At 41.6% G+C, this 60,948-nt stretch overlaps 1 protein-coding gene and 1 long non-coding RNA gene across 2 annotated transcripts; both read left to right on the top strand.

Moving 5' to 3' along the window:
• The first annotated feature begins 290 nt into the window (after nucleotides 1-290).
• Nucleotides 291-3,816, top strand: LOC121649758. Its single transcript, XR_006012168.1, has 4 exons — nucleotides 291-347; nucleotides 2,829-2,912; nucleotides 2,996-3,091; nucleotides 3,747-3,816. It is a non-coding gene; the product is annotated as an uncharacterized LOC121649758 (long non-coding RNA).
• A 322-nt stretch (nucleotides 3,817-4,138) lies between these two features.
• LOC121656980 lies at nucleotides 4,139-53,710 on the top strand. Its single transcript, XM_042012299.1, has 17 exons — nucleotides 4,139-4,190; nucleotides 4,337-6,137; nucleotides 7,851-8,024; nucleotides 9,629-9,752; nucleotides 27,873-27,924; nucleotides 28,069-29,869; nucleotides 29,968-30,132; nucleotides 32,623-32,787; nucleotides 38,133-38,297; nucleotides 38,463-38,627; nucleotides 39,896-40,069; nucleotides 44,357-44,366; nucleotides 44,829-45,010; nucleotides 46,068-46,241; nucleotides 47,248-47,409; nucleotides 52,223-52,272; nucleotides 52,396-53,710. Exons 1-17 carry the CDS (start codon nucleotides 4,151-4,153, stop codon nucleotides 52,941-52,943), a joined length of 5,952 nt encoding a protein of 1,983 aa, XP_041868233.1. The 5' UTR covers nucleotides 4,139-4,150; the 3' UTR covers nucleotides 52,944-53,710.
• The last annotated feature ends 7,238 nt before the right edge of the window (nucleotides 53,711-60,948 follow it).

Genomic DNA, 60,948 nt, shown 5'->3' with positions numbered 1-60,948 from the left:
CTCCCCACAGCCCCCAAAAGGTCAATTGCCAATCTGGTCTCATTCTATGTTCATACAAGACAGTTGGGACTGACAGGAGTAAGAATTAGACAGGTGAGGTAGAAGACAGGTGATGTGTGGATTTCCAGATGAAAATAAGACTGATGAGAAACATCTGACACTTTAGGATTAAACTGACATGAACATGTCAGCCATGTTTCTGTAAGGCTGTAAACTTTAAAGAGGAGGAGAAAGGTCTGATGTTGCTCCTCCCAAGTGCCCTCCCTCCATCACACGTAGAAATGTGACTCATTCCAGGAAGCAGCTCACCTGTGTATCAGTGGAGATTCTTTTTCTCTGAAAATACTGTAAGTCTGAATTTTCCTCTTTGTTTTTGGAATGTTTAGAGAACGTGTTCACTTCTGATTTCAGCTCCAACTTTGATCTCTGCTGTTTAAAGACAAATCTATATGATGATCAGATTGTTATTTCTCTGAGGATCAAACTGTGGTTTACAGAACAGCTTGAACTTGGAGTTTCTCTTCATGTTCATAGTTAAAACAGGCAGGTTTTTCAAGTTTTAAAGTTCTGTGTTGCAACATTATTTCCTTGATCAAAATTCACCTCCACCTTATTTCACATAAATAGCTACAATTACAACAAGGTTGGGACTCTGTGGAAAAGTGTGAAAAACCAGAATTCAATGATTTATAGATATATTATTTATATATATATATATATATATATATATCCAGTAATATATAATACTAATTATTCCAGATGATGAAACTAATGATTTACAACATGTCAGATGATGAAACTAATTAAGCAACACGTCTGTAAAAACTAGTTCCAGGCTGATGTTCATCATGGTGAAGCATCCCCTCTTCTTCTAACAACTGTCTGGAAATATCTGGGAAGTGAGCAGACCAGTTGCTGGAGTTTTAGGAGATGAATGTTGTCCCATTCTGGTCTGATGCAGGATTCTAGCTGCTCTACAGTCCTGGACCTTTGTTTCTGGATTTCTGCTTCCATGATGCTCCAGATGTTTTGTATTGGTGAAAGGTCTGGACTGCAGGCAGGCCAGTTCAGCAGCTGGACTCTTCTCCTGTGAAGTCCGTGCTGTTGTTATGGAAGCAGGATGTGGTTCAGCATTGTCTTGCTGAAATATGCAAGGCCTTCCCTGAAAGAGATGTTGTTTGGATGGGAGCAGATGTTTCTCTAAAACCTCCATGTACTTTCTTAGCATTGATGGAGCTTCACAGATGTGGAAGCTGCCCACGCCATAGGCACTAATGCAGCCCCATCCTATCAGAGATGCAGCTTTTCACCTGTCCACTGATAACAAGCTGGATGCTCCCTCTTCACTTTAGTCTGCAGGACACGCCGTCCATGCTTTCCAGAAATTAGTTCACATTTTCATCCAGGTTTCCACTTTTCCTCAGATCATTTTAAATGAGCTTTGGTCCAGAGAAGATGGAGCTGTTTCTGAATCCTGTTCACATCTGGCTTCTTCTTTGCATGATAGAGCTTTAATCGCATTTGTGGGTTTCAGGGTGAACTGTGTTCACAGAGTGATTTCTGGAAATCTTCATGAGTCCATGCAGTGGTTTCCAGTAGAGAATCATGTCTGATTTTAATGCAGAAGATCACCAGCATCCAGCCTTGTCCCATGCACACAGAGATTCCTCCTGATTATTTCAGTTTGTGGATGATACTACAATCTGCAGATCAGGAAGTACCAACTCTGACCCTTGAGAGTTACTGTCCTCCAGGTTTTATTTTAGTTCATAAAAGTAAGTCTTACCAACAACAAGACCTTGACCTCCAGTATGTTTTACATGAACTTTACTCTGCAGCTCATTTAGAGCTGCCAGAATCAGTCCCTTTATCTGCTGATCAGCAGAAAATCTACTGATTGCTCACACATGTGGGTAAACTAAATACCTGAAAGGGTTTTTAACTAAATGCTGTTCACCACAAAACATCACCTTCATCTCTGGAATTTTCTCGGAACATTTTACAACAAGACAGTTTTCTGAAAAATGATCAACATGTTGGTCAGAAAGGAAAAGAGATGTTTGCTGGAGCTTCAATTTAAATCCATGTTGAATCTGCTGAGTAAGAAAAGAGGAATGTTTGTAACTGGTGTAAACACCTTTTGCTCTCAGTGGACACTGAGTGGATACGAGTCTCTGATGGACTGTGTTCAAGGATTTTCCACACTTTCATTTCTTCTGATTTAAATCAAAGTGATGCATGTTTAACTTGTCTGGATTATTCTCACTGTACAAGATGCTGCATCAAAACGTTGGTTTGTGGTGAGAACTTCTGGATGCTCTGCATGGACAAGCTCCTGTGTTAATTTCCGATTTCTTAAAGCTGAACTCTTTAACTATCACTCTCATCTCATCTAGATGATTTTTTTTTTTCAGATCAAACATCTGGTTAACCCACTCAGAGATATTTTCTAACTTCCACTGTGTTTAATGTGCCTCTGCTGTTTTTATCTTCTTGTTTGTATTTGCTATGAAAATGTGAATGAACTTAATTATCATGGTGAATTATTATTTTTTTTCCCTGCTGAACTTAGTCATACCTGTTTAATGCTGGAACCGCTGATTGAACTACATTCATTTGCTGCTTGATACTAAACCCTCATTTATTTATTTATCTATTCCAGTTTGTCAAAGCAGCTGAAGGCAGCTTCCTCTTCCTCACTGCTGTCTGACTGCATCCATTTGACTCTGATATGAAGCAGAAGCTCAGAGCCAATCAGAGGAGCAGCAGATGATGGAAAGGAGGATTTCAGTTGATGTTCAGATGAATGATGTGTGTTTCCTCTGCAGGTGAAGGTAGAAAGTGTGTGTGAGCTGATGTAAATCCAGCGTCATGGATCACGACAGAGAGGATGAAGCCCCTCCCTCTAAAAGGTGAGATGTCCATCTCTAACTGTCCATGACTCTTCTCCATGTCAGAGATCAGAACTCACATCACCAAACATCTGGATTCACAGGAACCAGCCTGGAACTGAACCTGCAGTTAGACCAGGACCTGGACCAAGCTGTGTCTGGTCGATGGATAAACCTCCTGATTTCAGATCAGACCTGCAGTGAGTATCAGTCAGAGTCCAGCAGAGAAAACTAATATTGAACTATTTCAGAATTCAGCTGGGAAATCGCTAAACCATCTTTATTCACAGGCCCAGCTGTTTATCTGATAGGAGCGACCGTTCGAGAGAACCTCCTATTCATTTTAACTCAGACCTGCATAGTTGAGCTGTGTGAAATTATTGCATCAGTTTTGTTTTATTGAGTTTCAACTTAATAATAATAATAATAATAATAATAATAATAATAATAATAATAATAATAAAGGATATCTTCAGTATTTTAGAGTAAAATATCCAGATAAACCTCGAACAACAAACATGTGAGTTTTATTAAATATTTCTTATGAGCTAAGAATAATCAGGAGGATTCTGTCTCAGTGCAGGAAACATAGAATCTAAGTGACCTGCAGTCAGTTTGACTCCTCACAAACACACCAAACTTTTTCTTAGTTAAAAACGCCAACATCAAACACAGTTATACTGGGAGCTACCCAGTCAAACCAGTCTTATCCAAGCACACACTGGCTGTGGCTGCCTTGCTCCAGGGCACCTCAGCACAGAGCTTCATGAAGGTGTTGGTGAGAACTTCCTAAAAGCTGAAAGCAGCTTCTCCATGTGACAGAATGTGATGTGATTCTTCTTGATTCCTCCACAGAGTGGACCAGCAGAGCTCAGAGCTTCCCAGTGGTCAGTCTGCCCAGCAGCATCAAACACAGCTGGACTCCATATTTATGGTCTGTACATGTACAACAACTACTTTTCCATCTCTTCTGTTCACATCATCTCCATGCTGACCTTTGTAGACCAGTGGATTGTCAGTGTGTCCAACATGGATCTGATGTTTGGCTCCATGATTTCAGTCTGATTGTGTCCTTCATATCGTTTCTCTTCCAGCTGCTGGAGGACAACATGATCACTTTCATGAAGAAGGAGCTGAAGAAGATCCAGAAGCTTCTGAGTCCAGATTCCCCAGAATGCTCAGTGTTGGAGGGTGAGGATGAGGAGCAGAGGAAGAGCAGCAGAGAGGCGTTAGTGAAGATCACAGTGGACTTCCTGAGGATGATGAAGCAGGAGGAGCTGGCTGAGCGTCTGCAGAGCAGTAAGAGGATTTCTCTAAAGATTGAAGCTGCTGGATAAATGACACATTTACTGATGTCTCAACACATGAACATCACATATTCACATCCTCATTCCTCAGAGGCTTGAAATATTTACTGACTCAACTTATTTCTTCTTTTCTTTCAGAATATTTTGCTCCAGTTTGTCAACGTAAACTAAAATCTGGTCTGAAGAAGAAGTTCCAGTGTGTGTTTGAGGGGATTGCTAAAGCAGGAAACCCAACCCTTCTGAACCAGATCTACACAGAGCTCTACATCACAGAGGGAGGGACTGCAGAGGTCAATGATGAACATGAGGTCAGACAGATTGAAACAGCATCCAGGAAACCACACAGACCAGAAACAACCATCAGACAAGAAGACATCTTTAAACTCCCACCTGGAAGAGATGAACCAATCAGAACAGTGATGACAAAGGGAGTGGCTGGCATTGGGAAAACTGTCTTAACACAGAAGTTCACTCTGGACTGGGCTGAAGACAAAGCCAACCAGGACATCCAGTTCACATTTCCACTGACTTTCAGAGAGCTGAATGTGCTGAAAGAGAAAAAGTTCAGCTTGGTGGAACTTGTTCATCACTTCTTTACTGAAACCAAAGAAGCAGGAATCTGCAGCTTTGAAGAGTTCCAGGTTGTCTTCATCTTGGACGGTCTGGATGAGAGTCGACTTCCTCTGGACTTCCACAACAATGAGACCCTGACTGATGTTACAGAGTCCACCTCAGTGGATGTGCTGCTGACTAACCTCATCAGGGGGAAACTGCTGCCCTCTGCTCGCCTCTGGATAACCACACGACCTGCAGCAGCCAATCAGATCCCTCCTGACTGTGTTGGCATGGTGACAGAGGTCAGAGGGTTCACTGACCCACAGAAGGAGGAGTACTTCAGGAAGAGGTTCAGAGATGAAGAGCAGGCCAGCAAGATCGTCTTCCACATGAAGACATCACGAAGCCTCCACATCATGTGCCACATCCCAGTCTTCTGCTGGATCACTGCTACAGTTCTGGAGGATGTGCTGAAAACCAGAGAGGGAGGAGAGCTGCCCAAGACCCTGACTGAGATGTACATCCACTTCCTGGTGGTCCAGACCAAAGTCAAGAAGGTCAAGTATGATGGAGGAGCTGAGACAGATCCACACTGGAGTTCAGAGAGCAGGAAGATGATTAAGTCTCTGGGAAAACTGGCTTTTGATCAGCTGCAGAAAGGAAACCTGATCTTCTATGAATCAGACCTGACAGAGTGTGGCATCGATATCACAGCAGCCTCAGTTTACTCAGGAGTGTTCACACAGATCTTTAAAGAGGAGAGAGGACTGTACCAGGAGAAGGTGTTCAGCTTCGTCCATCTGAGTGTTCAGGAGTTTCTGGCTGCTCTTCATGTCCGTCTGACCTTCATCAAGTCTGGAATCAACCTGATGAAAGAACAAAAAGAACTTTCTAGAAAGTCCACAATCTTAAAGAAAGCAAATCTAAAACGTCTTCATCAGAGAGCTGTGGACGAGGCCTTGCAGAGTCCCAGTGGACACCTGGACTTGTTCCTCCGCTTCCTCCTGGGTCTTTCACTGCAGACCAATCAGAATCTCCTACAAGGCCTTATGACACAGACAGGAAGTAGCTTGCAAACCAATCAGGATACAGTTCAGTACATCAAGAACAAGATCAGTGAGAATGTGTCTGCAGAGAGAAGCATCAATCTGTTCCACTGTCTGAATGAACTGAATGATCGTTCTTTAGAGGAGGAGATCCATCAGTCCCTGAAATCAGGACGTCTCTCCACAGATAAACTGTCTCCTGCTCAGTGGTCAGCTCTGGTCTTCATCTTACTGTCATCAGAAGAAGATCTGGAGGTGTTTGACCTGCAGAAATACTCTCCTTCAGAGGAGGTTCTTCTGAGGCTGCTGCCAGTGGTCAAAGCCTCCAACAAAGCTCTGTAAGTACATATATAGCAGGATGTGGAGAAATATACTGCTGCTGTTTTATAGGACAGAATGTGACAGAGAACTACTTGTTTTACTTTTGTTTGCTCCAATTTGCTGCAGAGCAGGTTTAGTTCTGAGATCAGAGATGAACACAGGTGAAAGCTCAGCCTCATAGAAGTTTAAACAAGTCAGAAAGATATGGGTGTGTAGATGTGGAGAGAGTCTCTTTCCAACTCTCTTAAAGAGAGACTGTGTTTTTGTTTTTCACTGATCTTCTTTCTGAGAGATGTGACATCAGAAGGGAATGCTCATGGAGCTTATAAAGAAAACTGATTACTTTAAAATTTATTCCTGCAGACATTTAACATTTGGAGCTGGTGTTACTGATTTTTTAACTGATTGCAGTATTGCATTTCAGTGGAAAAGAACAATTTCAGAAACATGACCATCAAATAGGCCTGTCGCGATAAGCAATAAGACAATTACTTGCACAGTAAGAAAAAATGAGCCCGGTGAGTTTGCCAGCTCAGTTTTAATTATTATTATTTTTTCTATCTTCTGTCTTTTATCATGTATGACAATTGGTTTTACTATGGAGTATCTCGGCTGAACACTGTCGTTTCTTAAGGTGGATTTATGCTCATGGGGCGTCTGAGTGCGGTCGGCCACAGTGTAGCTGACACTTGTTGGTTTGCTCTCGCACACGAGCATAGGGGGGTGCCTGTCATTTTGGTGTTGTGTTGCAGTTTCTCCTCCTCACCTGAAGGTGGCAGCAGGGGTGGTATCGGCCGGTAAACTCACCAGGTCTGGGTTCTTTTGATGGTTCACTGCAGTTCGATAGGTATTTTCCATTTTAAAACAACAATGGAGGCCAGTATGGTTCAGTGTCTTCATTAGCTTGTGGAATAAAATGAACAAAATAATTCGATCAGCCTCTCATCAATTTGATCCATTGGTTATTGTTTTTAAAAACAATGGTTACCACACAAATTCAGTGAGAAGATCCAGACATCCAGCAACATGTGATCCGAAACTGACCAATCACAAGGGAGTACCTCCACGTAGCCGTCTGCATAGCAGGGGTGCACATCAGGCCTGGGAGAGGTGCGCGTTGAGCTGCTGTGGAGCTGACTCTAGGAGGTTATGCAGACGCAGACACTGCTCGACCATGAATCCACCTTTATACAGTTATCTCTTTCATGTCATACTTGACAGCAGCATGTTAAAGCATGAGAACGTGGTGAACCACTAACCTGTGCAAGCTGGTATGCCGCTGCCAAATTTCACACATTTGAATGGCTTCCCACACCCTCGTGCTAAGCCTCCGATTTCTCATGCTGAAATACACATCAAGAGCAATGCCGGCTAATCAAGATGTGCAGGAGGATTCCGAGTGGGCTGCATTAATTTTGGGCCAGTGTCGTGGCATATGTGAAAAATGCATCTTCGTCGCAGCAGCATTGCGGTTCACTCACTGCTCATAGATCAGTCTGACAAGCAGTGATGAGGGGAAATATTTCAGCTTCACAAACAGCAACAATGTGCACTAATTTTTTTTTTTCTATTTTTTTTTAATACAATGGTACTAACTGGCAGTTTTGCCTGTTTTTCCTGTCTGTGTCTATCATGTTTAATATTTTTTTAATATATTTTTGAGTCTGCTTTCACCATGAGGGCAGATTATTTTGTCACGTATATTATATTCTCCGTAATGTTGTCTCCAGGCTGAGTGTGTGTGGTCTCTCAGAGAGAAGCTGTGGACCTCTGTCCTCAGTCCTCAGCTCCCAGTCCTCTATTCTGACAGAGCTGGACCTGAGTAACAACGACCTGCAGGACTCAGGAGTGAAAAAGCTTTGTGATGGACTGAAGAGTCCAAACTGCAAACTGGAAACTCTCAGGTCAGAATTCATCAAAATGAGAGTTTAAAAAGAGTTTTTATTAATGACTAATAGAAAACCTGTGGAAATTGTTTGTATCATTGTCTCTGATTTAGGCCTTGTACACCACATGAACATATACAATCATGTATCTATCCATATAGATATTGTAAGGAATTTGTCATTTTTCTTATTGTGATTGCTTTCTTTATCTCATCTTTTCTTTATTTGGTATGGAAAGACTGTGGGCACACAGTATTCTGATTCTGATATACAGTATATTACACCCAGTATATATATATATATATATATATATATATATATATATATATATATATATATATATATATATACACTACCGTTCAAAAGTTTGGGGTCACTTTGCCATGGGATTCAATAGGGAAGTGACACCAAACTTTTGAACGGTAGTGCATATATACAATGTGAATGGTAGTGCAAAATATAAACCTTTTTAAAGTGACATGAGAAAACAACAGTGTTTTTCAGCATCAGGTAGGACACTGGTCAGTGTCACTATAGGGTAGAGTTTAAATTTCTGACAGCCTGAAGGAAAAAGCTCCCTGAGTCTCTCTGTGTTTGCCTTAATGAGCCGTAGGCACCGGCCAGAACGCAGCCAGACCAAAAGATCGTTGTTAGGATGATGAGGGTCTCTCATGGTCCTGTTTGCAGACAGGATCCCAGGTCTACAACACTAGGCAAGATCCCAAGAGCAGGCTGTACAAAGAGGCCCCTGAAACAATCCAGCACCTCACAACAGGGTGCAAGATACTGCCAGGAAAACATAGATGGAACACCATAACCAAATAGCTGGCATAGTGTACAAAAACATCTGTACAGAATATGGACTGGAGACCCCTAGGTCACAATGTGAAACACCTCCCAAGGTGGTGGACAATGAGAAGAGTAAGATCCTGTGGGACTTCCAGATACAGACCCAGAAAATGGTGGTGGCCAACCAACTGGACATTATGATCTTGGATTATCAGCATAAGTAAGCCGTAGTAATGGGTGTAGCCGTCCACAACAATGGAAACATCAGGAAAGAGGAACACGAGAAACTGGAGAAATACCGAGGACTCAAGGAGAAAGCCTGGAAGGTGAAGGCAACAGTGATTCCAGTGGTCATTGGAGCAGTGGGGAACATGTCCCCCACACTGGAGAAACATCAGACATCTCCATCCAGAAGAGATTAATCCTAGGAACAGCTAAGATACTAAACAGGACTGTCAAGCTCCCAGGTTAACTTTGTTCTCATCCACAATAAAACCATAATTTTAATATCATATTTTGTTCCACATGTTTTAATCAGAATAAGTAGAGTCAGCAAAGCAGACACTCTCTCTCCACCAGGCTGAATGAAGGGAGGATTGATGTCTTTAAAAAGATACAAACTCCGCTGAAAACATGATTGGTGGATCTCTGTAGAAACCTGGAAATTTGACATTTGTCACAAACTGAGTCATAAAGTCATAAACTTGGAACAAATGAAGACACAAAGCCAATAATGTCAGACAGGTCCAGTTTTTCTGAGCATCTGATGACATTCAGCTTTAGTTTCAGAGCAGTTCTCTCAGAGTTTCTGTCATATGTGTTGTTTTCTGCAGCCTGTCAGGATGTCTGATCACAGGGGAAGGCTGTGCTTCTCTGGCCTTAGCTCTGACCTCCAACCCCTCCCATCTGAGAGAGCTGGACCTGAGATACAACCATCCAGGAGACTCAGGAGTGAAGCTGCTGATGGCTGCACTGAAGGATCCACACAGACTCAGGTATGGAGAGGCTGCTGCAGCCACACAATGTCTGATAGAGGAGGAAGATCTGCAGACATTTTCTCTGTTCTTCACTCAGTCCTGCTTCATGCTGGATATGAGATAGGAGCCCTTTTCCGTTGCTCATAGTAGATATTTGAGTAGGAGAGTCTCCAAGGAGAACATCTACAGGAATAACAGTGATAACTGTCTGTTGGTCAGAGTTTCTTCAGTCTGGAAACATCTCTGCAGGTTAAAGGGACATTCTGTCATAGAAACATCTTTTCTGTTTTAGAGGTGCTCCAGGAAATGATATTTTTGTTTGGGTTAGCAAAAATCTTTATAAAAGCGTGTGAACAGTCATGTTCTTAAAAAGTTCTCTTTATAAATCAGTCAATTTGGAAATGTGCACGTGTTGCTCAGATGTGTATTCCTACCTCTGTATAGATACATTTAAACACATGATGGATGAAAACTTCCAATGAATGATGATGCTCAGTGGTTTTCTGACTTACTGGAGGCTCCTGATACTGAAACATAGCATACCCCCAGAAAATGAATTTAGATGAGACATATATAGAGTAGGAAGTATTTCAGTCCCTGAAGACTCGTTCCTTCTAGATTTTTTCATTCATGTCGTCTTCTCTTGTTGTTGGTGCTCCATGCAACGTCACACATGAGTGTTGTTGCAGTTTGTATCAGTTTCCTTCAATTAGCTGCACACAGCTGATCAAAATGATGGAGACTGTCAGTGGAACACCTTCCCCTGATGTGATCTGAGAAGAGCAGTTAGACAGGAAAACACAAGTTCTTTACGTGTTCATGCACCTGAGGTCTGGCTTACTGTTTTATGATTTGGACTCATAATTAGCACATGAATGAAAATGACTGAGAGAGTCACTGGATTTCTGTCCAGACTTTGTCACTTAACAGTCCATATTCACTCAACAGTCAAATGACATTGTTTGTTGTTTTACCAGAAAATGCAGTGTCATTCTAAAGATTTTAGAACTGCCAGTGGACTGGATCAGGAGTCTTCCTGTATCACTGCTGCTGATGAGTGGTGTATGTTGCGTGATAGATGATAAAGACCTACTGGAATCACTAGGAGGTGGAGTAGAGCCCTACTGTCCCTTAGAAATGGACTGATAACCACTGATAATGTTGATTCATTCATGTGATCATGATTGGATTGGGTGATGAAGGTGACTGGAGATGGCAGTGTGTGTGTGTTGTGATGAAGATGATGATGGTTACATCAGGTTTCCTGATTAATGTGAAAGGACTCAGTATGTTCACAGCTGATGTTGACGAAAGATGAGACAGACTTTCCTGAATCCTGTCACATCCTGTATTTCAGCAGCTGCAGCTCCATGTCTGACCACCAGAGGCAGTCTAACCTCTCCTCTTCACTCAGGACTTCAGAGCTTTGATGATCACATGGCGCTGATTCAATAATTTCTAATTCAATAATCCATCAGATGATCAATCAGCTTCAATAACAGTGTAGATGTAGGAGTCAGTAGAAACTGGGTGATGTGACTGCACTTCAAACTGGAAATGAATCAGCAGACTGGATCAGATCTGGAAGAAGTGTGGTGAGTTGATGCTGCTGATCCCTCTGATTTGTTCCTTCTTTAGAAAGAAATGTGTTTGTGTCCACACAGCAGCAGGATCTGCAGTAATAATGTGAGGGAACAAATCCTCAGTGTGATGATGACGCAGCTGTTAGTGGTCGGTAGGAAACAAGCTGTCGCAGCTACAAACACACACATCATGGCCTCAAACAGAGTCTCTGACAGTCATTTAGCTTCATGTGCAGGAAAAGAAGCCACTTTAACATTTCCCAGCTGAGTCAGAACAAAGAATCTGAGCCAATCTGCTCTGCAGGGGATATTATTGTCAGAAGCTGATCAATAAGACTTCAGGACAGAGAGAAGATGCAGCTCTTGGTTAGATCAGGAGTTTCTGCAGAGTTCTTCATCTGTGAAGAGATAAAAAGGAGAAGATGGTTGAAAGAAGAAACTGTGACTTCCACAAAGTAGTTTAGTTGTTGTGGGTGTGGACCAATCAACTTCCTGATTCTGCTCCTTCTAGTCTGGAGATGCTCCAATCAGATGAATGTGTCCAGATTTTGGACTGTTCCTTTTTCAGTGTAGAACAAAGTGTGTATGAGAGCCATGTAATGTCCATGTTAGCAAGCTCTGACCCCCCTCCTCCTTTCAGGGTGAAGCCTGCTGGAGACCCATGGTTGAGACCAGGAGGTCTGAAGAAGTGTAAGTGTGTTTTTCATTGGATTCATCACATTCAACCACCTTCACACTGTCCCATCACTCATTCATCAGTCAGCATCAAAGTGTCAATAGATCAATAACTGCAGCTGGATTGTGTTTGTTCTCTCCATCAGATTCCTGTCCACTCACAATCAACATGAACACAGTGAACAGAAACCTCAAACTGTCTGACAACAACAGGAAGGTGACACATGTGAAGGAGCTTCAGTCATATCCTGATCATCCAGACAGATTTAACTGGTCTCAGCTTCTTTGTGAAAATGTTCTGACTGGTCGCTGCTACTGGGAGGTCGAGTGGAGAGGACATGTTTCTATATCAGTGAGTTACAGAGAAATCAGGAGGGAAGACAGCATGGACAGTAGGTTTGGATGGAATGATCAGTCTTGGAGTCTGAGCTGCTCTGATATCGGAGGTTACTCTGTCTGGCATAATAACAGAAAAACACCCATCTCTTCCTCCTCCTCCTCCTCCTCCTCCTCCTCCTCCTCCTCCTCTGTCTCTAACAGAGTAGCAGTGTATGTGGACTGTCCTGCTGGCTCTCTGTCCTTCTACAGAGTCTTCCCTGACTCACTGATCCACCTCCACACCTTCATCACCACATTCACTCATCCTCTCTATGCTGGATTTGGGTTCTGGTTCTCTGGTTCCAAGTCAGGTTCCTGGGTGTCTCTTTATTGAGTGTAAAGAGTCTGATGGTAGCAGACAAACTCTGACTGGTGAACAGATAGTTCAGTCTGTACATGTCTGTCTCTTTCACTCAGAAACATCTTTCCAGATTCTTAGATTCATTGAGTTTGTGTGTGAAACTCTTCTAAACGATTCCTTGGAAACTTCTTCCTCTTCCAGTCCTTTAAAGATGGAAGTTGTGCTTCCTCCAGGATCCACATGTTGTTTCCAGTCAAAGCTTCACACTGAATATCAGGATGTTGTGTTCACTTCATGTCAGCTGCAGTTAGTTTCACTTCATGATGCTGGATATGAAAATCCTCCCAGTGTTTCACTCTTTATTTACTTCATTCTGTCTTTGTTTGGACATTTTCACATGTTGAATTAAAGATTAATTTTCACGTCAGAAATGTCATGTTTTGCTTCATTTTTCACCACAAATGTTTGATTTTCTACTTCCTGCAGATTTAAATCCAGTCTGACCTGAAGTGAAATGAATTTTATGTTTGTCCTTCTTCAGTGTCCCATTTAAAGTATAGAGCGAAAATATTTAACATAAAAACCTTGTCTGTCTGGAAGAATAGCTCAGGCAGTCAGGAGTTAGCGCTGCGGTTTGGATGATGTAGTATCAAAACTTATTATACAACACATCAGTTTTCAGGTCAAAGGGTCCAAATTACCAAATTACCAAATGAAAAGATAAAAGCACCAAGAGAACATGGACCAATGTGAAAGGTCCAAGGTGATGTGGTGGGATTGGCAGAGAATTGCATGTTGCCAGTAGTGCAGCATCTAGTTCAAATCCTGCCAGCTGCCAGTACCTAGAGCACAAACCATCCCACTCTGGTGGGTTGGGGAGAGGGCCATGTCCCCTTCCCATATTCTGGGGAGGGTTACAAGTAGGGGTTATAAATTAGGAACTACAACTGGCTGGAATTTTACTGGGACCATGAAAGGGTCCAAATTATAATGATAAATGTAGGAGGACCTGGAATTCAGCCACACACACACACACACACACACACACACACACACACACACACACACACACACACACACACACACACACACACAAAAACACATACCAGTCAATGTTTTAACAGGGTTTTATTGGGCACAGGGAAGATGAGTAAGCCACTCTGTAGTGGAGGATGAAGGCAGGCTCCTGAAAGCCCTGTGGAGCACAGAGTCCAGAAAGGCCAGGTTATAAGCAGAGTGGTTATCCAAATCAACACTTAAGGAATACTCAACAGGACCAGGCAGAGATCGGTGGTCAGTCCAAACAGGGGTCGTTGTCCAGGCAGGCAGAGAGCAGGAAAATCCGTAGCAGGGTCCAACACAGGAATCTGAAGACAAGAATGCTGGATAGCAAACGATGCTTATTGCTGACCATCTGGCAGGGAAGCAGAGAGTGAGGAGAGGTTAAATAGGGTGCCAAACAGGTGAGGAGTGTGGGCACTCATGAGGCCCAGGTGGATCAGATGAGCCTGGTTATATTAGCTGCAGGCAAGGCAGATAGGCCCTTATGACACAAATATGATCTATAACTATCTGAAACATGAACATATGACGGCACCTCTGTTACAACTCGCATGGCAGACTAGACAGAAAAAAAGCACTAATAACCTTAAAGAAACTTTACTTTCCACACAGTTTGTTCATGCTACAGTTACAGAAAGAAAGAAGCAAAACTTCCTTTCTGTAGCTGTAACAACAAGAAGCAGGAAGTAGATAGGTAGGTGAATTGTAAAGGGTCAGCTACTGAACCAAAGTAAAACCAACCTACCTTATTACCTACCTACCTACCTACCTACCTACCTACCTACCTACCTACCTACCTACCTACCTACCCACTACTACTACTACTGCTACTACTGTAATGGAATAAAATTGACATTGAGAGACAGATTGGCCAGATCCATCATTATTCCTAATCACATGTACAATGTAATATATCAATGTGTGATGACACCTGTGGTACAAGCACATACATAGGAGGACCTTCAACCCATTACACACCAGACCTATTGTGTATTTAGTTATACATCCATATACATCATTCCAGACCTGGGGCATAACCTGTCCTTCATACATGAGCCATCACCATCATTCCAAGCACATTTTGTATTGATCTGTGTGGATATATCCCTACCTACATTAAAACCTCCTATTTCAAGTGGGGAAGTTAACTCCCCCTTGTGTTCTGGCGTACTGGCTCCCCCTTGCCATAGCATTTAGTGGCCTCACAACCAGTTTTGAACACTGGTCTCCTGAGTAGGAGGCAGAAGCCCTGCCAGCTAAGTGACTCAGCAGCTCAGTGTGATGGGCTGATGGTCCCAATAAATTTCTAAGACTGGACCAAAACCCACTGAGGTAACCACTATGCTTTTTGGAGACAATGCACAATGATAGATATGTGATGGTAATAATAAATTTCTCAATCCCAGTTAGCACACAGTATGTGCTAGTGGCACATGTGATTTAAACCCAGGTTTTCTTGACCAAAACCCACTGAAGAAAGAACTATGCTACCTCTCTCTAATGTCTGCAGCATTGTAGGTATCACATGGTTGCTCATTAAAATACTAACTTAGTTGTAGCAAGTATGCTGGAGTTGTTGTATTTTCAGTCGACTGGCAGACATCATACATGAAAGGAAACAGACACTTTGAAATCTCTGACTTGTGTTTGACAGTTTCTCTCCAAAATTCATTCATTCAGATCCATTCCCTGCAGGAATTAATGGAGGAATTGCTCCTGTCGAACTGGTCACCAGCTTCCTGGTTGGGGCTGCGATGGGCTTGGCTTACCTTGTGACACAGCTTCTAATGGTCAGCGATGGATAGACTCTGCCCTGCTCCATAGGCTGTGAATGTGAGACACCAGACATCCTCCCATTGTTCCCTATTATTGTTATTACTTAAGTACTTAAGTAAAGCTGCTGAAAATCTTTTATGTCCGTATCTTCCTCCTGGTTTGCAGACTTTGAGGAGCCGGTGTGTTAAGAGCTGTAGCCTCTCATTTCCCTGCAGTAAGAATACACAAAGTCATGGCTTATGTAAAAGACTGTGGATGAAACAATGCTTTATAATAACCCCTTTAATTTTTTAAGTCCCGTTTTAGGAGTAAATTTAGGAGAACAGAAACAAAGCTACTGAACCATATGCAGCCTAAGATAAAGCTTGTACATGTTGTTTAATATATTGATTTATTAAGAAAGTACAGAAACTCACATGTATATTTCAGTATGATTAGTGTGTTCCCATTTTCCCAGGCACCATTAACCCACAACAAGTTGAACCTTTCCCCCACCACCCGCTGTTAGTGGCGCTGCATTAAGCAGCCCCAAGGAACTGCTGCAGAGCTCTCCAGGGAACCTGTTGAAGCTGGAATAAAATATGCAACGTGTGACATATTTATGCAAACCATGATTTTATGTTGCTACTATAACTTTGTATATTCGTCATGTTTTTTAGACTCATTGTCCAAACTAAGGCAGCTCTAGTTGTAACCAAAAAATCCATCCAATGTTTTAATCTAGCTTTGAACTTAAAACCCATAAACGTTCCTGTCGCTTAAGTAAAAAAATATATACTTCCTCATATTTCTGATTGCTTTACTATGTTTGCTGCTTCTTTTGCGTAAGTTGCTTAACCAATTCATCAACCTTCCTCCACTGTGCTTGATAGTTGGTATGAGGTGTTGGTCTGTCCAAAGGCCCCACAGCAGCTTCCAGAGGGGCAGCAAGTTGCTTTTAATTTCTGCAAAACACAACTGCAGTAATTAACACACACAATACTTTGCATGCACACACACATTAAAACACCAGCACCTGGTGGGTGCAACATTCTCTCTCAGGCTCTGCAGACCCCGGAGATTTAACAGGAAAATGATTGACTTGTGCTTCTGTGAGGATATTGCATTTGCAACTTGATGGAAAATGTGCACCATATTCACATGGACAGGAAAACTCCATCTTTCATCATATTCAAGAGTTTTCATGAAACAACCACGTAAAACTAGTAAAAGTTATGTTGACAAATAAGCCAATATTGCTAGAAAAATAACTAAACCTTTAAATGTTGTAAAGCTATATTGGAGGACGGTGTCCATGAGAACCTCTGCTACGTAAGCATTGCTACTTCTTAATGTGTGCAAACATCTACTTTACTGTGCATATCTCATGCTGCCTCTGTACAGGGGGCTCTAGTCAAATATAGATAATGTGGCAGAACACAAGACATGCCAGAGGTATCGGAACATGCAGCTGGATATCTCAGTCGGAAGAGCATCCGTCTGCTATGTGGGACACCAAAGTTTAACTCCCCCGTTGGTGAATTACTTTGGAGAAAATCCTCTGCTTAAATGACAGTACTGATACCAGTAATTTAGTCATTTGTTTTAATGTCTTAAATAAATATGTACAGATACATCTGAGATTGGTAGCAGTTTATTTCGTGTTAAATAATTTTTTGTTTCTAGTTGCTGGGTTCTCCAGCTGGATGGGCACTGCAGAGGGACACAATCACCACTATTAACCAGGTGGACAAGGAGGTGTGGGAAATAAAGACCGTCTTGACAGAATTTGGGACAACAATAGTAAAAAAAAAACATTGTGTAAGAATAAATAAATAAAAGGAAATCCACTTCTTCTGTGTTTTATTAGCGTTGCATCACTTCTAGACCTCCAGCCTCCAGTCTGCGTCCCGCTCTGCTGGAATGAATGACCAAAGCTTACTTTTCGGACTGATTTGTACGTGTTGGCAGCAGATTGTCCACCTTATTTAGCTAAATGTATTTTATAACATATGTGAGTTTCTTTTCACAATGACAGAACATATTTCAGTGGTTGAGGTTCTTATTATCATCTCCCTTTTTCCTGAACCCCCCCACCCCCCAAAGTGCACTGGATAATTAATATTTAATGTGCGTCTTTATTCATTTCTGCAAACAGCTTTAATATCTAACACGTGGGGTGAAAGGTAATAGTAGATTGTGCACAAATGTCTCATCACATTTCACATCATTTCCTTGATTTTATTTTGTACCACTGGTGTTGCTGTTTTGCTAGATTCTTCGGTAAATCTGGGTCAGAGATTGCATGAAGATAGGAAAATTTTCCCGCCAAGTTTGGTTTTCATAAATCTCAAAAGTTGACTATGTTAGGCGTGCCCGTTAACACTCCATTAAACTGTATTTTAGACATTAAGTCATGGGTGGCAGAGAACTTCTTACAGCTTAATCAGGACAAAACAGAAGTTTTAATCATCAGTCCTGAAGACAAGAGAGAGATCACTGTATCAAAATTACAAAACTTTATATATATATAAGTGTGTGAGAAGTGTGTGAGAAATCTTGATGTCCTTTGTGACTCTGATCTTGATTTTATTCCACACATTAGAAATGTCACAAAGACATGATTTTTTTTCATCTTAAAAACATTGCCAGAGTCCGTCCCGTTTTCTGTCTTGCCAGTACTTGTGTGCTGATGCATGCTTTTGTTTTTTTTTTAAGTAGAATAATTTATTGTGATGCCCTGCTCTCTGCTCTTCCCAAAACTTCTATTTCTAACTTGCAATTACTCCAGAACTCAACAGCACATGTTCTGACAAAGACCAGAGGGTTTAGGCCCAGAATATATCTGTGATATGTTGAGAGAAATTAAACCTAGCAGAGCTCTTAGATCCAACGACTCTGGTCAACTAGTCCAGACCTGAATCCAGACCAAACATGGAGAAGCAACATTTAGCTGTTTTGCTGCAAACAAGTGGAACAAACTGCCAGTGGAGATTAAACTTTCACCAAATATAGACATTTTTAAATCCAAATTAAAAACATTTCTTTTCTCATGCGCCTATGCATGAATTCTGCACGGAAACTTTTTAACTTATCTTGCTTTTTAATCATTTTAATGTAATTTATTACTTTATTGTGATTCCTGCTGACTTTTACTATTTCTTAATATCTGTAATGCTTTTGTTTTATGTAAAGCACTTTGAATTGTCCTGTACATGAAATATGCTTTATAAAAATAAACTGCCTTGCCGTTGTATTGCCCTTTGCATTGAAAGTGCTCTATAAATAAAATTAGATTAGATTTGATTTGATTTGATTTAAAAATATTAATAGTCTCTGCAGCTCTGAGGCTCTCCGACAGGCTGTTCATCTGACGAAGATTGGAGCGATGGAAGGCCTCATCGTAGTTCTGACTATAGAAACAATTAAATTTTCTCAACTTTTCCCCAATATTTTGCTGTGTTGGGGCCAGTAGCATGAATTTGTACAATAACTCTTCTTTTTAGACCATTTTTAAAATTAATCTTCTTTTGCTATCACATATTTTATACTCTGTTAATAAATTTAGTTCAGTAGTAGTAAATATAGTACTCTCTTTGGACCTTTGTGGCCAAAAGTGTCCATGTACAAAAACTGCTATAAAATTGTCAAACATCAATATTTATTAATGCTTTTTATCCCTACTTCTGTTTAATATTTATTGAAAACATTTACTTTCATTTTTAACTGTTAATCTGTTATTGAAACTGACAGATCACCTCACATGTGCATGTGCACACATGTGCTTAGTGTGTGTGACAAAGTACGATTTTGTGTGAGCGTGTGTATGTTAACCAATTTTTTCTAACTTGAGTGTGTGCAATGCTTTTTAAATGTTTTACTTGATAAATTAAAAGTGCTTTAAAAATAAAATTAATTATTTGTTTCTGTAAACAACAACTCCCAAATGAACACACACATGTGATGATGTGATCAGACCACCTGTTGGTTCAGAGCGTACACATGGAACATCTCCATCATCATTGTTTAGCTCTAAATTGCTTTTCAGGTGATTGTGTGGTTTTCATGGTGAAGTCTTGGGTTTTGTGAATGTAGTTTGAATTCTTTGGATTCCTGTAATAACATGGGTGGTTACTTTATCCTCTGAACACACTCACATAAAAGCATATGTATCTGTGTCTGTATCTCTGGATCAAAATTAAAATTAAACTGCCTGTAAAACATGTCAGCCATGTTTCTGTAAGGCTGTAAAATGTAAAGAGGAGGAGGAAGGTCTGATGTTGCCCCTCCTACCTGTCCTCCCTCCATCGCAGGTAGAAAAGTGACTCATTCCAGGAAGCAGCTCACCTGTGTCTCAGTGGAGATACTTTTTCTTCTTCTCTAAGCAAACTGTAAGTATGAATTTTTAGGGTCCGAGCCATACGAAGTATGGAAGGACCCTATTGTTTTCCAAATGTTTATTATTTTTCTCCTTTTTCTAAGCGCTTCGACGCCAAATTTGACCCCCTAAACACCCATGAAAAGTTGTGAAACTTGGCACACACATCAAGTCCGGCAAAAATCGCAATATTATAAGGTCCGCATACACTTCAATGCAAAAGTGGCTCAACAGCGCCACCTAGAAAAAAAAAATTACCCCCAAATGAATGGGGCCCCAAAAGTCTACTTCGACGTAGGAACACGAAACTCGGCACACACGTGTAACACCCCAAGTCAACCAAAAAAGTCAAAGTAACACCTGTTGTCATGGCAACAGCGAGCCCGCCATCTTGGCTTGTACGGCCATTTTTTTGCCATTTTTTCCACTTTACACACATCGTATTTGAACGAACTAGTCTGAGGGGATTCGTGCGACGGACTCCAAACTTGGTGGGAAGCTTCCTGACAGGTTGGGGACCAAACGCTCCTCAAATCTTTGTAATAGGAAAAAGCGTGTAACCGTGGCAACCGGCAGAAAAATGCCTTCTCGCCATGAAACACGGTTTGCTTATATCTCCATAGGAATAAGTGGGATCTGCACCAAACTTGACAGGATTCATACTTGTGACACCCCAAGTCCACCATTGATGTCAATCGAACACCTGTTGCCATAGCAACGCGGTGCCCGCCATCTTGGATTTCACTCCCATTTTAACGAACTAGTCTGAGGGGATTCGTGCAACTGACTCCAAACTTGGTGGGAACCTTCCTGACAAGTTGGGGACCAAACGCTCCTCAAATCTTTCTAATAGGAAAAAGCGTGTAACCGTGGCAACCGACGGAAAAATGCCCTCGCCATGAAACACGGCTTGCTTATATCTCCATAGGAATACGTGGGATCTGCACCAAACTTGACAGGTTTCATACAGGTTGGATCCTTAACGCGTTACACCACCTGTTGTCATGGCAACATCGGGTGGCGGGGTCCAGGCAGCTCGGACCCGATGGATGCCGCTCTTTGTTTCTGGAATGTTTAGAGAACGTGTTCACTCCTGAATTTCAGCTCCAACTTTGATCTCTGCTGTTTGAAGATTAATTTACATGATGATCAGATTGTCATTTCTCTGAGGATTGAACTGTGGTGTTGTTGATGTGTAATGCGGTGGGAATGTGGCTCTATAGGACAACTTGAACTTTGAGTTTCCATTCGTGTTCACAGTAAAAACAGTCAGGCAGGTTTTTCAAGTTTATAAGTTCCATGTTGCAAGATTATTTCCTTGATCACAATCTACCTTCACCTTGTTTACATAAACAGCTCCAGTAACAACTAAGTTGGGACACTGTGTAAAAGTGTGGAAAACCAGAATTAAATTATATATCGACCTCATGAATTCATATTTAATTTCCAGTAGATGAGAAACAACATATCAGATGATGAAATTGAGACATTTTATCATCCGATGGAAAACAGGAGCTGATAAATGTGAAGCTCCTCCTGGAGTTTAAAAGGATTTTTTTCTTTTTCCTTAATTTCTAATATCGGATTGTAGAAAGTGGGTGCCAGTATTGTCCAGAATTATGAATTTGGTGCTGCAGCTGTGACTGGAGAGGGTGAGGTTAGAGGCTCCACGCAGCACCCGGGCAGCCGTGTCTTCAGAGGTCCTGAAGGTGCAGAGTAACACGATCAACGCTATTAATAATATGGTCAAGGAATTTCAGGAAATGACGACTCTTGAAAGAAATTGGGACAACAATTAAAAAATTATTGTGTAAGAATAAATAAAGGAACTCCAACTGTTGTGTGTTTCATAAACTTTGCATCACTTTGACACGCTCCAATATGTCCCACTCTGCTGGATCTCAGAATAAATGCCAAGACTTACTTTTTGCATTGACTGTGGTTTTGTTGCAGTCAGACAATGACCTCATGTGTCATGAGGCAGGAATGTGGCTCTACAGAACAGCTTGAACTTAGAGTTTCTCTTCCTGTTCACAGTTTAAAAAAACAAAACAAAAAAAAAACAAAAGAAAAAGTCAGGCAGGTTTTCCTAGTTTTTAAGTTCTGTGTTGTAACATTTCCTTGATCATAATCTACCTCCACTTTGTTTTACATATACAGCTCCAATCACAACAAAGTGGGGACACTGTAAAGGTGTGGAAACAGAGTTCAGTGATGTAGCTGCCCTAGAGTCCTGGACGTTGTTTGCTGGATTTTTGCTTTCATGATGCTCGAAATGTCTTGTATTGGTAAATGGTGTGGACCACAGGTAGATGGGAGCAAATGTTGCTCTAAAACCTCCATTTACTGTATTTGTTATTACTGTAGCTTCACAGATGTGGAAGCTGCCCACGCCGTAAGCACTAATGCAGCCCCATACCATCAAAAGTGCCGCCTTTTCACCGATAACAAGCTGGATGCTCCCTCTCCTCTTTAGTCTGCAGGACATGTCGTCCATGCTTTCCAGAACCTATTTCATATTTTCATTCAGGTTTACTCTTTCCCTCAGACCATTTTAAATAATTTTTGGTCCAGAGAAGATGGCGCTGTTTCTGGATCCTGTACACATCTGGCTTCTTCTTTGCATGATAGACCTTTAACCTGTGTTAGTGGATTTTAGGGTGAATTGTGTTCACAGAGTGATTTCTGGACATCTTCCTGAGTCCATGCAATGGTTTCCAGTAGAGAATCATTTCTGGTGTTAAAACCCCTGATGAGTCTAGGGGGAAAAGGGGTGGAAACCCAATATGTGTTAATATATAACAGAGAAATTATTCACCAAGTAAATAAAAAATATCCAAATGTCCTCTTACTTAATAACTAAATAACTAAACTAAAAACTCAATACTCCGCCCCGAGCCGCCACCTTACCATGGTGGAGGAGTTTGCACCTTCTCATGATCCTACGAGCTATGTTGTCAGGGTAGAGTCACCCATGGCAAACAGGTGTCTAGGGGAGGGACCAGATGAAGTGCGGCTAAAAGCATCACTATGAAGATGATGAAAACTATGGACCCCGTTTGGAGCCAGGTCTGGAGGTGGGGGCATGGAGGCGAGTGCTTGGTGGCTGGGCCTTTGCCTATGGAACCTGGTCAGGTTTAGGTCGAAAGAGTGACATGGATCACCCCTCCCGTGGGCTCAGGAGGGGTAAGCTGTGCTTCATCAACACTGTGTACAGTGGGGATGGGGGCTGCTGACCTCGACTGGGGACAGTGTGATGTGGTGGGTGGAATATCTCAAAGACCTCCTCAATCCTACCAATGCGTCTTCTGAGTCTGGGGACCCTGGCATCCGCTCTCCTATCGCTGGGGCTGAGGTTGCTTGGTTCACATTGCCGGCAGTAAATCAGAATAATTTCCTGTGAGGGTTGGACTCCACCAAAGCTGCCCATTGTCTCTGATTCTGTACATAAATTTTCATGCATCCATCCAATTTCTGCTGCTTATCCAGAGCCGGGTCGTGGGGGCAGCTGCCAAAGCAAGGAAACCCAGACTTCCCTCTCCCCAGCCACATTCACCAGCTCATCCGGGGGGATCCCGAGGAGTTCCCAGGCCAGCCGAAAGATGTCCATCCAGCGTGTCCTAGGTCTTCCCCGGGGCCTCCTTCCGGTGGGAAGTGCCCAGAACACCTTACCAGGGACGTGTCCAAGAGGCATCCTGACCAGATGCCTGAGCCACCTCATCTGGCTCCTCTCGATGCAAAGGAGCAGCAACTCTACTCTGAGCCCCTCCCAGATCATTCAGTTTCTCACCCTTTCTCTAAGGGAGAACCTGGCCACCCCTTGGAGAAAACCCATTTCGGCCATTCCTTTTGGGTTTGTTACTCCGGTATTGCTGATGATCGCCTCGGTCTCTGGTCTGCCTCCAGGCTCTGTGGAGCCGTGGTCACATTTGCACAATTATACTCATCTTTGCTCTCTTAGCCAGCTTGGTTTACCTGTAAAATCTTTAAGAAATTCTTTGTGTTTCTGAAAGGGTGTAGCAGTTGGTTGTCTGGTGTTAGGTTGGATTGAAGGGTCGTTGACTCTATCTACTGTATTTTTGTCTCCTCTTCTTTTGTTCCACTTTCCTTTTAACTTCTTTTCATTAATGCCCTTTGTTTTTTTGTCCCCTCTGGTCAGGTCCAGCAAGATTACAAAAATTCCATAATACAAAATAAATAGTATAAAGAATAAATGAAAAAAAAAATTAAGATTGTCAAGAGGTGCTTTATACGCATAAAGCTACTCTTGACAAAGCAAATTTGTTCGGCACAACACAGCAACTAGACCATCATTTTGTTTGCAACAATGCTGGACAGGTCAAGTTAAAAAAACAAACAAACAAGAAATTCTTCTGATTTAAATCAGAAGAAATTCAATTTTCCACAACTGAATTTCTTCTGATTTAAATCAGAGCGATGCATGTTTGACTTGTCTGGATCATTGTGACTGTACAAGATGCTGCAGCAAAGCTCTGGCACCAACAGAGGAGCTCACATGGCTCCTGTTTGATGGCCTTCTTACTGGTTTCCAGTTCATTTGGTTTGTGGTGATAACCTCTAGATGCTGTGCATTGTTGTAGAAAAGTCTGAATCAAGTAAAAGTATATATGTTTTATTATAGGAGAAGTATTGAATTCAGAATTACTTGCAAGTAATGAGATTGGCCATCATGACCCATGTGAAGTTGGGACAGACTCTGGGGAGGCAAGAGGAAAAACAATAGTTATACATTTCTGTGGAAAGAATCCTCCTTCCTGAAGACCTTGGGTGGACACACAACTCCAAGAGCTGGCGTCAAAACAACCTCACATGTTTGTGTCTCCACCAGAACCAGTCTGACTAAGGGTCTGGGGCAGGACCAGTCAAACTCAAATTGTTCCACTTCCACTGCATTTAATGTGCTTCTGTTGGTTTTATGTTCTTGTTTGTATTTGTTATGAAAATGTGAATGAAATGAGTTATAATGGTGAATTATAATTATTCTGCATATTATAGTCCTCTTTGTCTCATAAATAGTTTCATTATCATGGCCTGTGCTGGTCTGTAGCTCCATCCCTCCAGCTGGTGTCCTGATAGAAGTCCAGCAGCTGAAGGCAGCTTCCTCTTCCTCACTGCTGTCTGACTGCATCCATCTGACTCTGATAGGAAGCAGAAACTCAGGGCCAATCAGAGGAGGAGCAGCAGATTATGGAAAATAAGGATTTCAGTTTATGTTCGCATGAATGATGTGTATTTCTTCTACAGGTGAAGGTAGAAAGTGTGTGTGAGCTGATGTGCAACCACCATCATGGATCAGGACAGAGAGGAGGGAGTCCCTCCCTCTAAAACAACTCAGAGGTGAGATGTCCATCTCTAACTGTCCATGATTCTTCTCCATGTCAGAGATCAGGACTCACATCACCAAACATCTGGATTCACAGGAACCAGACTGGACCTGGACCTGAACATGGACCCAGCTGTGTGTTCATGTTCAGGTCTCCTCCTGGTCTGTAAGCCAATGATCAAAGCAGAGACACATCAGCTTCATCAGCTGAGATCTGCTGCACCTTTCAGGGGAACATCTGGACATAAAATGAGGCAGGATGAAGAAAGAAGAACATGTTGGTGTCTGAATGAGCTGCTGCTGCTTTTCTGGAACATTTTGGGACATCAGTCAGACTCTGTTTGACTTTCTAACATCTATGACTTCTAACAGATTGAGCTGCTTATTAGATAAATTCCTAACTTTCCTCCTCCATGGTAACATTTTTGCTTTTTTTTCCATCAGGATCCCTCAGATGCTGGGACCTGGACCTGGACCTGGACCCGGACCCAGCTGTGTGTCCATGAAGAGCAACCAGTCAAAGGGAGATTTCATGAATTTCCAACAAAGTCATGGATCTAACAGACAGTAAGTAGTTGTCAGTGTTAAAGTTTAAAGTCAAAGCATACTCCAATAACTCTAGATGCACAAACAGCTGCAGTTTGATGCTAAATCCAATCAGATCAGTCTGAATTCATCTGGTTCAGTTCTTTCCAAACTCAGCTGTGTTTCAAAGCTTCATGGTTCCAGTGTGTGAGGGAGCCTCCCCCTTACTGGTCATACTGGATGTTCCATATGAATATGTCTCCTCTGAAGTCCACTGATCACATAAAACATGGAGCTGACACACTTTATTCACACAGTGTTTGCAGCTGCAGCTGTCTGCAATGCAGCAGATTGAAGTTCAGCTCCAAGGTCTTCATCACCTGGAGAAAGTCTGGTCAGTTCAGAGATCATTTGCTGTGGAAGCTGCCACAGATCTGGTGGCTCTCTTCCCTGAAAACAGCTGAGCAGCTTCCTCAGATCAGCTGTGTCACCAAAGTCTTTCAGTTTTGTCTCCTCCTGGTCCGTAAGCCGATGATCAAAGCAGAGACACACCAGCTTCATCAGCTGAGATCTGCTGCACCTTTCAGGGGAACATCTGGACATAAAATGAGGCAGGATGAAGAAAGAAGAACATGTTGGTGTCTGAATGAGCTGCTGCTGCTTTTCTGGAACATTTTGGGACATCAGTCAGACTCTGTTTGACTTTCTAACATCTATGACTTCTAACAGATTGAGCTGCTTATTAGATAAATTCCTAACTTTCCTCCTCCATGGTAACATTTTTGCTTTTTTTTCCATCAGGATCCCTCAGATGCTGGGACCTGGACCTGGACCCGGACCCAGCTGTGTGTCCATGAAGAGCAACCAGTCAAAGGGAGATTTCATGAATTTCCAACAAAGTCATGGATCTAACAGACAGTAAGTAGTTGTCAGTATTAAAATGTAAAAGTCAAAGCTGAACTCTCAGATTTTGAGGTTTTACTTTGTGTTGTGAATCTTTTTGCTTCTACAGTTTTTGAGAATCAGGACATTCAGATGGTCTCAAATGTTAAGATGAGTTGGATCAGATGGTTCAACCAGCAACCAGCTTCAGTTTGATCCCTAAACCAAGTCAGAACAGTCTGATTAAGTTCTTTCCAAACTCAGACAGCTGGATTTCTCTAAGAATTCAGAAAGCTTCATGTTTCCAATGTGAATGAGCCTCCTCCTCACAGTCGTGTTGTACATAATACATCCAGTCCTGACACTGTTAGGAAATGTTATGCTGTGTCGATTTGGAGGTTCCTTTTTTTACTTAAATTGCCTGTTTAACAAGTTTTGCTGAATATGTTGCTGCTTCCAGAGACACATTTATTCTCCATTTCCTAAATATAATAAATCTGGTCTGTGAATGTTTAGAATAATTACTCTAATGGTTCTCCATCTGAGATTGGCTTCCTCACACAGTTTAAAAAATGATGATGATGATGATGATGATGATGATGAGCAGCTTCTAAGATAAGCTGCATCTTACAAAAAGAGTCAAAGACATGCACACTGGGAGCTGCCCAGTCCATCCAGCCACACAGTGGTGATGACTGCCTTGCTCCAAAATACGTCAGCAGGGAGGGAGAGCTTCATGAAGGTGTTGGTGAGAGCTTCCTAAAAGCTGAAAGCAGCTTCTCCATGTGACAGAATGTGATGTGGTTCTTCCTGATTCCTCCACAGAGTGGACCAGCAGAGCTCAGAGCTTCCCAGTGGTCAGTCTGCCCAGCAGCATCAAACACAGCTGGACTCCATATTTATGGTCTGTACATGTACAACAACTACTTTTCCATCTCTTCTGTTCACATCATCTTCATGCTGACCTTTGTAGACCAGTGGATTGTCAGTGTGTCCAACATGGATCTGATGTTTGGTTCCACGATTTCAGTCTGATTGTGTCCTTCATATCGTTTCTCTTCCAGCTGCTGGAGGACAACATGATCACTTTCATGAAGAAGGAGCTGAAGAAGATTCAGAAGCTTCTGAGTCCAGATTACCCAGAATGCTCAGTGTTGGAAGGTGAGGATGAGGAGCAGAGGAAGAGCAGCAGAGAGGCGTTAGTGAAGATCACAGTGGACTTCCTGAGTAGGATGAAGCAGGAGGAGCTGGCTGAGCGTCTGCAAAGCAGTAAGAGGATTTCTCTAAAGATTGAAGCTGCTGGATAAATGACACATTTACTGATGTCTCAAGACATGAAACATCACATATTCACATCCTCATTCCTCAGAGGCTTGAAATCTTTACTTCATCTTATTTCTTCTTTTCTTTCAGAATATTTTGCTCCAGTTTGTCAACGTAAATTAAAATCTGATCTGAAAAAGAAGTTTCAGTTTGTGTTTGAGGGGATTGCTAAAGCAGGAAACCCAGCACTTCTGAACCAGATCTACACAGAGCTCTACATCACAGAGGGAGAGACTGCAGAGGTCAATGATGAACATGAGGTCAGACAGATTGAAACAGCATCCAGGAAACCAGACAGACCAGAAACAACCATCAGACAAGAAGACATCTTTAAACTCCCACCTGGAAGAGATGAACCAATCAGAACAGTGATGACAAAGGGAGTGGCTGGCATTGGGAAAACTGTCTTAACAAAGAAGTTCACTCTGGACTGGGCTGAAGACAAAGCCAACCAGGACATCCAGTTCACATTTCCACTGACATTCAGAGAGCTGAATGTGCTGAAAGAGAAAAAGTTCAGCTTGGTGGAACTTGTTCATCACTTCTTTACTGAAACCAAAGAAGCAGGAATCTGCAGCTTTGAAGAGTTCCAGGTTGTCTTCATCTTGGACGGTCTGGATGAGAGTCGACTTCCTCTGGACTTCCACAACAATGAGACCCTGACTGATGTTACAGAGTCCACCTCAGTGGATGTGCTGCTGACTAACCTCATCAGGGGGAAACTGCTTCCCTCTGCTCGCCTCTGGATAACCACACGACCTGCAGCAGCCAATCAGATCCCTCCTGACTGTGTTGGCATGGTGACAGAGGTCAGAGGGTTCACTGACCCACAGAAGGAGGAGTACTTCAGGAAGAGGTTCAGAGATGAGGAGCAGGCCAGCAGGATCATCTCCCACATGAAGACATCACGAAGCCTCCACATCATGTGCCACATCCCAGTCTTCTGCTGGATCACTGCTACAGTTCTGGAGGATGTGCTGAAAACCAGAGAGGAAGGAGAGCTGCCCAAGACCCTGACTGAGATGTACATCCACTTCCTGGTGGTACAGACAAAAGTCAAGAAGGTCAAGTATGAAGGAGGAGCTGAGACAGATCCAACATGGAGTCCAGAGAGCCAGAAGATGATTGAGTCTCTGGGAAAACTGGCTTTTGATGAGCTGCAGAAAGGAAACCTGATCTTCTATGAATCAGACCTGACAGAGTGTGGCATCGATATCACAGCAGCCTCAGTTTACTCAGGAGTGTTCACACAGATCTTTAAAGAGGAGAGAGGATTGTACCAGGAGAAGGTGTTCAGCTTCGTCCATCTGAGTGTTCAGGAGTTTCTGGCTGCTCTTCATGTCCATCTGACCTACTCCAAGTCTGGAATCAACCTGATGAAAGAACAAAAAGAACTTTCTAGAAAGTCCACAATCTTAAAGAAACTTAATCTGAAACATCTCCATCGGAGAGCTGTGGACGAGGCCTTACAGAGTCCAAATGGACACCTGGACTTGTTCCTCCGCTTCTTCATGGGTCTTTCACTGCAGACCAATATGAATCTCCTACGAGGCCTGATTACACAGACACATTGTTGCACATACACCAATCAGAAAACAGTCCAGTACATCAAGGAGAAGATCAGTGAGAATGTGTCTGCAGAGAGAAGCATCAATTTGTTCCACTGTCTGAATGAACTGAATGATCGTTCTCTAGTGGAGGAGATCCAACAGTTCCTGAGATCAGGACGTCTCTCCACAGATAAACTGTCTCCTGCTCAGTGGTCAGCTCTGGCCTTCATCTTACTGTCATCAGAAGAAGATCTGGAGGTGTTTGACCTGCAGAAATACTCTCCTTCAGAGGAGGTTCTTCTGAGGCTGCTGCCAGTGGTCAAAGCCTCCAACAAAGCTCTGTAAGTACATATATAGCAGGATGTGGAGAAATATACTGCTGGTGTTTTATAGGACAGAATATAACAGATTAATATTTATCTTATTATTTCCTCTTCAGACTGAACAGCTGTTCCCTCTCAGATGAAGGATGTTCAGCTCTGTCCTCAGCTCTCAGCTCTCAGTCCTCCAGACTGAAGGAAGTGGACCTGAGAATCGAGGAGTCAGGACTGAAGAAGCTGTGTGATGGACTGCAGAGTCCAAACTGCAAAGTGGAAACTCTCAGGTCAGGTTTCTCTGCTGCTCTCACATGATTTTCCTCTGTTATAGCTTCCAACAGTCTGTGATGGAATAATCTGCATTTTTTTCTAAACTACCTTGAAATACTCTATATGAAATATGTCCAGAGAAATGCCTCATTTAAAAATTAAAGCAACATTTGTTTCATCTATGACTCAAAGGTATAAATGAGCCGTTGGTTAAATAAAGATGTTCTACTTTGTCTCTCACCTTTGTTTGAAACATTGTTCGTCCTGTTTGTTTATCACATTGTTTCCATCCAGTGGTTCAGTCACATAGTAAACGGAATGACAGAATGGCAATGGTGGAGTTTGGAAAAGGTGGAGGGATAAATATAGACGGATCCCAAGAAAAGATTACAGCATTGCATTGAGAATTCGACCACAATGACCCTCAACAGTGATTTATTCTCCAACTATAAAACTACAGATGTTCAATAAATATTCTACAGAAAGGGATTCAGATATTTCATCTAATGCAGTCTGATCACACTTAATAGAAACTATATGTCATGTGAATGTGTTCAGACATAAAATATGACTTTATAATCAAGCTTGGTGATTAAAGGGAAGGAAAAGTAAAACATGTCACAACTGCTCACTGTCCTCATATAAGTCCACACATTTACCAGTTAGTACAACTGGATAAACACCCAGCATTGCTTCCAAGATTGCAGCCAGAATAAATTGTGTTATGGAAGTATCTCCTTTCATAAAGGATGCTACGATGTTCCTCAAAGAGGTAATAAAGAAAGCATTGAAGCAGCTTTCATTAGCATTTAATGATTTCAAACAGCTCTTACCATAGACAAAAATGCCATTTGTTTTCACTTCTGAGAGTTTTTGATGATAAAATTGTACGCAAAGCCCATCAACTGTGTATTCCTTCTGTCTCAAATAATCGTAGCAGCCTATTAGATGGCATCATGATGATGCTGCTAATGTAAGTGATGATGAAGTTTTAATATTTTACTGGTTTAATGCAGGTTATTGCACATTAGAATTTATTATATTTATCAAATTGCTATTGCTTATATATATTTTTTCTTTTTCTATTTAATAAACTAGAATAATATCATATGTATCTATTATTTTATTATTTTGATCATTTTAAAATATTTTATAATATTTTTAATGTACTCATCAGTATAATTTATTATTACTTAAAACATCTCTGTGAAGTATTTACATTCTTGAGTTTTATTTATATTTCATACTGCCCTTTCAATAAAGATATTATTGCAGACAGTAAAATTATGATTTTCCTTTAAGGGCCAAGAACTATCAATATCAGTATTGGTATCAATAAATAGCTCCATAAACTAATGGTGTCATATTGACAGGAAAGATTTTAATTTCACCCATCCCTAGACTAGACTAGATCCCTGGGGCCTCAAACTGTGCATAGCAAAGCAAACTACAAGTGGCGTAGGCAGGGAAAAGGGAAATGTGGTGCACAAAAACTTCAGATTATGCTTGTTTCCGTTTATAAATCAGAATCAACTCTAATGCGGGTGCACAAGAGGGAACGCCTCCCCATGCCCACATAGGGCTTATAAATGGTCAGGTGAACACCTATTACAAGTATTCATCACATCATTTCCATGATGGCTTGGCAAGTAAAAAGAGGGAAGAAGCAGAATTTTTCGGGGTGTGAGGTAGAGTTCCTGATAGACCATGTTGGAAAATGTAAAAGAAAGTTTAATTGGTGGGAACGCCGTGGACATTACTTGTGCCAGAAAGGCAGAATAGTTGCAGCAGGTGGCAGATGCTGTCATCACAGTTTCAGAAGGCAAGACACGCCAGTGGCATCACATGGTGCAGTTGGATATCTTAGTCAGTAGAGGCATCCGTCTGCCATACGGGAGACCAAAGTTCCATTCCCACAGGGGGAAATCGCTTTGAAAAGAAAAAAGCGTCTGCTAAATGACTGTACAGATACCAGTAATTTAGTCATTTGTTTTAATTTATAAAATACATATGTACAGATACATCTGAGATTGGTAGCAGTTTATTTAGTGTTAAATAATATTTCTTTCTAGTTGCTGGGTGCTCCATCTGGGTGGGTGGTGCGGAAGGACCCGATCACTGCTATTAACCAGGTGGACAAGGGGTTGCGGGAAATAAAGACCATCTTGACAGAAATTAGGACAATAAAAAACATTATTTAAGAATAACTAAAAAAAGGAAATCTCACATTGGTGCAGATTGCAGTTACACCAGATCTTCTGCAGGATAACTGCACTGCCACAAATAACATCCACAAACTGAGGAGATTTACAGATGTGTGAAACACATTTTACATGTAGAAATGGTTGAACAGATTTTCATATCATTATCACTCCACACGTGCCTTTGCTGTGAAACTAGCTATACCCTTTAGCACTATCATTTTAGGGTAAACTGAAGATATATATGCTATTATTAATTAAATTAAAAATGTTGAAGTCTTCCATATGTTCAATTCATCTCTTTAGACTGAGTGGATGTACCCTCTCAGATGAAGGATGTTCAGCTCTGTCCTCAGTTCTCAGCTCCCAGTCCTCCAGGCTGATAAAACTGGACCTGACTATGAAAGACTCAGGACTGAAACATCTGTCTGTTGGACTGCAGAGTCCAAACTGTAAACTTGAAACTCTCAGGTGAGGTTTCTCTGCTGTTCTTCCATGTTTTTGTATTGTTTTAGCTTCATTCTCTGTGATGCAATGATCTGAGATGTGGCTGGGCCAAACTGATCCAGTAGGACCACAGATGCTATAAATTTTTATGACCTACACATAATTCAACCAAAATAGCTGTAATTTATTTTACAAGCAAAGAGCATTGTATGGGACCATCAATGTAATTTTTCAGACAATTATATCAAATAAAACCAAACTTATGACATAACTTTGAAAATGCGTTAAACTAACCCGAAGACAGGAGGGCTAATAATGACTGAGCTGATGGGACCAGGTCCAGCTGCATCTATAGCAGAACTAGGTTTAATATAAACATCCTACCAGAATAACAGACTTTAGGTGAATAATATGGACAGATACTCAGTCTGGCAGGTCGATGTCCAGATCCTCTCCTTTGCAGTGTATCCAGAATGGCACCAGGTGTTTTTGACAACCACTGAAATACCTTCACCTTTACTCCATCTAACTTTGTTTCATTGATCTACTCACATTGTCTTGAAGAAGTGTATCGATGGAAGACTTCAAGTAATTTTATTATACATAATGGGAAAATTTAGTTTGCATACAGTTTCTTTTATCTAACGATAAAATCCACTCACATGATGGCCAATGACAGTGGACATTATTTTTAGTTAGAAGCTGTAATGTTTAAAATAACCTCATCTCCCCATAGTACAGAATCCTTAAATTTCTGGATCCAGATGGTGATCCAGTTCACCTTAAAGTTATAATCATAATAAAATTTCAGCCATAGCTTTTTGAGTTATTTTGATAACAGACAAACAGACAGACAAATGAATGCCACAGAAAAAAATGACCTCTGACTTGACGGAGATAAAGATCCTTCAATAATCAAAAATGCCCAAAATGAAAACACTAAAAAGAAGGGAAAGCACTACTCAAAATACAAATATTAAATAAAATCAGTAAAACAAATTAGATCACCTGTAGCTATTCAAAAATGCTTTTGCATGAGAAACAATAGAGTTGTTTTGTCTCTTAGTTTTAAAGAGCAACTGGCAGGTTAAGAGCATGATTAATGGTTTGGATTATGCAAATTTTATAGTTAATATCTATTTAGTTTTTGTTGAAGTCCGTGAATAAGAAAATAAAGAAATCGGTTATGGACTATTAAAAACTGCTCAAATGACTGTAAAAATCTGTTTTGCCGGAAGTGACGTCACGTAAGGGACTCTGTTATGTACGTTATTGCTAACACAACAGTTATGGCTAACACAACGGAACGGAATGGGCGTGAGATTATGGAGGAAGAAGAAGATAATTTTATTTTTAGAAGTGAAGGACCGGATTCATACAGTTTTGAACCTGAAGCTACAAACAGAGTCACTGACAACCAGCAAAGGAGATCGTTGATGGGAAACAGGCAGCAGATTCAGTCATGGGCAGCTGAAAACATCTGGAGGATTAATCAAACAGCATGGTAAGTGATACAAATGTTTCGTAAATTTTCTTCCACATTAGCCTTCTGAATTGGGCAAGTAATACCTGGTTATGCTGCAGACCAGTGAAAAAATACAGTGTTTGCAATAGCAAATAGATTTTAAAGCCTTTTACTTACTGCAGCCGATAGGAAGACATCCCTGTCCTGCCCCGCCCTGACAGGTTTGTTTTAAAAATCACGTTTCGCCACAAAAAAAACAACTTCAAGCTGCTACTATGTCACTAGCGATTCGTGACAAAACATTGGTTAAATAAAATAGTTCTGTGGCAGATAATGCCTATAAAAGCTGTGCAATGGCTACCCCGTTCACACAGTTGTAGACAGAAAAGCGCTGTTCTAATCAAATCATCTGATGATACGTAGGCTAGTGCCCAAAGTAGCCTCGCTAAGGCTCCATCATCTAATCCACGTCGGGTAGCCTAATTAACAGCGCAAAACAGTCATTTTAGACTATAAACAACTTTCTGAATTGTGTTGATTGATCAAGGAATACCAGAGTTATAATCTTTTTTCTGAAGTTGGTCAGACTGGATGTGCGTGTAGTGCGCAAAAAAAGCCCACGCTGTTCTAAACTCATAAATACCTCATAGAATGTACGTGCTGTAATGTCTTAGTTTTACCAGCACTCTCTAAACTTAGAAGCAGACTATTTCAATGGGGTATTTAAATACGCTTAAAAAAAAAAAAAAAAAAAACTGGAAGAAAATTTGTTGCGCCAGGATGCTGGTTCCATGACGAAGGATGGATCTGCGCACTGGCTGAGCAGATCCATCGCTTGTTTTTTTTTTTGTTTTGTTTTTTCGCTAAACTTACCTTTTTTTCTAATCCAACACTTGGTCTCAGCTTTTTCAGGATGTGTATAATTTTGCACTTTTTTCCCAATGATAAATAAAGCCTGATTCTGAGGTTTAAAGATATTGTTAAAACAGAAAAACTATTTTTAAAACTGGATTGTAAACCCTTCTGAATAATGGTCATTCCACATATGATGCCATGTGCACTGCAGTCTTAACACTTTATCCCCCAAACAACAGAGCCCACAACTCTCACCCACAATTGGTAATCCCTCTTCCCCCTATATTCAGCAAGGCCAGTGACAACAGAAAAAAGGGCATCTCATCTTTATGTATTACATGAAATGTTTCAGCATGTTATAAGCAGCTATGACTACGGATGAAATATAAACATTTAATTTTTAAAGCCTGTATGTAAAAGTAAAAAAAATAAAAATCTTTACATGGTTGAACATATATTTACAACACTGTATCTACATTTAACAACAGAAATTCTTTAACAGCATGTTATCTAATTACAGGTGTTTATGTGGACACTGTCAGCCCATGAGCAGTGCGGAGGAGAGCATATGCTGCAGGGAGATTCCTGCAATTTGGAGCCTCGTCGAAGACCTCCATCCACAACCCGAAGGCATTACTTGTGTGGGACAGCATCCTGGGTTCTCTGCATGCTGTTTGAACCCCTGGGTGCTTCAGGTGGCCTACAGCGCTTTCAAGCAGGAACATGGTCCACTTGATCTGACCCAAAATGAACAGTTCAGGTATACTGCCTACAGGCAGATGGTACGCTGGGCATATGGAGTGCTTGGACGACATGTGAGGAAACCTCTTCCAGCATGTGTTGTCTCAGCAATCCGGTTAGCTTTCCCTGATGAACATGGTGTCTACCAAGGTTTCAGATGGCCTGACCTGTAACACATACAAGACATGTCTTCCTATTCTGTAAATTGTAATAATAAATAAAACATTTTGCTTCCATCTCAATGTCATCTTTCTGTTATGATCATCTTCCTGGATTTATTTAATAAGTTCTAATTATTAGAAGCAAAACATCTTATTTAAACTTGTTGCTAGAAGTAAATAAAGCTCAATTAATTTACACAGTCATACAGGAATTACAAAGAGAGAATAGAGATAGAAAATACACTCTGAAATACACAGGCACATATTAGATGGTCCAGAATCTTATGGATTATATAATTCTGCGGGAAAATAGATGGCCATTATTTGAAGAAAATGTGCGCGATGCCTTCAATTATTTACCATATGATGGCTCCTTCTTTACTGGACGCACAGTGAATCCACCTTTGCAAACGGGATTAAATATGTTGAAACTGTCCTCAATAATAAGTAGTAAAAAGGGGACAATTCCGTTTTATAAGAAAAGGTTATAAACAGGTTAAAAAACAGAGAGAAAAACTTACTCTGCTCGTCTCCCGTTTCCGATGGGCGGCCCGCGGCTTCCCCGGTGAAGGCAGACGTGATGGGGCACCTGCTGCTGCTAGCATGCTAGCCGTAGCATGAACAGTGGGAACTGCATCAGACCTTAAACGCACCTCATGGTCTTGTACCCCATCTTAAACGCAGTTAGGTCACTAGGCATATAGTCCGTTTCCACAAAGTGTGCGCTGCAAATGACGGAGTTTTTGGGATGAACGGCCTTGAAAGTGAAGTCTTGGCGCCTAGCCTGGACAAACCTGACCCAGGAGCGAAAGGTGGGGCTCTTCTTGTTAGGGAAACTGTGGACACGATGTCCAGAGAGACTTGAATTTGTGCAGGATGCACAAACACAAGTATTCACCATGGTGATGTTCCAGAAATCTTTAGTTTTACTATTAGAAGTCTGGAGTAAAAAACACAGCCGATGCCTACGATAAACTGAGCTGATAGCCGCTGGCGTATGGGCTCGTTTACCTTACATGACGTCACGTATCACGTGACAGGAAAAGTTATGTTTTTTAAAGCACTGGATCGCAGACGAGCTGAATTAAGTGCAATTACAAAAAATGAAATTTTAAGAAGCTTTTATTTATGCCACAGTGTCTCTCGGACTTTTTCAAAACGTCATATTGTGGAAAATTCAACCTGAAAGATGCTCTTTAAGTCTCGTGGTTTTATGTCTCCGGCCTGAGGAAAGAAGTTTAAAGTCGTTTTGTAGAGGGTGGTTGCAGTTTCTCACAATGCAATTGGCTTTCTTCACCACCTGCTGCTCATATAGAGCAGAAAGTGAGGAATAGCAGGCCTATTATGTTGTTGACCTTCTTGGTAAAATATTTTCCAACACTTTCCAAGCAGGAAATAAAGAAAAATTTTAAAACTGATTCAAAAGAAGACTTATAAACAAGGACCATAAATTTTTCTGTCCATATTAAAAACCTGTAACTTCCTGGAAGTTAAGTCATTGGTGGCTCCTCTAAGATATGTTCTTGCAGTCATGTCTTGATGAAATACGTTCTTATTTTATTTATTTATTTGGAAACTGTTTGCAATGCAAGCTCTCTATTTTTTTTAAGCTAGTGATCTCACATTCCCCTTTTAATCATTAAAAGATGTGGTTTAGATTTATTGCACATTGTTGATAGATAGATAGATAGATAGATAGATAGATAGATAGATAGATAGATAGATAGATAGATAGATAGATAGATAGATAGATAGATAGATAGATAGATAGATATGACTACATTTCAGCAGTATTTTTTCTATATCTCCTTCTTAGGTTAAGTGTATGTGGCCGCTCACATGAAGGACATTCAGCTCTATCCTCAGTTCTCAGCTCTCAGTCCTCTAGACTGAAAGAACTGGACCTGAGTATCGATGGCCCAGGAGTGAAACATCTGTTTGTTGGACTGCAGAGTCCAAACTGTAAACTGGAATCTCTCAGGTCTGGTGTCTTTGTTGCTCTGATGTGTTTTTGTTTTTAACTTTTTCAGCTTTATTAAGTCTTTGTGATACAATAATCTGAAACATTTTTAACTTTTTCTAAATAAACACAATGAAATATGTTGCTTAATTGCAACACAAACTTTAATCATTTTCTTCCATTTCAGACTGAGCAGCTGCACCCTCTCAGATGAAGGGTGTGATGTTCTGTCATCAGTTCTGAGCTCCCAGTCCTCCAGGCTGACAAAACTAGACCTGGTCATAGCTGAATCAGGAGTGAAGCAGCTGTCTGTTGGACTGCAGAGTCCAAACTGTAAAGTGGAAACTCTCAGGTCTGGTTTCTCTGTTGCTCTGATGTGTTTTTGTTTTTAACTTTTTGGCTTTATTAAGTCTTTGTGACACAATAATCTGAAACATGTTTAATTGTTTCTAAATAAACAGAGTGAAATTTGAGGCATCATTTTAACACAAATGTTATTTGTTTTCTTTCATTTCAGACTGAGCAGCTGTACCCTCTCAGATGAAGGGTGTGATGCGCTGTCTTTAGTTCTGAGCTCTCAGTCCTCCAGGCTGACAAAACTAGACCTTCGTATTGATGGATCAGGAGTGAAGCAGCTGTCTGTTGGACTGCAGAGTCCAAACTGTAAAGTGGAAACTCTCAGGTTTGGTTTCTCTGCTTCTGACATGCTTTAACTTTTTTTTTTTTACTTCATACAGTCTCTGTAATGCAGCAACCTGAAACATTATAAGGATAATTTAAAAATACACTGACATATCCCCAGATTAAGACATTATTAAGAAAAAAAAATGTCTCTTCAATGACTAAAAGAAATTGATCCGTCTTTTGTTAAATTAAGATTTTCTCCTTGATGTTTCTCATTTTGGTTTGAATGCAGCTTTTCCCTGTTCCTTGGTTAAGGGGGCCTAATACCAAATGACCTCTTATCGTATCTTCCTAAGCCTTTTCCCTTAAACTTATTGGAAAACTTATTATGGAGTTCAGGATAGGCAGATAAATTCAGAATTTAAGAATTAAAAGAAATAAACATTTGAAATATGTCAGTCTATGGGGAATGAATGAACATTATACAAGTTTCACTCTGAATGGAATTACTGAAATAAATCAACTTGTTTATGATAGTCTAATTTTATGACGAGCACCTGTATAGCATTTTGTGTTTCCATTTGCAAACCTATATTAGACCATGGGTATGAACGCTCGCTAGGATCCTCGACATTGACTTAGTGACCTCACAGATTTTACGGCTCTACTTTAGATGTCATTTTTTGTAACAAACCTTTTTTTATTATTCATCAAGTTGGTATCAGGAGCTCTTTTCTTTAAATCTCACAACCATTTTTTAATATCACCTCCTTTAAAAAGTTTATATCAAAATGGCATCATAAACCAGAAAGGTCACCACACTGTGATGTCACCTCACAATGGCTACACCATTTTTTTTTTTTTAAAGTGTATTGTCTCCATTCACTGTAGCACATCCTTTTTGTTGACCTGGGATTTTGTGTTTCCAATGGTGAGAAGCTGATCACAGCTACCAAACTCTCTTGTTCCTCTTCCTCATACCACCAAGAATTTCTATTATTCTGACCAATAAGGCAGCTGGTGGCTATCAGCTGACAGCTGAAGTAAACATTCAAAGCAGGATGAAATACTCCTGCAATCTCATTACTTAGTCCCACAGCTAAATGAACGGCAACATATCTCTTAACTAACCTGTAGGAGTGGGTACAGCTTCAGTGAAAGTAAAATATAGAAAGTAACAACTAAGACAAAAAGCTAGTTAAAAGTTAAGGAAACAGGAAAAGCTAAGAAGTGAGTGCCGCAGGCTATACTCAAGCGCATGCACACTAACTGTGTGTAAAACTTTCTCTATAATTTGATCCTTTTTATCTTCCTCTTTCTCTCCAGGCTGAGTGTATGTGGTCTCTCAGAGAGAAGCTGTGAACCTCTGTCCTCAGTTCTCAGCTCACCGTCCTCCAGACTGACAGAACTGGACCTGAGTAACAACAACCTGCGTGACTCAGGACTAAAGAAGCTGTGTGATGGAATGAAGAGTCCAAATTGCAAACTGGAAACTCTCAGGTCAGAATTCATCAGACTGAGTTTTTTTTTATTTTATTTTATTATTATTATTATTATTATTATTTTTTCATTACTGGAGTACTCTGCCATGAGACCTCTGTCTCATCCACACAGAAGATTTCTATAAGCCCTGTTTTAAAGAAAGGTCACTGGTACCATTTAATGTTAAAATTCATTTTAAGACTGCTCTCAACCTTCAGAGCATTACATGCTCAGTCTCCTCTCTATATGGCTGAATTGCTGCTGTCTTATACATGCTGTCGCAGTCTGAAGTCATCCAATCTTTTTATGGACCCTCACACTTCAGGATTCAAAAAGACCAGTCTTTCCAAGCCCCCACTATAATTCCCTTGAAGCACAGGCAGGCACAAGTGGCTTTCTTGCTAGTAGTTTATTTGAAGACTTCTCCCCAAATTTCACAGAGAAATCTGAAGAAAAACTGCTTCCAACATCGAGCTTGTTAACACACTTCAATGAGGGACCACAGCTCTGCAGAGAACACATGCCACCTCATTGTAATTCCTAGTATTCAGTTTATTTCTGGACTTAGTTCAGGGTTTTCTTTGTGTTTCTGAGCATCCATGAGACTGTATAACTGCTGTTGCTCTGTTATGAGTGTTGAATTGCAATGGTGCCACAAGTTTTAAGCCTTTGCATTTACCCCCCCAAAAATGTCAGTATTTCCACTATTTCTTTAATTTCTGTCAAACAGATTATTATCATTCTGATACATAATAAAATTTTAGTCATTTAGTTTAATAGAAGATGGAGATTCTGCAGAGCAGTAGAATCACAACCGATTTCCAGCTGGTCTGTGTGTGCTACCTTCTGATTTTATCATGGCACGTCAACTGTGCAAATGTGTGGGTAGTGACCAAAAGAACAAAATCACGAATACAAGCGGTCGAAATGAGTTTTCTCCGCAGGGTGGCCAGGCTCTCCCTTAGGGATAGAGTAAGAATCTTGGTGATCCGGGAGGTGCTCAGAGTAGATTTGCTGCTCCTCCACATCGAGAGGAGCCAGACGAGGTGGCTCAGGCATCTGGTAAGGATGTCTCCTGGATGCCTCCCTGGTGAGGTGTTCCGGGTACGTCCCACCAGAAAGAGGCCCCAGGGAAGACCCAGGACACGCTGGACGGACTACATCTCTCGGCTGGCCTGTGAACACCTCGGGATTCCCCCTGGATGAGCTGGTGAATGTGGCCAGGGAGAGGGAAGTCTGGGTTTCCCTGCTTTGGCAGCTGCCCCCACAACCCGTCTCCCGATCAGTGGCAGACAATTGATGGATGGATGGATGGATAGATAGATGACTGTATGCAGTGCTGGCAGAAGTCTGTTCATCTGTGTGCGCACACTGGTCTGTGTCGCATTACGGCCAAACTCCAAAAGCCTGATACAGAGACCAGCTGTCATACTGTTTTGTTTTATTAAAAAAACTCAGTATAAACCTTCTCTCTAGACCTGAGACTCTAAATGAAACACTGGGTAGTTTTCAACATTAGCTCAGTCAAGTCCATTATTCCTATAAATTACCAGTAAGTTGCTGCATGTCCGCTCCCTGAGTTCTATTGGCTGTGCTTGAATTGATAAAAACACTTAGAATTACTTTGTGCTGTAAGGTGCTATACAAAATTTTCAAGCAGTGTAAGTGAAGCATTGCACTTTACATACACACCCAGGTCCTTGTAATAATCAGTGACTGCTGATGTAAATGGTAAATGGACTTGTACTTATATAGTGCTTTTCCAGTCAGATTGACTTTACACTGCTTATCACATTCACCCATTCACAAACACATTCACACCCCAATAGGCACATCGGGAGGCAACGTGGGGTTAAGTGTCTAGCCCAAGGACACTTCGGCATGTAGTCAGTGGAAGCCTGGAATCGATCCCCCTACCTTCCGGTCGAAGGACAACTGCGCTTCCTCCTGAGCTACAGCCACCCCCCAACCCAGATGTAAATGTGTGCATTTTCTTAAATTGTAGGAGTTGTTCATTTTTGCCAATGTGGCCGTGAAATGGGTAATAAATTCTGTTCCAAGTTGTCGTAAAAATGTCTTAAAATGTCTTAAATTTAACTTGTAAAAACCAGTAGGAACCCTGAACTATTGCATTATACAGATAAACCAAATCACACTACCCGGGTAGATGAACAGTTACATTTCACCATCATACAAGGAAAGACTAATATACATCGATAAACTGAAGAGACGTAGTTAGATATTTGAAATTAAGTTAGCCCCCACCATCCCATACCCAAACACCCAAACCCTGCATAGCGCCTTCAGAGACAGACTGCTGCATCTAAAGCATGAGGAAAGCTTTTCCAGGTCCATGGATCCTGCAGCAGTTAAACTGGAAATCAGTCCTCCCAGTTTTTCCATTGTATGATGTTGGTTTGACTTTTTGATTTCCAGTTCATGATTGTTGGATTCTTTGTGATAGTGCTAAAAGGAGAATTTATTTGGACATTTGGAAAGATTTATTCAGAGAGATGTTTGATATGTCACCTAGAGCCTTGTTTCCACCAAGAGGTTTAGGTTAGGTCGGGGCAATTAGGGTGCAGATGTGGCTTGTAAATGGTAATTTCATTGCATCCTACAGTGAACCATAACCTTACCTGAGAGGTGGAGTATCATATGCATAGCAATAGTTATCTCAGCAACATAATAGCATGACACTATCGTAGCACAGTGCAGGGCAGCGCAGGGCAGTGCAGCACCTTCCTTAAAGTAAAACGAAATCACAACTCAGAAACAAAGGAGGAGGATGGCATCATCCAACACTTTCTTTCTTTTTGGCAGTCCTTTGTGGTGCCCTTTTAAACTGAGGTTTTATCAACAAATAGAAAATATTTTGCTTTAAACAAGGAGCCTTTCCTGCTTTGTTTTTATGCCAGGTCGCACGTGAAGTTACAGATTGTTTTGTGTCAAACCCCACCCTTTTGGGGTTGGATTGGTTAGATTGGTACCCCAATAGAAGGGAACTAACAAAGCAGGACAGTTTGGGTCAGATGTTAGGCTATCCTTCCCGGTGTCCTCGTGTGGAAACACAAAAAGATGCATCCCGACCTTCCGTCGCCGGTGGAAACAGGGTTTAGTAGACAGAGTGTGGTGTCCAGACAGATGTGACAGCTCATGAAGTAATAAAGAGATTCGGTGATTTCTTCCCAAAATTGTTGAACTGGTGTGCAGTACCATATGGCATGGATGTAATTATCAAGGGTGTTTTTAGTGCAAATGTCTAAGTCAAATCCCATTTTGGAGATCCTGTGCCCTGTGTAGTGAGTTCTGTGGAGTATATTGTACTGTATTAGTTAAGTATTTGCATTTCTGGTTAGTGAGGGATCGAGCTGGTGAAGAATGAGGAACACAGGTGGCTTCTCAGGGAGCCATGGACTTGAGGACCCAAGCACAGGCAGACGAGGGCAGACCAATGCCGATAAAAAGGTTTTAATGAAAAGAAAAAAAATAAAAATGAAACTAATTTACATAACAAAATGCTGATATGGCATGGACTATGATCCAACAGAAATAAAGATGACAGGGACTAAACTAACAGCACTAACAGCAAGCAACCAAACAAAAGGCAATGAAATGGCAAAGAAGAACTGAAATAGACTTAAATACACAGAAGTACAAACCAGAAACAGATGAAGGGAATAAACAATCAGACCAGCAATCAACTAATGAACAGACACCAAGAGTGACAGAACTAAACATGACCCTTAACACCAAAAACCAAGAACATCAACCAAAAACATAACAAAAACCCAGAACATGAAAGAACATAAAAGTAAACCAAGAAACATAAAGTGGGAATCATGACAAATTTGTCATAATATCTGCTCAACAACCATGCGATGGCCGCACCTACAACCACTCAGCTGAATGTAATGTGTATAAAATCTTGATCCAGTTAATAAATGATTCCCCAAAGCCAGTTTTCATGCAATGTGGATATGAGTGAATGTCTTTTCTGTGTCTAGTGTGATTATAATAGTTTTAGAGTTTTGTGATATTGAGTAGTTTGTATAGTTAAGAAGTCTACATGTATTCTTGGGTGAGTGTCTGCCTTTAATGAAACTGGTTTGATCAGGGTGAATGATAGATGACATTATATTTTCAACTCTATGAGTGAGTTTGTGATGATTTTTAAGTTTACATTATGGAGAGGTATAGGACGATAGCTAGCTTGTCATGTTGGATCGTTGTTAGGTTTTAAAATGAATGAGATTGATGCTTTAGTCATGGTTTCTGGTATATTGGAATTTTGTTGTATTTCAGACATGACTCTGTAAATTAGGGGTGCTAGAATGGCCCAGAAATGTTATAGAACTCATGCTCAAGGAACATCAGTGCCAGATCGCACCATCCGTCTTTGTTTGAGCCAAAGTGGACTTAATGGGAAACGACCAAGGAGGACACCATTGTTGAAAACAATTTATAAAAAAGCCAGGTTGGAATTTGCCAAACTACATGTTGACAAGCCACAAAGCTTCTGGGAGAATGTCTTATGGACAGATGAGACAAAATTGGAACTTTTTGCCAAGGCACATCAGCTCTATGTTTACAGATGGAAAAATGATGCATATCAAGAAAAGAACACTGTCCCTACTGTGAAACATGGAGGAGGCTCTGTTATGTTCTGGGGCTGCTTTGCTGCATCTGGCACAGGGTGTCTTGAATCTGTGCAGGTACAATGAAATATCAGGACTATCAAGGGATTCTAGAGAGAATGTGCTGGCCAGTGTCAGAAAGCTTGGTCTCAGTAGCAGGTCATGGGTCTTGCAATAGGACAATGACCCAAAACAGAGCTAAAAACATCCAAGAATGGCTAAGAGGAAAACACTGGACTATTCTAAAGTGGCCTTCTATTAGCCCTGACCTAAATTCTATTGAGCATCTCTGGAAGGAGCTGAAACATGCAGTCTGGAAAAGGTACTTATCTCAAACGTGAGACAACTGGAACTGTTTGCTTATGAGGAGTGGACCAAAATACCTGCTGAGAGGTGCAGATGTCTCAGTTATAAGAATCGTTTGATTGCAGTGACTGCTCAAAAGGTTGTCCAGACCTGTTTCATGTATTTATTTCTTTTTAAATAATTCTGTTGAAGCATGGTTGAAAAGCAATGTCTGATATTCATTGGTTAAAATTTATAGAATATTTATTTATTATTACTTTTGTCAGAATCAAGTTACTTCTGTGACCATTGTTTTTCTTTCATTAACCAAAGGGTACCAACAATTTTATCCACGTCTGTATGTTTAAGAGCAGTGTAAAATTCTTTATCTGTTATTGGTGAATCCAGCATGTTAACATGATCTTTAACTGTGGTAGGTTGATGATGGACCAGGAACAGCTCTAAAACCTCTCTTCTCAGATTAGTTTTTGTCATGAATGGCGACGGAGGTTAGGACCCAAATGCAGGGAGTCAAAGCAGGAGGCAGAATAGTGCAGGTGACAAGGTTTTTTTTTCAGGACTCAGAACAGGGAACCACACAGGACAGGGATAAACCCAAAGGATCTGACAGGGCAGAACTGAAGCCATGGGGTATCTGTACACAGGGGAACAAACCAGGTGAGCTAATGAGCTAGGGACAGAAAACACAGCACATGAGGGAAAACTGAACTAAACATGACAAAACCAAACATCCAAACCATGATCTAGACAGAAACTAAACATGACAAAACCAGAAAAATAACCAAAATCATGACGGAACCAAAACACCACAAAAACCCAAAATCCTAACCCATAATCATAACAGAAATTAAACGTGAATAATAACAGACTACAAACCAAAATCCAAATATGCCACAAACCAAAAAACAGACCAAAAACAAACAAGAACCAGGAACCCACACAATAAACCATGACAGTTTTACAGATTAATCTGAGATTATCATTAACAGTAAGAATCCTATGAAACAGGTAAAAAACCGTGGAGTGAGTGTTCTCATGTCTTACCTGCATTTTCTCTGCAACTTTCTTTCCAGGCTGAGTGTGTGTGGTCTCTCAGAGACCAGCTGTGAACCTCTGTCCTCAGTTCTCAGCTCCCAGTCCTCCAGTCTGACAGAGCTGGACCTGAGTAACAACGACCTGCAGGACGTAGGAGTAACGAAGTTGTGTGATGGACTGAAGAGTCCAAACTGCAACCTGGAAACAATCAGGTCAGGATTCCTCAAACTGAGAGTTTAAAAAGTTAAAAAATTTAAACCGTGATTAATAGAGACTTTTAGTTATTACCTATAAAACAACAATAACTATTAAATAAATAAAAAGAACAGTCTGTCCAAATCAGATCATTTATTTCTTATGGCTGTCTGTGTACTTTTCTTTATTATTATTTTCAGTGGAAAACATTTTTACAGGCAAACAGACAAAAGTAATTTCCTCATTTGAAAAATAAAATTCCCTGAAACAGCAAGTGAAAATTGCAATAAAATTAACTGCATTGACTGTGGTGTGTGTGTGTGTGTGTGTGTGTGTGTGTGTTTATATATATGCATATATTAGGCCTGTCAAATGATTACAATTTTTAATCAGATTAATCAATGCATGGTATCAACAGAAAGAGCCAAATGCTGCAAATGCTTAGTGTTAACTGACCTTTTCTTGGGTAAATGTCAGATGTCCAAAGGTAAATAAATGCATGTGTAATGTATTTCTATCTTGTTCTAAGTAATCTCTACCATGTTTTAGATCATAATTCAGAATTCATATATCATCATCTCACCGACTGTCTCCTAGATGATAATATCTGTCATAAAAACACCAGATGTGACGACTGAAGTTAAACTGACGACATCAATGAAGAAATTCTGATAAAACTGATGATCTGGATGAAAAAAACATTTTTTTTGTTTCTTTTATTATTGAAGTGTGAGTGTTTGTGCAGCAGTGATAAATGTCCTACAGCAGCATTACACAAAGTAAACATCTGAACCATGCATTGAAACACAAGACACCACCAAGCTGAATGAAGGAGGATTAATGTCTTTAAAAAGATATAAACTTATATATAAACATATTATTGGTGGAACTCTGTAGAAACCTGGAAATCTAAAATTTGTATCAAACTGAGTCATAAAATCATAAACTTGAACAAATGAAGACCCAAAGTCAATAATGTGAGACAAGTCTAACTTTTCTGAACATACGTGTTGTTTTCTGCAGCCTGTCAGGATGTCTGATCACAGAGGAAGGCTGTGCTTCTCTGGCCTCAGCTCTGACCTCCAACCCCTCCCATCTGAGAGAGCTGGATCTGAGATACAACCACCCAGGAGACTCAGGAGTGAAGCTGCTGATGGCTGCACTGAAGGATCCACACAGACTCAGGTATGCAGAGGCTGCTGCAGCCACACAATGTCTGATAGAGGAGGAAGATCTGCAGACATTTTCTCTGTTCTTCACTCAGTCCTGCTTCATGCTGGACATGAGTGTTATATGAACCATCACACATGTAGGAGCCTTTTTCCTTTGCTCACAGCAAATGTTGCAATAGGAGAGTCTCCAAGGAGAACATTTGCGAAAACAACAGTGATAAGTGTCTGTTGGTCAGAGTTTCTTCAGTTTGGAAATATCTCTGCAGGTTAAAGGGACATTCTGTCAAATAAATGCTTGTAGGGGTGCTGCCTCAAAAACTCTGCAGTAAGCAGTGTGCTGTGTGCATGTGATTGAATGGCATAGATATTCAACTGTGCTCGTATTAAATCTGGCTGTTTTAGCCAAGATTTTGCTAGAATATATTTTCTTCAACTATATCTAGGTTTTCTGTTGAGTGAATAAACCTAATTTTAGTCAATTTCTGGCTAATTCCTATATATTCCCATTAATTCCCACAGAAAGTTTCCAAACCTGAAAATTCCTGGAATTTTGCAACCCTAGGCTTATTTTTTTTTTATAATTTGGACTCATAATGAGGACATAAATCAAAATGACTAAGAGTCACTGGATTTCTGTCCAGACTTTGTCACTTTACAGTCAATATTCACTCAACAGTCAAATGACTTAAATATATATTTTATAATAAAATGCTCCGTAATCCTAAAGAATTCAGACCTGCCTGTGGACTGGATTCTTGTCGGGCTGGATCAGGAGTCTTCCTGTATCAGTGCTGCTGATCAGTGGGGTAAATAGATGATAAGGACCTACTAGAGCCACAAGGAGGTGGAGTAGAGACCTACTGTCCCATAGGAATGGACTGCTAGCCACTGATAATGTTGATTCATTCATGTGATAATGGTTGGATCGGGTGTTGGAGGAGGTGACTGGAGATGGCAGTGTGTGTGTTGTGATGAAGTTGAGGATCGTTACATCAGTTTTCCTGGTTAACTTGAAAGGATCCAGTATGTTCATAGGAGATGTGAAGGTAAGATGAGATAGACTTTCCTGAATCCTGTCAAATCCTGTATTTCAGTAGCTGCCGCTCCATGTCTGACCACCAGAGGCAGTCTAACCTCTCCTCTACACTCAGGACTGTACAGCTTTAATTATCCCATGTTGCTGATTCAATAATTACTATTCAATAATCTCACCCCTAAGCCACAACCTTACCATGGTGGAGGAGTTTGCATGTAATGATGATCCTAGAGGCTATGTTGTTGGAGGCTTTATGCCCCAGTTAGGGATTCTGTCAAGCTGAAGGAGTCCTATCAAGCCTTTTTGGCCTGTGGGACTCCAGAGGCAGCTGATGGGTATCAGCAGGCTAAGCAGAACACAACTTCGGCAGTCACTAATGCAAAAACTTGGGCATAGTAGGAGTTTGGAGAGGCCATGGAGAATGACTTCCAGATGGCTTCGAGGAGATTCTGGTTCACCTTCTAGCGGCTCAGGCAGGGAAAGCAATGCTCCATCAACACCGTCTACAGTAGGAATAGGGGGCTGCTGACCTTGACTTGGGACGAGAGGCGGTGGAGGGAATACTTCATAGACCTTCTAAATCCCATCAAAACATTTTCCAATGAAGGAGCAGAGTCTGGGGACCCTGATGTTGGCTGTCCCATCTCTGGGGCTGAGATTGCTAAGGTGGTTAAAAAGCTCTTCAGTGGCAGGGCCCGGGGGTGGAGCAGGTCTGCCCAAAGTTCCTTAAGGCTCTGGATGATGTAGGGCTGTCTTGGTTAACACGTCTCTGCAAGATCATGTGGACATCGGAGACAGTTCCCCTGGACTGGAGACTGGGGTGGTGGTCCCCCTCTTCAAAAAGGGGGACCACAGGGTGTGCTCCAACTACAGGGTGATCACACTCCTCAGCCTCCCTGGTAAGGTCTATTCAGTGGTGCTGGAGGAGGGTCCGTCGGATAGTCGAACCTCAGATTGATGAGAAGAAGTCTGGTTTTCGTCCTGGTCGTGGAACAGTGGACCAGCTCTACACTGTCTTCGGGGTCTTGGAGGAGGCATGGGAGTTTGCCCAACCAGTCTAAATGTTCTTTGTGTACTTGGAGAAGGTGTTCCATCGTGTCCCCTGGGGACTCCTGTGCAGGGTACTCCTGGAGTATTGAGTGCCGGACCCTCTTGTATGAGCTGTCCGGTCCCTGTACGATCGGTGTCAGAGCTTAAGTAAACCAGAATCATTTACAGTGAGGGTTGGACTCCGCTAAGGCTGCCCTTTGCCACAGATTCTGTTCATAATTTTTATGGACAGAATTTCTAGGTGCAGCAATGGTGTTGAGGGGATCTGGTTTGGTGGCCTCAGGATTAGGTCTCTGCTCTTTGCGGATGATGTGGTTCTGTTGACTTCATTGGGCTGTGATCTTCAGCTCTCACTGAAACGATTCACAACCAAGTGTGAAGCAGCTGGGTTGAGAATCAGCATCTCCAAATCCGAGACCATGGTCCTCAGCCGGAAAAGGGTGGAGTGCCTTCCCTGGGTCGGTAATGAGGTCCTACCACAAGTGGAGGAGTTTGCGTATGTCTGGGTCTTGTTCACGAGTGAGGGAAGGAAGGAGCGAGAGATTGGATCAGCGCAGCGACTGCAGAGATGTGGACTCTGCATCGGTCTGTCGTGGTGAAGAGGGAGCTGAGCCAAAAGGCAAAGCTCTCAATTAACTGGTCGATCTATGTTCCTACCCTCACCTATGGTCTTGAGCTGTGGGTAGTGACTGAAAGAACGAGATTGCGAATACAAGCGTCCGAAAGGAGTTTTCTTTGCAGGGTGGCCGGGCTCTCCCTTAGAGATAGGGTGAGAAGCTCGGTGATCCTGGAGGAGCTGAGAGTAGAGTCGCTGCTTCTCTGCTTCGAGAGGAGCCAGATGAGGTGCCTCGGGAATCTGGTCACGATGCCTCCTGGACACCTCCCTGGTGAGGTGTTGCGGGCACGTTCCACCGGAAAGAGGCCTGGGGCAGAACCAGGACACGCTGGACGGACTACATTTCTCGGCTGGCCTGGGAACACCTCGGGATACCCCCGGATTAGTTGGTGAATGTGGCCAGGGAGAAGGAATTTTCCCTGTTTAGGCAGATGCCACCGCGACTTCGAATAAGCGGCAGAAAATGGATGTATGGATGGATGGTATCAGAACGCCTCCATCAGAGATTGGCTCTGAAGACTAAACTTTGGGCTGGCTTTCCACAGTTCTTCCAACAGAATAAGTCATTAAAATTTCAGCAAGTTAGAAGATATCTTGTGCTGGGCACAAAAAGTTTATATCTTGGTTGCTTTGAGCAAAAATATAAACATAAACAGAGAAGCAGCAGACAGTGATTGGATGGATGGACTATTCAATAATCCATCAGATGATCAATCAGCTTCAGTAACAGTGTAGATGTTGGAGTCGGTAGAAGCTGGGTGATGTAACTGCACTTCAAACTGGAAATAATTCAGCAGACTGGATCAGATCTGGAAGAAGTGTGGTGAGTTGATGCTACTGATCCCTCTGATTTGTTCCTGCTTTAGAAAGAAATGTGTTTCTGTCCACACAGCAGCAGGATCTGCAGTAATAATGTGAGGGAACAAATCCTCAGTGTGATGATGAAGCCGCTGTTAGTGGTCAGTAGGAAACAAGCTGTCACAGCTACAAACAGACACATCATGGCCTCAAACAGAGTCTCTGACAGTCATTTAGCTTCATATGCAGGAAAAGAAGCCACTTTAACATTTCCCAGCTGAGTCAGAACAAAGAATCTGAGCCACTCTGCTCTGCAGAGGATATTATTGTCAGAAGCTGATCAATAAGACTTCAGGGCAGAGAGAAGGTGCAGCTCTTGGTAAGATCAGGAGTTTCTGCAGAGTTCTTTGTCTTTGAAGAGATGAAAAGGAGAAAATGGTTGAAAGAAGAAACTGTGACTTCCACAAAGCAGTTTTTTGGTGTGGGTGTGGACTAATCAGCTCCCTGACTTGGGGAGGGTAGCTTTCTGTCAACCTGGTGGAAGGAGCTGAGGGTGGAGAGGGGAGAGAGTTCAGCATCCTAACCGCCTAGGGTAATACAGCTGTTGGTGAGTCTGGTGGTTCGTGAACAAGGGTTCCTTTACCTCCTACCAGAGGGCAAGAGGTTGAACAGGTTGTGTGCAGGATGGCTTTCCTCGCTCGTGATTGTGATCGCTTTGCGTGTGAGGCAGTTGGTGTATATGTCCTTTTGGGAGGGAAGTGGTGCACCAATGATACTTCAAACTGTGTTCCCTATGCGCTGTAGGGCTCTCCTGTTGTAGTCGGTGCAACTCCTGCCCCACACAGTGATGCAGCTAGAAAAGATGCTCTCAATAGTTCCTCTGTAGAATGTGGTCATGATGGGTGATGGAGCACTCGCCCTCTTGAGTTTGTGCAGGAAGTAGAGGCCCCGCTGGCCTTTTATCACCAGTGATGCCGTGTTAGTAGTCCAGGAGATGTCTTCACTGATGTGCACCCTCAGGATTTTGGTAATGCTCACTTTCCACAGCAGCACCATCAATGGTCAGTGGCGGGTGTTGGGTGTTGCCTCTCTGGAAGTTTACAACAACCTCCTTGGTCTTGCTGACGTTCAGCAGAAGGCTGTTGTCTCTGCACCACGTGGTCAGAAGATCAACCTCTTTCCTGTAGTGAGTCTTGTCGCACGTGGTGATGAGACTAAGTGATGGAGAGACCATTTTATTTTAATGTTTCTGAGTGTAGAACAAATTGTGTATGAGAACCATTTAATGTCCATGTTAGCATGGTCTGACCCCTCTCCTCTTTTCAGCGTGGAGCCTGCTGGAAAACCTTGGTTGAGACAAGGAGGTCTGAGGAAGTGTAAGTGGGTTTTTCATTAGCTTCATCACATTCAACCATCTTCACACTGTCCCATGAACAGTCAGCATCAAAGTGTCAATAGATCAATAACTGCAACTGGATTGTGTTTGTTCTCTCCATCAGATTCCTGTCCACTCACCATTAACATGATCACAGTGCACAGAAAACTCAAAATGTCTGACAACAACAGGAAGGTGACATGTGTGGAAGAGTTTCAGTCATATCCTGATCATCCAGAAAGATTTGAATATATCTTGTATCCTCAACTGCTGTGTGAAGATGTTCTGAACGGTCGCTGCTACTGGGAAGTTGAGTGGAGAGGGGACGTTTCTATATCAGTGAGTTACAGAGAAATCAGAAGGAAAGAAAATAGCAGAGAAAGTTGCTTTGGAAGGAATGATCAGTCCTGGAGTCTGAACTGCTCTGATAAAGAAGGTTTCTCTGTCTGGCACAATGACAGAACAATCTCCATCTCTCCCTTCTCTTCCTCTGTCTCTAACAGAGTAGCAGTGTATGTGGACTGTCCTGCTGGCTCTCTGTCCTTCTACAGAGTCTCCTCTGACTCACTGATCCACCTCCAAACCTTCATCACCACATTCACTCATCCTCTCTATGCTGGATTTGGGTTCTGGTTCAGGTCTGGTTCCTGGGTGTCTCTGTGTAAAGTCTAAAGAGTGTAATGGTAGCAGAGAGGTTCTGACTGGTGAACAGATAGTTCAGTCTGTACATATCTGTCTCTTTCACTCAGAAAGATCTTTTCAGATTCATGGATTCAATCAGTTTCTGTGTGAAACTCTTCTAAATGTTTCCTTGGAAACTTCTTCCTCTTCCAGTCCTTTAAAGATAGAAGCTGTGCTTCTTCCAGGATCCACATGTTGTTTCCAGTCAAAGCTTCACACTGAATATCAGGATGTTGTGTTCACTTCATGTCAGCTACAGTTAGTTTCACTTCATGATGCTGGATATGAAAATCCTTCGCCTATGTTGAATTAAAGATTCAATTTCATATCAGAAACTATATATTTAGCTTAATTTTTCATCACAATATATATATCATTTCTATGATTATTATCTAAGTTTTATCTCATTCTAGTAAGTTACTGGAATCCTAGAAGTTTTAATGTTTTCCATCATGTTTCATTTAATAAATCATTTAAATTTAATTTCCTTTAGGATTTTTTCTTTCTGTTGTGACTCATCTTGAATCTTTTTTCTTGATAATGATGATGAAAGCTTCAGTGAACCAGTAGATGAGAGAGATTCTGCATTTTCTCCCCCAGACATCAACAAGAAAATAAAACTAACAGAAGCATAACTTCAGGATGTTGTGTTCACTTCATGTCAGCTGTGTTACTTTGAAAATGAAAATCCTCCCAGTATTTCACTTTTAATTTGTTTGCTTCACTTTCAAATGTTGAAATAAAGATTCATTTTCCCATCAGAATTTTAATGTTTTGTTTAATTTATTACCACAAATGTTTGACTTTTTACTTAAAATATATAATTTAGAATAGAAGTGTAGCATCAAGCCCCATACTCTGAGTACCCACAGAGGAAAGTCTTTGTCTGTTCTTCCCCCATCCTTATCTACAAGTTTTACAACCCAAAGGAAATTCCTTTTTCACCAACAGATGGCCAATTGTTTATCTAACGCTAGGTTCCCAGCCTACACAAACTTTTCATTCTGAGGACATTTGATTTGCAATCAGTCCTAAAGCTCCAATTCATTAGCTTCAAAAGAAGAAACCTTGAGAACCATTCTTAAAGTGATTAAATCCAGAACTAGGTGTCTGCCTACATGTAGATATCTGCACAACCTTGTGATTAATGACACCTAACCATCTGCACCCCTTTGTAAAGGACCTCCTCCTCCGGATGTTTCTCACCTGCAAATCAGCCGACTGGAGTCGGGGACGTCCAGATAGCATTCCTTTCACATTTGGGTTCTGTTAAGACTCTGTCAGGAATAACCACTTTTCTTGCAGGACTGTTTTAAACTATACTCCTTAAACTGCATTAAATGTTTGATTTATGTGATAATGAATGTTTAAAATAATTCTACATATCAGGAAACCACCAATGGTAATTTCAACGAGTTTCCTGCGATGTCCCGTCACACAGTTACAATTAAATAGATTTTCAACATGGAGCAACAACTCCTCCTAGTGGGCGTTTTTAAGGTTTGTTACTGTGGTCCACTGACAAACTTCCTTCTAACTTACAGAAACTTTTCTCCATAAATACCCATGACTAAACTGATAATGTATGATTGTAAATGTGAGCTTTCTTTCCAGGTCTAGGATTTCCAAAGTATTCTGCGTCTAGAAATTCTGACCATAAAGGTTATGAACAGAATTGGTGACAGAGGGCAGCCTTGGTGGAGTCCAACCCGCACTGGAAACGATTCTGATTTGCTGCCGGCAATGCTGACCAAGCTCTGACACCGGTCGTACAGGGACCGGACAGCTCGTACAAGCGAGACCGGCACTCCATACGCCCCGGAGTACCCCCCACATGAGCCCCCGGGGAACACGGTGGAATGCATTCTCCAAATCCACAAAACACATGTAGATTGGATGGGCAAACTCCCATGCCCCCTCAAAGACCCCGAAGAGGGTGTAGAGCTGGTCCACTGTTCCACGACCAGGACGAAAACCACACTGCTCCTCCTCAATCTGAGGTTCGACTATCCGATGGACCCTCCTCTCAAGGACCCCGGAATAGACCTTACCAGGGAGGCTGAGGAGTGTGATCACCCTGTAGTTGGAGCACATCCTGTGGTCCCCCTTTTTGAAGAGGGGGACCACCACCACAGTCTCCAGTCCAGGGGAACTGTCTCCAATGTCCACGTAATCTTGCAGAGACGTGTTAGCCAAGACAGCCCTACAGCATCCAGAGCCTTAAGGAACTTTGGGCAGACCTGCTCCACCCCCGGGGCCTTGCCACCAAGGAGATTTTTAACCACCTCAGCGACCTCATCCCCAGAGATAGGACAGCCAGCACCAGCTACCCCAGACACTGCTTCCTCATCAGAAGACGTGTTGGTGGGATTGAGAAGGTCTTCGAAGTATTCCCTTCACCACCTCACAATGTCCTGAGTTGAGGTCAACAGCCCCCCATCCCCACTGTTCAATAAAATTACAAGACCCCCGGACTATTTTCCCTCACATCTCAACTCAACTGACTTCTGTAACTTCCTTTTGTCCTACTTCACTTCAAAAATCGACAACATCCACCAACAACTCACTTCTGAAGGAGCTGCAGCTTCCACTGCAGACTTTCTTCCTCCATCTTTCTCCATCATTTATTCATTCTCAAGCTTCACCCTTCCTTCTCAAACTGACATATCTGAACTGATTCAGAAAGCCAAACCTTCCACTAGCCCACTTGACCCGATCCCAACAGTCTTGGTAAAGTCCTGTCTCTCCTCACTCTCTCCACACATCACTGCCATAATTCACTCCTCCCTCATGACCGGACATGTTCCACTGGCCTTCAAATCAGCTGCCGTCACACCGATCTTAAAAAAACCTGGCGCTGATCCATCTGACCCTAATAACCTCCGTCCAATTTCCAATCTTCCCTTCATCTCCAAAATCCTTGAAAAGGTTGTTGCCTCCCAGCTTCACCAACACCTCTCTATCAATAATCTGTTTGAACACTTCCAGTCCGGCTTTCGTCCACTCCACAGCACAGAATCAGCTCTTCTGAAAATAACAAATGACCTTCTGATGGCAGCTGATTCTGGCCTCATCACCATCCTTATTCTCCTCGATCTTACTGCAGCATTTGACACCATTTCTCACAGCACCCTCCTTAATAGACTGGCATCCATCGGCGTCTCTCATACTCCTCTTACCTGGTTCACTTCATACCTGTCCGACCGCACACAGTTCATTCACATTAAGGATCATTCATCACAATCACTCCCCGTAACAGCCGGTGTGCCCCAAGGTTCTGTCCTGGGGCCTCTTCTGTTTATCATTTATATCCTCCCGCTTGGTCACATTTTCCGCAAATACAATATCAACTTTCACTCTTATGCAGACGATACACAGCTCTACATCTCATCAAAACCAAATTCTTCTGTTCCGCCTTCATCCCTCTCTGACTGTCTTCTTGAAATCAAGACATGGTTCTCTTCCAATTTTCTTAAACTCAACAGCAGCAAAACAGAAGTTCTCCTTGTCGGCACACCCACCACTTTAACCAAATCTCACAGTTTCTCTGTTAACATTGACAGTTCTTCTATTCTCCCCTCCCCTCAGGTAAAAAGTCTCGGCGTCATTTTCGATAGCACCCTTTCATTTCATTCACACATTAATAGCATCACTCGGTCTGCCTACTTCCACCTCCGAAATATCAACCGCTTGCGTTCATCTCTCACTCCACATGCTGCAGCTATCCTAGTCCACAGTCTGGTCACCTCAAGAATCGATTATTGCAATTCACTTCTTTTTGGTCTCCCCGATAAATCACTTCATAAACTACAGCTTCTTCAGAACTCTGCTGCCCGGATTATCACTTGCACACCTTCTTTTCAACACATCACACCGGTTCTCAAACAACTTCACTGGCTCCCAATAAAATTCAGAATCAACTACAAGATCCTGCTTTTCACCTTCAAATGTCTCCATAATCTGGCCCCTCCATATCTGTCTGACCTACTCCATATAGCTACTCCCTCCCGCACTCTCAGATCATCTTCCTCCATTCACCTTTCTGTGCCCCGTGCCCGTCTCACCACCATGGGGAGCAGAGCCTTCAGTCGCTCTGCTCCCCAGCTCTGGAACACACTCCCACCTGAACTCCGTAACATCGACTCACTTCCATCATTCAAATCACAACTTAAAACTCATCTGTTTAAACTGGCCTTCTCACCTTAATGTTTTTAACTGTCTGCTGCATGATGTTTGTTTTGATGTTTTGTCTTATGTTTTAACTGATTTTAATTGTCTTTTGTGAGGTGACCTTGGGTCTTGAAAGGCGCCTTGAAATAAAATTTATTATTATTATTATTATTATTATTGATGGCGCACCGCCAGATGGTGGACCAGAATCTACTAAAAGCCGTCCGGAAGTCATTCTCTATGGCCTCTCCAAACTCCTCCCATGCCCGAGTTTTTGCCTTAGCGACCGCCAAAGCTGTGCTCTGCTTAGCCCGCCAATACCCATCAGCTCTGGAGTCCCACAGGTCAAAAAAGCCCGATAGGACTCTTTCTTCAGCTTGACGGCATCCCTTACAGCTGGTGCCCACCAACGAGTTCGAGGGTTACTGCCACGACAGGCACAGACGACCTTATGGCCACAGCTGCGGCTGGCCACCTCGACAATAGAGGCACGGAACACAGCCCATTCTGACTCAATGCCCCCCGCCTCCCCCAGGACGTGGTTGAAGCTCTGCCGGAGATGGGAGTTGAAACTCTTTCTGACTCTTTCTTCCCAGCAGACCCTCACAACACGCTTGGGTCTACCAGGCCTGACCGACATCCTCCCATACCATCTGAGCCAACTCACCACCAGGTGGTGATCAGTTGACAGCTCCACCCCTCTCTTCACCCGAGTGTCCAGGACATACGGCCGCAAGTCCCACGACACGACTACAAAGTCGATCATCGAACTGCGGCCTAGAGTGTCCTGGTGCCAAGTGAACATGTGGACACTGTTATGTTACTCATTAGTTAGTTTATTTTCCCATATTCCAAACTTCACAAAGTCCAGATATTACTTTCTTTTTAATCTTTAATTTGGTTTAATTTCATTCCTCATCCTTGCGATACTGATACTTCTCATAATTTCTGACATTGATTTCTAGTTGCTGTTAATTAATTATTGATGGTTAATAAATTGCTTGCATTATTGTAATTCAGAGTCGTTTCTGTGATTATTTTAGATGGAATCAGGGTCTCTTCAGACATTGAATTTGCTAATTCAGATATGAGAACTAGAACTAGAATTAAAATCAATAATTTTATTAAAAGACCCACTCACGGTTTTCTCTTTTGGATCATGAATTAATTAATCAGATTTCTATAGAAGAGTGGTGTCCCTTTAAGAGCAAATTTGACCATCTATATGGTTTCATAAAATAATTTTAGTTTCCAACACTAATATCTTACTTTAATACAGAGGCATTACATCATTTTGGCAGACGCTTTTATCCAAAAATGACTTGCATCTAAGAGTGCTTTGAATTTGATATGCACTGCAACTGTAATCCATTGAAATGCAATTTGCAGCGAAGTGACATGAGCGCTTTTGGGCTGGTGGAAGACCAAATGCTGCTGCATTTTAGATCATCTACAGAGGTTTAACTGAGCATGTAGGCAGGCCTGCCAGTAAAGAGTTGCAGTAGTCAATGTGGGAAATGACCAGAGCCTGGACCAAGAGCTGTGCTGTGGGTTCTGTCAGGTAGGGTCTGATCCTCCTGATGTTGTAGAGAGGAAATCAGCAAGATCGAGTAACCGAGGCAAAATGGTCTTTAAGGTCAGCTGGTGTTCTACCATGACACAACGATTCCTGGTAGAAGACATAGGCACAAGTTTGATAGAGTCAAGCTGCACACTAATCTGCGGTGGTAAGGAAGGATTGGCTGGACAGACAATAAGCTCAGTCATGGACAGATTTAGCTGAACATGGCTATCCTTCATCCATGCAGAGATATCAGAAAGGCATGCTGATATTCTTATTAAGATAGTTGAGTCGTCAGGTGCACTGAAAAAAACAACTTGTACAATTTACTTAAAAAAATCCTCGTAACAATTTGCACAAGAAATCTTTAAGTAAGTTTTACTAATGTAATGACAAATACAGCTTACTGGCAATAACTAAGTAAATTCTATGCAACTCAAACAATTCACTTTTCTTATGTTTTTAAGTAAATATTACTTGCTTAATTTTTCGTTTAAAGTTATTCTTACTTAAACTACTTAAGTGAAGTCTATTAAGATTTTTTTAGACTGAGGTAATCAAAATATTAAGTAAATCTTAGCCATTTTAAACACAATTTTTATTAATATATTTTAGTCATTTTTTAAAGTCCAAAGACATGCATGATAGGTTAATTGGTTATTCTAAATTCTCCCTAAGAGAGAGTGTGTGTGTGAATGGTTGTTTGTCTATCTGTGCTGGCCCTGCGACAGACTGGTGACCTGTCCAGGGTGTACCGTGCTCTCTTTGGCTTCTTGCAGTTCTTTGCAGGGTTTCTGTTGCCATGCGATTTTCCTCCCAATGAGTTGATGTTAAGCTCAGGACATGGTACTTTGTGTTTTCTCATTTTGGATCTGAAATTGGCCATCTTGTATTTAATTCGCTGCTGCCATCCATACATGCCAGAAAATTAGGTTCCTGGCTCCTTTAAGCATGGAAGTTTTTTTAGCAGGGCTTCAACAACTGCCAATATTTGCAAACTTGAAGGATAAGCAGTGTATTGGAATATTGCTTCAGCGAGTTTATCAAGAATATCAGATTTCAACGATGGATTATGAAGGAGGGAGCCTTCTTTTTCATATGCGTCATTTCCTTCTTGTAGGAGCAACTCAGAAGTACAGGAAAAGACAGGTATTTCAAAATTACTTGGCCAAGTTTGAGACCAAAGCCCGGGGGACTGTGGTAAAATGATGGTGTCTGATGAACTAACTGAAGAACTGTCTTCCTGGGAGGAATGGTCCAGTGGAACTTGAGGGAAAGAAGCAGTCTCACTGACACGGGTCAATGTAATAATAACAGATGGTTCTCTGTTGACTAGTTTTATTGTGTCTTTGTCCTTAACCTCATTCGTGGATGTTAGAATGAAGAACTGGTTATCAAAATCTTTTTCCATGTACATAACAGTAAAATGCCTCTCAAGTTGAAAGTGATCCTGTGCAGCTGCCAACAGTTCGTCCACTGTGTTTGGGATTTCATCTGGTAGGAGTAACTTGTGAACTTGAGTTTCTTGAAGGATAACACGTAGCTGAACAGCAGCAGACATCTTTACCAAATTGTAAAGTTGGAATTATTGTATGTGTAACAGCCATATTACAAACATGTTATTGTGAAGCCCCCCCCCCCAAATCACACAATCCTATTACAAGGATCACCAAATTCAGACCATTTGAGGCAGTGTCATACTGGTTTTAAATGTGTCCCTGCTGCATCACACCCGGTTCAAATAAAATAGTTCTCCAGCAGATTAAGTTCTGCATAAGCCTCTAAACAACCCAATATTTGAGTTCCAACACTGGCTCAAAAAGGTCCGGATTTGATGGATTCATTATGAACTAGTGCTATAAAAATTTCTTTAATATTTTCTTTTTTGGTTAAATGTTGGTTGTAAACTTTTATGAGTACCTAAATGAAGTTTAACTATATGAGTTCTACACAAAATAATAAGCCTACTGTATGTGCATTGCATCTTTAACTGTATCTAGGGTTAGTGTCAGTAACACACTGAGGGACTGGGGACTGAACCACCAACATTCCAAAGCAAGATCAAATTCAAAAACATTTTCTTTATAGACACAAAATACATATAGATTAAAAAATAGTGCATGGTTTTGAACTAAAAACTCCTTAAAAGATACCAAAATAAATTACTTCCAAAATTGTAGTGAAATACTTTACCTAGTATCAAAAGCAGATGTGGTGTTTCAGAGAAACTATTCGATCACCTTCCACAGAATATGTAATCAGAGG

This window comes from Melanotaenia boesemani, chromosome 2 (assembly GCF_017639745.1).
Source record: "Melanotaenia boesemani isolate fMelBoe1 chromosome 2, fMelBoe1.pri, whole genome shotgun sequence".
Lineage (NCBI taxonomy): Eukaryota > Metazoa > Chordata > Actinopteri > Atheriniformes > Melanotaeniidae > Melanotaenia > Melanotaenia boesemani.
The sequence above is the reverse complement of the archived record's forward strand: the minus strand, read 5'-3'. Positions and strand labels throughout refer to the sequence as shown.

Coding starts and splice junctions, on each gene's coding strand:
- LOC121656980 (XM_042012299.1), top strand. CDS start 4,151: ATGATGAAGCAGGAGGAGCTGGCTGAGCGTCTGCAGAGCA. Junction 4,191..4,336: donor GGCTGAGCGTCTGCAGAGCA/GTAAGAGGATTT, acceptor CTTTTCTTTCAG/AATATTTTGCTCCAGTTTGT. Junction 38,298..38,462: donor TGTAAAGTGGAAACTCTCAG/GTCTGGTTTCTC, acceptor CTTTCATTTCAG/ACTGAGCAGCTGTACCCTCT.